Source organism: Pholcus phalangioides, unplaced genomic scaffold, assembly GCF_987345545.1.
Source record: "Pholcus phalangioides strain wild (caught in Gottingen) unplaced genomic scaffold, Ppha-v1.0 ptg000015l_1, whole genome shotgun sequence".
In the NCBI taxonomy this organism is placed as follows: domain Eukaryota; kingdom Metazoa; phylum Arthropoda; class Arachnida; order Araneae; family Pholcidae; genus Pholcus; species Pholcus phalangioides.
This window is the reverse complement of record NW_028301608.1, coordinates 60399418-60471506: the sequence shown is the minus strand read 5'-3', so window position 1 is coordinate 60471506 and position 72089 is coordinate 60399418. Positions and strand designations below refer to the sequence as shown.

Below are 72089 nucleotides of genomic sequence, written 5' to 3'. Positions count from 1 at the left end.
AAATGACCGCGTGAGTCGAATTCGCGTATGTCGGGGTTGCATACAAATACAAACCGATGCTATTAGTTAATTGGGACCAAAATATAGCAAAAACATGTCTTCTTCTCCTTCTTACTGTGGGTATAACAGTATAATTACGGTATTTTGCTATGGCTTCATAAAATTTTACTTGATTTGTGACTGCAATCCGATCCTTAAAAAAAGCGTCATTCCCGAAAATCTGTGCAGATGATTTAAGTCACGAGTTAAATATTTACACGAGCTTTGCATATTTCGCGATAACTTTTGTTCATCGAAAGAAGAGGCCAGCTTGTTTGGTGCTTTGAAGTGAAGAAAAAAAATTTCAAAAAAATAATGTTCGAAATTAATCTACATACGCAAACCAGGTGTACGTATTGTGTGTGTGTGTGGGTGGCCGTCAAAGAGAATCACATTAAACGAATTTTTTTAAGCCTAGCAATAACGTTGATATCGGGTATGAAATTATGGCTTAGAAGAAGATACTCAGAAATATCATCAAAGGCCTTTTTTCGTTGGGGATTTTTTTGAGTGTTATCAGGCAAAGTTTTCCATAGAAGGAGATACAGTAGATAGAAACGATAAACGAGCTTTTTTCCCTCTTCCTTGTACTTTTTATTAATATTTTTCCCATTTTCAGGGGGGAAAGCAATTATCAGCTCACAATTGGAAAAAAAAATTTTTTTTGAAAATAGGTGGCAATTTCTAGAATGTTTAGCGATTTCTACTGCTGCAGTAATAATTCGGATCAGGAAAATTTTAAAAACCGCTTTAAGTGATAATCAAGCGAAAATTGTTTTACTCGATCATATGGGATGAAGCCACACTGATTTTTGGGAGGCTACAAGTATAAAGATGAACACTTTAGCAGGATTTACAAATGGAATCCCAAAGCTTGTATGATATCCATATCTGCCACTTTTGCAGAGAAATTTTCCGTCAAAGGGAATCATATTAAACGATTATTTTTAAGCCTGGTAGTAACGTTGGATATCAGGTATGAAATTATGACACTCTCTATAAAAATTTCAGATATGTATATCATATTGATATCATGCTTTGGGAATCCATTTCTAAATCACGGAATTGGAAAATTGGAAAATTGACGTCTGGATGAACGAGGTTCTACTGTAATACTACACGTACTATCTCGAAGAGAAGGGCGAAACCTCGTTTCTCTCCCCTTCTGTTATCAGACTTTGAACAGAAGCTAACTCCGCCCCGACCACCGGCAGTTGATTGGAAGCACGGAGAAAGGGGGAAAGGAAAACATGTTACCAGGAGAAGAAAACCTTCAAAGGGTATTTGGGCTCGGGGTTTACCGGAATGACAGCGTTTCAAGAACCCAAGATGTTTCGGGATTGCCGCTGTAAGTGTTAATGATCTATAGTGTCTCAGAAATAATCCAATGATTATGCTTGAATTTCAGAACTGTGCATTTCTCGTAGAGATTAGCGTAACCCTCGGAATCGCGCAACTCGGGGTGGCGTAATAAAGGTACGAATTTAGTTCACGCTGGTTTCCGATTCTACGAATCGGTGGAGTAAATTAACTAATCAGAAATTACGGATTGGTTAAAATATTGGTTGAAATTCAGGTTGTTAACCAATCAGCAGAATCGAAACTCTGCATCGTACTCTAAAAACGTCGGGGTATTACTGCATACGCGGCAATCGCTAGTTGATCAACTGTTGAAAGTCTGAAATTTTTGGCTAGAAATAAATCTTGGAATGTTCGTCTGGTTATTTTATAAAATAGTTGGAGATCCCACCAATATTTATTGATTTCCACCACCGAGCAAGAAAAGACACACGTCACAAGGTTTATTTACATTTCAAGAAAATTAATCCTTCAAATTATTAGAGGAGCACTAAAACAATTTAAATTACATAAACATGCATTAACATTAACACCATGTCGGAATCCTCGATTTTCACTGTGGAGTTATTCAAGGAGTTTAAGCCTAAAGAATTTAATACTCAATTCGTTAGATGATGTGCTTCGAATTCCACGATAATTGCCTGTCAATAGTTTTATATTCATAGTGTAGAAAATGCTTTATTGTTATACACTGACATTAAAAAGCTTTCTTAACCTTTTAAGTGGCAATGACGAGATATTTCGTCTCCATAAAAATCTCTTATTTTAGTATTTATGACCCCAGACATTTTGTAAAAACAACTTCTCGATGGAAAACTTTTACCTATACTCCTTAGTTCGTACCTATTTAAAAATCGGGAGAAAAACCTTATTAATTACAAAAGATATGGCATTTTGAAGCGGGGTTTAGGGATTTCTAATTGCTGCTTAAAGGGTTAAAAAAATATTTTTTGGTGGATTGTTGCACGTAAAATTTTACAAGAAAATTTACTCATACGGAGTCTCAAACATCTGCTTGTTTTAATCCAAATTTTATACATATGTACTCGTAAAAAAAATGGAAATTTTAATGCAACTAGAATAGGAAACTTTATATGGTTCCAGAAATGCTCGAATAATATACATTTTGCACCCATTAACCAAGCTTGAACGTAGCGAATTGAACTACCAGATATATATCCAAAGATTAACTCCATCCACTGAAAAGGATTTATAGCTGGGGTCCTAACACATACTGTGAGAAACCAAGTCATTCTACAGTATTTATAATTTTAAGAGAGTACCCAAATTCAATAGGGCTTTGTGCCCGACTTTACAGACTTACACGTAAATTCGGAGAGTATGATATAGTTCTAAATGCAACAGTGGGGCTTTTATAAGAACTCAATCGATATTTTTTGTTCGTCCGAAACACAATTGCATATCTCTGTAATGGAAAAAGAAAGAAAAGAAAGGGAAAGTCAAAATTCATTGAATCAACCGAATTCAATCGCATAGCTAATCCAATGCAAACTACTTTCAGTCTGTTTTTATGTTCATCAACGATAGGCGGGGATAGACTTGGAAGTCTGGGGGGGGGGGACACGGTCATTATTGCTGGGGGGGGGCAAGATGATGATGATGATGTCGATTCATCTATACATATATGCATTAGATCTGTCGACTTCACCTTTGATGCTGGGGTGACAATGCCCCCCCCCCACATCTCCGCCCATGCTCCGACCTATGACAATAGAGAGAGGCAATGTACTACCGTTTTACTCCCGAAGAGGCTTTTGTGTCGGAATTAACGATCATGGAACTTAACGGTGAATTAATGAGTGCATTCTATCTGCTCAGGTGCCGCCATCTTTCTTCAAAATTGAAAGTAAGAAACCAACATTTGTTGATTATTTTTCGTAAATGTTGCGGGTCTGTTGCTAACTGTGGTGAGACTTTTTTCGAGTTTTTTATCGGCTCGCATTCATGTTTTTAAGTTAGAATACACACGTGAACTCACGGTCTTGAAAAATAACAAAGTAGATGCACGTACATAAAAAAAGTGACTGAAATTCATATTTTCTTCATATGAGTAAACATTCTGAGAAAAAAAAAATTGATGGTTGTAATTTATAACCGTCCGGAAATGTGAGGAGTACGTTTTTAAATAGTAAATAACTTATCATCATCTATTAGATAAATGCTTGTTTTTCTTAAATGAGTCTTAGCAGCGAATTCATACAATCACGTGCCAATCAGTCTTCGGAATTAAAATGAGAGAAAAGAAGTCTTAAAATCAAATTTATTGCATACGGACTGAAAAAGAGAAGCATGAAAAATGCATAAAAATGATCAATGATGATATAATATTACGAATGATAATTGCACAAATTAGATGAAAAAGATTTAACGAAGAAGAGAATTATAATTGGGGAAATCTTCGTGATAATGAAGTAACTAGTATTTGGTGCACAAGAAAACTGTTTTTGAGTGCTTCTCACGTTTGCTCAGACAAAAGATGCACACGTGGCACAAATAACCTGCAGTGAAAATTTATCAATTGGTAATCGATCTCACGACCTCAGGACATTTTCCCATGTAATCTGTATTCCAAAAGCGCGCGAACCATCGCATTTTTTTCCTTCTGTATAAATCAAGAGAGAGTGTGCTTCGTTCCGTATCCGACTATAAACCACACATTCTCAGGTAAAATGCTCACGGTTTGTTTTTGCGGAACTTAATTGGCCGACACCTTGAGCTAGTTATGATGTATATGTGTGTGTATGTATGGGGCATGGTCATTAGATTATAATTAGCCAAAATTAATCAACAACCCATTTGTCAATTCTTGGAAAAATGGAAGTTCTGTTCTGACGACCGCAAATCGTTTTGACCCGGTAAAAAAACCAAAAAGTCAAACATCGTTTTGCTTGTACGGGGAGATCGAAAATCTACGAATTTCTTACTTTTTATGGAAAAGAAAATAATGTTTGGTAAAAGGTGTTTTTTTTTTTTTTTTGCAATTTTCTCAGTATTGATAGAGTTAGGAAATTTGTCCCCATTTGAAACGAATGGAAATGAGACATGCACTGCTACAGAATTACGAAGAGAAAAATATCGAGAATCTTGTAAGTTTATTCTTAAATCGAAAAAAAATAACAAAAATTGAGCGTTTTAATGACTGACTGACAGGGAAACGAGTGGAAAACGAAATTCAATGTTATTATTCTGTGAGTACATGAATCACACATGGTGATCAGTTTCAGGCTGGAGGCACGTGACAAACAACACGAGCTATTACAGCAGACACTAGGGCCGGACGGCTTGGGCTACTGAGTTCGTACATTGAAAGTGACTCTCATTACGCTGTTCAGTCACGACTGCACTTCGTATATGCCGGAAAAAAAAGGAGTGCGGATTTTGTTGAATACGAACTCCAACACTTGTGTTATTAAAAATTAGTGGCAGCCATCTTTTATGCCATCAGAAATTATTAACTACCACAAATTTGATGCATTATAAAAAAATTCATTGCAAATAATATTTTATTTATCTTTCGCGGTCTTATGTCGAGGTGGAATCGACATCTGGAAGAACCTATACTTCGTTATTATAACCACCCCCTTACGATCATAGGAAGGTTGATGTGAATTTGGTTTCCTAGCAGAACTCATAAGCTATATATAAAAATAAAAAAACGCTGTAGTTATATCATCCAGAGGCCTTCCTCGTTGCGGGAGAGGCGATATACAGTACGGACTGTACCAACGAAGTACTGAAAAAACCTCTGGACCACGAAGGGTTAAAAACAAAATTTCTGTCATAGTTTTCGCTGAATATCGGAAAAATGGCAACACGTTCCTTTCATCAATACATACGGTACTGAAGAATTTTTTTAGCTTCCATATTCAAGAGGAGCAGGGCATAATCTAATCAAAAATAGAGGAAAAAAAAAAAAAAGAAAAACACAAGTGGCAAAGAAGGCACGAAGATAGTTAAACCAAACTAAAGTGAACAACCGCACTGCACCTGCGCAGAAGCGGCAAGACAACCCATTTCTACGAGATCAGTCGCTCATCGTCTGTAGTCGCCAAAAGCCATTGTCAAACGTCGTTTGCAATAAAAGATGATCGCTTTCTTTCTGTGCAGTAGAATCACTCTTGCAAATGAGGACGGCTGCGTGAGATTTGTATATCGATTGTAGTCGCTTCCAGGGGACGAAAAACCTTAAAGATTGCTGTGGTTATTTGGAGTTCTCCCCTTAATTCCAATGAATGTAATTAGATCTTCAACACCTTAACGTAGTTGCTGATTCTGCAGAAGGGAAAATCACGTCATCATGCGTCAACATCATGACTCCTCGTATTGGTAGGAACAACTAACGAGTAATGATTCTACTTTTGTGAAGAAAGTTGAGATTTAGAGTTAGTGAAGAATGGCCATGAGCAATTGAATTATTATGAGGAATGGAATACTGATATTTCAGCAGTGAAGATACGATGTGCTAAGGCGATTTTTGACTCGCGAACTCAAGCAATTAAGATGTTGATTTTATTGGAAAATATTTCTAGGTGTGTTACCTTGTGGAGAATCACCTGAATCCTTCTAATGAACTTTGAGTGTGTGAACATGTGAACTGCTACTTTATACACTACTTAATCTCAGAAGGAATCGACCAGCGAAAAAAAAAAAAAAAAAAAGAAATAGAAGGAAGAACCACGAAATTCTTATTACTACTACGTAACCAGACATGTGCCTCGTTTAACATTCCTTTTGTTAACATTTTTATGGGGCAGGGGGCAAATATGATTTTGTTGCTTCCACCACTGAAAAATTGAATGATTTTATGACTGTCATCATCATCATCAACGGTATATCAGTCCTAAGACTGGTACACCCCCATCTTGAGCAGCCGCTACTCATCTCTGTCTTGGGCTTTGTGTTCTTTAATTGGTTATAGCTGGTACATTCTGCGTTATTGAGTAGCGTTGACATCCAAGTGATCCTGGGCCTTTTACCTCCAACCCTGCCCTCCATCACATCTCGTAACAATCCGCCGTGACGGAGAACATGTCCTAACCAGCGTAGGCGTCTGTATTCAATTACTTTCAAGATTTGGTGACTCCAACCTGTGTTCGTACTTGTGAATTTGACCTTTTCAATGTCCAGCTTATGCGCTCCATGCGCTTCCCCAGTACCACATCTAGCGCGGAATTCTTGCTTAGCAAAGCCGATTTTAGGTCTTATGTCAGTGCTACAGTAGCCATCTTCCGTGATCAAACCCCCCAAGTATTTAAACGATGTTACTTGTTGTAGTTGTTGACCGTTGATTTCTGTTGTGAAGCGATGAACTTTCTTACCCATTAACATTCGTTTCGCTTATATTTATTTTCATCCCGTACTTCTGGACCTTTCGGTTAATCTTCGAAAGTAGTCTCGTCAATGTTGCCGGGTATCCTGCCGATAGAGCAAGGCATCCTCACAGGGCTATCATTTCGACTTTTTCCAGGGGGGGGGGGGCAAAGCACATGTACTCAATGTATGTATATATATATATATATTTATATTTGTATTTGTATATATATATATATACCATTTTTAGTGTATTTTCAAAAGCCAGGAAGGTGGGCAACGGCCCCCCTGCCCCCCCCCCTAAATGACGGGCCTGCATCCTCAAACTTTATCGCTTTCACTATCCGGCTCCCTATTCGGATAACAGCAATGTATTCATCGAAAGCTTCATTTAAAATTAGTTCTGAAAAGGCATTGAAATAACTCTGGTGATAGTAAGCATCCTTGTCGGACGCTGCAACAGATGCGAGCTGGTTCGCTGTTACCTTCTTCTAATCTTATAATTGCCTTTTGTCATGAAGAAAAAAAACAAAAACACCATCATCATAAAGACGGTATTTTTGTGTTTTTTCTACAATGTTCTGGCTTTTAAAGTTTGTTGCAGAGGCAGTTGCCTCCCTTTAGTTCTAGCACTGCCTATGGGGAATATCGAACAAATCAGAACATGCCTAAACTGATGGTAAGTGTGGCCCTAATGTATTTCTGCTGTCAGAGTTGTATTATGCTGTTACACGTGTTCCATGTCCTACTGGTGCTGCCATATTTTCCACGCTTCCATATTTTTATCATTGTTCACTCTTTCTTTCTCAGAGAGGATCCCGATGGTTTCGGTTTGAAAATGATCTACGAAACAGATCTGAGATCATACGAAGTACACAAAATCTTAATTCTCATCCATTTTGCTCTACCGTCTAGAATTACTATCATAAGCGTGAACCCTTACACGTAATAAAGAAAAGCTCTATTCATTACTTTGTTGTATATGAATGTAAATAATGATTAGTCTTGAACGAGAAAAACTCAATTCCACTCTAATATCGATGGATACAGGTACAAACATCGGGTACACAAGACGGTGATTATCATACTGTATTGAGAGAGATGATTCTCTAACGTCTGGGATTAGTGTGATGATCATACATTTTTCTACCGGTACTTTTAAACGTTTAATAATGATAAACGTTGTATAATAATTTTTGCTGATCATGAACGAGTTATTGATTGTAAATGAGAAACTTAAAAAAGTTCTCAAATCCAATGTTCTTCGACTGCTGGTTAGCGGTCCGGTACCGGTCCTTTGGAATTTCCTGCTGGTTCGTGAAACATTTCGCAAAATTCTTACAGCTACTACACGATTAAGGAGCCGCGATATTGGGTAATTGATTGATTGATGCCCGCTCACGCCTAGAGCTGTTGTGAAGACAACTTCCGCTCTTCATCTCCTAGGAGTCTGGGTTATGTCGGAGAGCATCTCCTATTTATTCAACAAATGAAATAATTATATACATTATATGGAAATAATCCATCAGAAAACATTGAGGACGATACAATCAGGATTAACATAAGAGAAAAATGAAATAATAATAAAATTAATATACCAAAAAATATGATTAAACACACAATATTGGCTGAGAAGGATGTTCTCGAAATTTCTATTAATGTGACAAAAAAATTCTCCAGCGTGTTAGTAATAAAAACTAGACAAAGAAATCGAATGGATGTTAAAACGCAGCGGTTTATAACACAGAAACACAATACTAAAGCCACGTAAAACATTTTTTTCATGAAAAAGCAGTGAAGATCCAAGTATTAAAATTTTTTAATTTGGCACACTAAAAGTAATTGTTGAAATTCAGTGGTAAACATAAAAACTTAGTATCCGATTTTCTTCCCTGTAAAACTTACTCAGGTGTGCAGCGTAGTTACAAACAATTTCCGATGCCATAACAATGTGCAAATTTTTCATGTTGTACAGCAAATTAAAACCAGCAATCTATTTACTTGAAGAATGGTAACAAATTGTTCCGTTTTTATTGGATAGATGGCAGCAGGAGCCCTAGCTCAACGCTCTTCCAAGCATGTGTAATAGTTGAACATGAAAATTAGTATGAATTTCCGACGGTTATTGGCGAATGCGTGTGTGTGTATGGGGGACCACAAAAACACTCATATCAATGGAGAAATATATGTTTCAAAGTGGGGAGAAAAAATTTCAACCTAAAAAAAGAATAATTCCGGAAACCTGAGGAAAAAGAGGACAAAAAAAGGCGAATTTTTCGAAACGTAGAGAAAAGAGATTTAAGAACGTATTATTTACACTGGAAACACTGCTTCCATCTACAAGAAAAAAAAATATGCACAGCAATATATCCCATTGTTCTTATTAGTTTCAAATATATTCATATTCGGCGCAGCAATAAATATAAAATATTTTTTTATTTAAAAGGCGGTTGGTGCGCGCAAGTTTTCCACAAAACACGTTTTTACAAACAAATTTTTCAATTTTTAAATGTTATGAAATTTTCTACGTTTAACTGTGTGCAAGTTTTTGTTCTCCCTGTACTAAAGATATTTTTGAAGTATTCTAATATGACTACTGGCAAACATCATATATGAGTGTTTTCCACTACACACAATGCTCTTTCCTCAAAGTTTTTTGTTAGATAAGGATTATTTTTTTGAACACCACTTATTCAGATGCTTTAAAAGTTTGTGTGTCTCTCAACACTATGATGTTACACACTTCAGCGCGAGGATTATTTTTTTGATTAAAATTCATTAAAAAAATTTTATGGCACAAAATATGGGCAATTTTTTTGGTGATTAATGAAAAAGTTGCATGCTGCTAAAGTTAAAATTCAAGAAAAATTAACCAACGATTAAAATCTTAAATGCTCGAGTTAAATTGTACAAAAATGTCCATGGTATTTGAGGAAAAAAAAAATTGAGTGCCTAAAGTGATAATATAGCGTACAAATTTACACTATATATGCTGCATTTATATATAAACACTATCATACCATATATTGTTAATTCGATGTTGCGCACTGGTTTTAAACCAATAACCAATTTTACTTACGCGAATTACAATACATAGTTCTGTTGTTATTCGATAGGTGACAGCACGTATCCAAGCTCAACAGGACACTGTTAGCAGTATTACACCCAGTTGTATTTTCTTATTTTTATATTCGAATGTTTTTACTAGATAATGTTAGAATATAAATATGAAGTATAATAAGTCAGAAGGTGATGAAAATTTTCCTCCCATTATGAAAACAATTGATGTAACAAATCAGAGATCATGAACAAAGAAGATGGTATAATTGTTCTATTGTAGTTTTTAAAGATGCTCTAAATGTGACTCTAAAAATCAACTCTTTTAATTCAACTCACTTCAATACAATAATAGTGATCAAAACAAGAAATAAAGTTACATATTTCTTTTGAAATGTAAAAGAAGAGAAAAATGAAACTGTATAAAGAAATTTTCTATAAAAAAATAAAATACCACAAGCAGAAACGTAGAAATTTGAAAAATTCATGCAATTAAAATTTTGAATGTCAATCAATGACTCAAAATTATCATCATTTATAATATAAATTATCAAATTAAATAGAAAACGAATGTAGTATTTATATAATAAAATAAATTATACAGTATATATTTGACGGCAAATTATACAATCGCTGACATTGTACTTCATAAATTATTCAATTTTGAATTCGGTTTGGTTTTGAAGCAAATTGGAGCTCATCCCCTTATATCAGTATTTCCTACCTTTTTGATGTCGCGGACACCCTGTAGCGTCATTAGGTCAATTCTCACGAGCCCCCTGTGATTAAATCCAAAATGTATTGTTTTTATAATTCTCATATCATAAGAATTAAACAAATTAAAACTTCACAGCACAAAGTGTGCCATTCTTGCAATGGTAGTGAATGAAAATGATACCGCGGATCCCGTACAAAGTGCGCACGGACCACAGGTTGAAAATCACTGTACTATAGATCTTTAGTACAGTTTTATATTTTTCTGAAGAGACTTCCAGTATATGTCATCATCTTTTCATCTACAGAGATACAGGGAGGGGGGAATAAAGGCAATTCCCCCTCCCCCTAGCGTCAACGACTGCGCTGACTGACCTAATGTATATGCATAATGCATATATACGAATTGACATCATAATCATCCTGCCCCCAGCTTTTAAAGTCTATCTCTGCTTATGCATCAGTTCCGAAAAAAAGAAAAAAAAAATTTTTTTAAGCATTTCACTGTTTTATACGCAATTGAAAATCACGAATCACTGAAAATGTAACGCAATCCCGGTAGTTTGATCATAGCTAGATGAGAGGTATAGGCGTCGGAAGAGTTAGACCCCGTGGGTGATCAGCTTCAGCTTTGTGCAGGAAATTATCTATTGTAATTAACTTCTGGGGTGTTCAAACTTTTTTTACAAAAATAGTGTGGCACCCACAGTACCCCGGCTATACGATCGTCAAAGGTGGAGTTGACCCAAGGTTTCTAGAATGTATAAGTCGACCAATCTAATGCATATGTACATATTTGAACAGACATGATCATCATCATCATCATGCTCCCTTCCCCCCAGCAATAATGACTATGCCCTCCCACTTTTAAGTCCATCTCCTCCTATCACCGGCTCCGATGCTACTGGTGAGACGAGAATTATACAATTTGTGCTCAGAATATAAAACGAGATGAAAGATAAGATGAGAGAAAAGGAAAAAAAGAGAGGAGCGGCGATTCTCTATGTGCTGCCATCTACTTGAAACCAGTAGAAACTAAATATTTTAATTATACCATAGTATTTCTGAACATATCCAGATAGACGTTTTAGACAATTTTTCTTTCTTATCCAGGGAAACTTATTTAGCTTAAATAGCACATTAACTCCTGTAGATGGTGAAAGCTGGGTAGAGAGGTTATTCAATGCCAAAACCGCATTGCAGCACCTCAAAAGGTGCACCTCAAAAGATGGTTCGAAATTCGGGAGGAAAACTGATTAAAAAAAACTTAAAAAAAATTAAAAATAGGCTCCTTATATTTATTTAATTAAATGTTGCTTCTCCGAGTATCAAGATTCACAATCTTAATGATGATAAAACAGATACGCGCTCGCGAAAATAATGAAAAAGTCTGAGAAATAGGTGTTTGTATTTCAAAGGTGCGCACCAAAATTTTACACCAATGTAAAAAAAATCAACGATAGTTTCAATCATAGTTTTTTTCACTTAAACTCACGGAACTTTATCCAAGGACCTTCTGGTTTACACATACGTACGATTAAGTAATTATGTTGCGGATTATTTTCATAAAACTGAATACCGAATATTTTGCTTTTGGTGTCAAGGGAGTGGCGTAAATATTTGGGATAGGAAAAATTCTTGGATGAGTTTGCATGCCATATCCAAATTGTGTTACTTTTTTTATCAACTTGCATTTGAGTGTTTAAATTGCTACAGTGCGACTAGCAGTGGATATTTATGTGAGCTACTACTCCTCGCCAAATACCAAATCTGGCCGTATCGCTATATTGCAATTTACTGCCATTCATGAATTGTGTGCGTGGGTTGGCAATAAAGGCACAATCTATCGGTGGACGCCTCAAGCCCGTTAGGAAAATATCTTATCTTCATTCTTCCCCGGGTTTGAGCCTGGACCGTGATGACAATCTGCACGGTGGTAGATGAGCATATTTATGTGAACTGCTCTATTAAACAATCATGAAAAATTTACATGCTATTTGTACCCGGGTCCCCATGAGCTCATACATCGACATATCCATAGGCAGAATGAAAATTAAACAAAAATTTGGATATACGTACTATTGGTGCGATCAGGCACGACGCGTATACACATCATGCCCAGGTGACTGACCAATAAGCTAACATTAAAATCGCACACTGTATAGTAAAAGTGAAAAGAAGAAAAGAAAGAACTAAAATTTCCAGCACTTTCTACACACACACATTCCTTTTCGCGAAGTCAGAGTTTTCATTAAATATAGATTACATAATCCACAGATTGCACGTGCTGACATCTTTGGGAAAATCTCTACTCTTTATAATTTATAACGATGATTATGTTTTTTTTGTTCTTTTACACATTTTTATATTTATTGAAGTTGAATCTGTGATGTGTGTATCTAGGGTTACCAGATGTCCTGTTTTTTTATGTAATTTCAAGCGTCCTCATACGTATTAGAAAATTCACTTTTTTTGTCCTCCTTTCAGGTTTTCGTAGTTATTATTTTTTCTGGGGGAAATTTTTTTTTTCTCACTTTGAAACATGTATTGATACCTCTTCATTGGCATGAGTGTTTGCGTGTGTGTGTGTTTTTTACACATGCGTACGCTTTGACCAATCGTCATAGAAATTCCCAGAATAAAAGAACCTAAGTTGTAAGCAGAGCAGCGGATATTAATGTTACCACTACCCAGCTTGCTCCAGGATAATATGAAAAAAAGGTCCGAAGAACAGCTCTGTCAGTAGAAAACCACAACATTCATTTTAAGAATACCATTGTTTGCTCACCAAAATCTGATGTCGTGAACTGGGGGGGGGGGGGAGAGGGAGTGTTTCCCTCTTCCATTCAGAATAGGGTTATCGGGTATGAAAACTGAGCAAGGAAGAGGCCTGCACAAGTAGACCTTATTGTCACAGACACTTTTCTAAATATCAACAACAGATGTCACCACTATACTCTGACTTATCTATATAAAACCCCAGCCATAATATAATAAGTTTTCTCAACTCTAAAACCGAACCGCTAAGAAAAAAGAAACAAAAGCAGAAAAAAATTATCGGAATTTCGTCGGCTATTGGTCAATGCGGGTGGAATGCTCCACCTCCACAAAACACTCATATTAATGAAGATCTATATGTTTCAGAGTAGAATTTTTTTTTTCTCAGAAAGAGAAATATAATTCCGACACCTGAAAAGGAAGACAAAACGCCGAATTTTCCGAAACGTAAAAGGACGTTCGACATAACATCAAAAAGGGGAATGTATAGTAACCCTAATTCATAAACACAAAAAACAACGTTCGGTAATGACTTCTTGTGGCGCCATCTGTTGTCGAATTAACTTTTCATACCGTCCCCGTTTGCGAAAACTTTTAATATTGGTGAAATTCAACTTTTAGTTGGTGAAAAGTTGGTGGAATCTGCTTTGGAAAATCATTTGTAAGAAATTCCATGTTTCTAAATACAATATTCAGGGAGAGACGTTAAACATGAAAAATTAGTATGTTTCGATGATTTATTGCTGTGTTGACAATTTTCTGTCACAAAGGTTTTTAACAGCTGACTGTGAAAGATATATTGTTTGGAAAGAGAGAAAATTCAACTGCTCCTGCGGGGAATTCAACTCAAGTCCTTTCAATTTCCAGGTGAACGCACTAGACTATAGAGGGAACGAATATCTCAATCTTTCTTTGGAGCTCGTGTGCACTGAACGGGATCGTACATGGACGGTCGGACCTAACCACGACCACCTAGATATAGGAGGTTATATAGGAAGTCGTGACCTAACTCAGTCCCTAACTGAACTTGCTAAACTTTCTATTAGCTTGAAAATGCGCATTTTTTGGGACTATATACAAATGAAATGATCTCAATCACTGGTTATTCTATTCATATTATTTTATTGTGTATATTTAAAAGATAAATGCTTTTCATCGCTCATTTTGTTAAATATTCTAACCTTACTTCGAAAGGAAGAATCATAAAAACGTAATTATTAGCCTTTCGCACGGATGACGTCACTCTCTGCTACTGTACGAATGCTTTTTCAACAGCTGTTGCGAAGATATATTTTGGAAAGAGAGAAAATTCAACTGCTTCTCCGGGTAATCGAACCCACGTCCTTTCACTTTCCAGGTGAACGCCCTAGACCCATGGGCGGAGATACGGGGGGGGGGCATTGCCCCCCCCAGAGTCAAACGTGGAGTCGACTGATCTAATGTATATATGTATAGATGAATTGACATCATCATCATCGTGCCCCCCCAGACTTCCAAGTCGATCTCCCCCTATGCCTAGACAACTAGACTACAGAGGCACCGAATCTCTCAATCTTTCCTTGGAGCTCGTGTACACTGGAAGGGATCGTACATGGACGGCCTTGCATAAGTCGCCATCTGGTGGCAGCGTCAGTAGTTGTGAGCTTGGCCTGAGTCTGGTCCGGCTGTCCATGTACGGTCCCTGTCAGTGTACACGAGCTCCAAGGAAAGATTGAGAGATTCGCTGCTTCTGTAGTCTAGTGGTCTAGGGCGTGGGTTCGAATCCCCGCAGGGGCAGTTGAATTTTCTTTCTTTCCAAAATATATCTTCGCAACAGCCAGTTGTTGAAAAAACATTCGTATTAGCCTTTCAATACCGAAAAAAAGAGAAAAACATAACGAGTTGTACGTAAATATCTTTTCGGGAGATAACAAACGTTGGGGGTTCCAACCAAGGGCGAACCTAAAGCACGCTGTTGGGAGAGGTGATTGTTCAAATTGTTATGACCATACGTCCCGAATTTTTCAAGTATTTTCCGGGACAGTCCCTGACAGTTTGTTTTTCTCCGTCCGATTTTTTGAAAAAATTGCCCCGGTTTTTTGCGCTAGTCGGAAGTTTTCTTGAACTTGTTATTTAATCAAAAACGTTGATACAAATAATTTTCTACGGATTTATTGAATGCAATATATTATATCCGCATTTCGCTTCGGGGGCGGTGGTGAGCGGAGTGATCACTTCCCCTCCCTTCGGGCTCTCGGTATGCAAGGGGACCCGGGTTCGATTCCCGGAGGAGCCAAATCACTTTTCTTTCTGAATATCTTTCTTTCTTTCTTTCTGGACAGAGAGCAACAGTCCTACAACGAAAAATCATTCAATCATAACACTTCACTCATAGTTTGAAAAACTGGTGGCAGATGGCAGCACTACACATAACAAGCATTACAGAGAAACGAAAAAAAAAACTTCGCGTCAGGTTTCACTACACGTACACGCACATTCCCGCACGTACCGATTCGTTGGGGGTTCCGCGGGGGGTTGTGGGCGGGGTGCATGTGTGGTGTAGCAGTAGTAGGTAGGGCTCGTAGGTAGGGTAAAAAAGGGTTCGGGGATCCATGATGTTCTTAAGTCAGCCACCTCGTTGGGCAATTTGCCTGTTGTGGCGTTGTATTTGTATTGTATTGTATTTGTATTGTATAAGTTTCGGAATAACATTCAGAAAATTCAATTTCTCGTAATTATGACATTTTAAGGAACTGAGTGTCATTTGAAAACGTTTTGTTAACTGGAATTATACTTCTAAAGTCAGCTGTTGCAGAGAAAGTTCTGTGAACGAACAATTTCAATCATCCTGTATAAGGAAGACGGTTACAATTTTCATTCTCATTACGTTCATTTCAATCTGAAATACAGTATCTAAAATTAATGATGCATTCCTAATTTTTGACAAATAAGAAAAAAAGTTGTTACAGGTTGCAATAATTATTCGTATAAAAAGGAAATTAATTGCTTTAATTTCACAAATTGACTGCAGTTAAAATAAATAATAATACTGAAGTGACTTCCCTAAATTAATCACTCATCGAATTAATTGTTTAAACTCTTAAGTAATTCAATTATTTCTTCAAGGCAAGGAATAATTGAATAATTGAATTATCTCTTCAAATTAATGATTGAGTTGATGAATTACTTCCTTTTCACTTTCTATTCGATATATAAGCAAATATATACTGTGATGATGTGATGTGTGAATGGAAATAAAGGAGAGCGATAAAGAACAGGAATGATTTTTTATATAATTCATTACCAAAATAATTAATAACAAGTCAACAATAGTATGTACAAACAGTAAAAAATTTTCTTCGAATGATTGAGGCTCTGTCTCTTTCCATGAGGAAAATTCAAAATTATAATGCACTGCATATATACTGTATATACACTGTATATTATACAGTAAATGGACATGAAAATGGTCTTCCCAGTTAGAGATTTCCTCGGCAGATCTCTTGATATTTTTTCTTCACATTCGATATTAGCACTTTTTTTCCTGAAAACATAAAGATTTTTTAACATGGGTCGACAACGAGTAAAAAATAATTAAGCTTTTATACTTACAGAAATATAGGCCTATATATGAAAATCTAGCGCAAGAATGCATTATGCCGTTTTATGAATATATAAATGTCTTCGAAAAGAGATGCGACTAACATTGTGTCTGTGTCTCCAGTTCATTCGTAAATATGTATATATGTATATACGAAAATGATGCCAATCTCCACTATTACTACGAAGGTTTCGACAACTGGCTGATGCGAAGATAAATCCAAGAAAGAAAATTTAACGCCGTTTATACGAAGACTATTTTTCATCAAAACAATGGAATTCGCATCTGCGGTTTACGCTCAAGAAAATATGGTGCTATAAGGGAAAGATGGTTGATGTGATCATATATAGAAAGGAATGTGTCTACTCTCTCGCCATTAGTATATTTCCTTCTGTATTTCCTAAATATTTAAAGACTCTATGTGTAAATGCCACACCAGGACATAGTTTAATCCAAAATCCAGAATCACGTAGACTCAAATAGTTCAGATATCGGAGTTTATACTGTAACTCATTTTACAATTTACAATACTTACTCATGTGTCTTTTAGGTACCTAACTAATAACCACTCTCCTGAGAATCAACGGATACGCTGGCAGGATCTTCGCTCTTCGTTCCAGGTTCGTTAGTCTTGACATTTGCTCTGAAACCGGCTTTATCGGCGACGTATTCGACTTCCCTGTACAGGCCTTGCTCATCAGTGTAGCCGTAGGAACCTTGCACTTTTCCTTGGCCATCACTGGCTTCTTTTTTGTATTGCTGGTTACCGTGTTTGTCTTTGATCAAATATCCGTATTCGTACGGTGAAGCTGGACCATGAGCCTGAAACCAGAATGGAGAGAGATTTATTTATCCATTTGTTTTCAATCATTCGTCATACAACTTTCAAAAGCACCAATTCCAGCAAATTGAATATACAAAGAAGAAAAAGATACAGATCACCGTAAAATGCGCTTTTAATTTAGTATTGCTGCATGTTGAGGGTGTTGACCCACTGTGTGATCAAATAAGACACAGATAAGACAGGATTCCTGAATTACAGTTCCATCGAGTAATCCATGCTTAGGTTTAAAAAAAAAACGACCGGGGAGGACAGTGAACTGAATCATTCTCTCAAGCATCGTTTCGAATCCTTTATTCTGATTCCTACAACGATAAGATATATTCAGATTCCATATATATTGCGATTGATTAACCCCAATTAACTCGTTACGGATGGGTTAGATTTAATCATTAATCCTAATGCTATCATCTTTGCGAGAATAATTCAAAATATCTGTCCCAGGACGTAAAAGACATTACAATATCGACTAAAAAAACGAGTTTAACAACAATTATTTTTGATTTTATTTTATATTCAAAATAAAAAACCAAAAACAGAAGTAATGATGACAATATAAACAAGGTTAATACAGCTTAGAGTTATAAGAGGATCATGTGATAGAGAAATTCGAACGAGTTTCAAGTAATTAAGAGTAAGTTCTTGTGAAAAGCATTTGATTGATGACTGAGATAAAAGTTTTCTCCTAATAACTAATAATAACTAATAATAATAATTATCCTTGAAAACCACTTTGTTTAATAAGAAATTGAAATTGATTTTCCACTTCTATATACATAAATGGTTTTTTTTTTCCTGTAAGTCACATATGTAAAAAATAATCTGCAGTTTAATTTTTATTTGACAATTCAGTTTAGAATCCTTTTCAGAGATCTTTTGTTGTATAAAACAGTGGGATTACCAACCGAAGGGCGTATGGGCCTCTCTTGTGATACAAGAAAATTCTGAGAAAACCACTGGGCTTCGTTGAGCATTTTGCCTGCATTGAATTTTGCATTTGTATTCAGTAAAGTATTTACGGGGTTGGGGAGGGGGTTTAGCGAGCTATAGCCCAAGGAGGCAAGTTCATGGGGAGTGACAAATTCGAGGAATGAGTAACAAAAAAAATTATCACAATGGGAGAAGGGCGGCAAAATCTGTATAACTTTCAATAAATCCGCATGTGCCTAGACAGCTAGGGACTAGGAGCAGTGAGTGACCAAAAGAGTGATATATAGAGAGTTTGCAAGAAACGTAAGTGGGCGAAAGAGTGACCTGGAGAGTTTGCAAGCACGTGAGTGAGCAAAAAGAGTGACCTAGATTATACAATAACCTATTTTACTCTTTATCATTTTATTTGACGAATGGCTTTACATTCGGTGTATAGTAAGGAATGTAGGTAATGATAAAAATTATTGATGTGTGTCAGTCATCCAATAACAGCAAGCCAGTTATATGAAGGGAAAGTCCATAGAAACTTTAAAAATTCATAAAAACTGAAATAAAAACGGTTTGCAGGGTTAGCATCGCTAGGTCACTGGAATTTTTTTTGACAGGGGAAAAAATAACTCAAACAGCCGTTAGGTGGCGCTGACGTACACAAGCCAAAGAAAAGATACGCAAATAACGAATGCAAAATCGAATGCCTCCAAATCGTTTATTACATCTCCAAATCGTGTTGTGTGTTCCACAAGACCACCATTACAGGGGACAACATATTGCAGGCGAGTCACAAATCCTGCAACGGCAGAGTGCAGCAGGTACTGCATACACGGTTTACAACGGTGAACTGATTGTGGATTAGGAACGCAAGTTCTTATGACCGTCTCATTTGCATATTTCCACCGAAGTCTCTTGTACCAGCGCCACCTATCGGCTGTTTCTTGAGTTATTTTTTTTCCTGTCTTAAAAAAATTCCCGTGACCTAGCGATGCTAACCCTGCAAACCGTTTTTCATTTGGTTTTTTCCGGTTTTTATTCATTTTTAAAGTTTCTACGGACTTTTAGCCTACCCTGTATAACACATAGCAAAGGAAAAAGAAATACAAACGAATAATATTGTGTACAACTAGTGTTCGTAAAGCCTTCATTATTTGATGCCAATTATTGAATTCGAAAAATGATCCAGATTAGAGACTTTCCGTTTAACGATATTGCTATAATTCCTAGCACGAGCATCTCTGACATAAAACTCAATGTGAAACATTTGGACAATAATCTTTATTAAACAAACATTTCACAAAGTCTTCACGCAAAGAATATAATAACCACCAATGATCATTCCTTCATGAGGAATCTTAATACGTGCATAACATATTTTTATTACCTTTTACCATGGCTCATAAGATTTATCACCTCGTACGGTTTGATTACTGAATAAATTATCCTCGTTACTTTTATAGAAACTGTTCTCATCATTGCGTGAGATAGATTCCCAAGTTTAAAATATTAGCTTCGAGTTGTTAATCTTAATTGATTTCTGTGTCTTACATGCATGACTAACATCCTCATTCTTTTATCCTTTATAGCTATATCAAGATATTAGTACAGTCAAACTCGGTTATAATTAATTACCTGTAACGACAGATCGTCTATAACGACATCAAGTGGCGTCTGCGACGGATTCCTGCAGTGAAATACTAAGGAACCTTGCTTATATAACGTCAATGAAAACGCAACGACCTCGGATATAGCGATTAATTTTTTGTTTCGTTTTTATGGTTTTTTTCCCGAGAAATTCCTAAGCCCAGAATAGGGAAGAAATGCTTATATGCTTATCTATAGTTCTATTGATACGTTACAATGAAAAAGAAAAACTATTTGTTACATGTTCTACGTTGGATGTGCTCATTTTTTAGTCTCCACTCATTCTACACAGGAATATTGGCAGTGCTCCTAGAAGCCATTGAGATGGCTTTCACACGACTTTTGTTTCTAGTATTCACAGCAAACTATGGTATCTTCCCGTAGATCGGGATGTTATCTTATTTGCTCATCGTTATCTCTTATCTGCATTCGTTATTTCTTCGAGATTTGTATTTTTCATTTGAAGGGATGCCTAAAAATGACTCCAAAGCACACAGACTTGACCAACGAATACGGCAGGGCTTTTTGCACCAAACACTAAGACAAATTGCTTGTCCGTATCTATTTGAATAGTGTTGTGTTTCGGAAAGTGTGTTTTGTTTCAAAGCTTCATGATTTAACTCAAGGGGGGGTTGGGGGAAGGGGTCATTGGTGATTTTTTTTATCAGATTGTTTTTGTTTTCCTTTTTGATCGTCATAATCATTCATGCCTAGCATATTGCACAGTATGGAGGCTTCATGCATAACATGCTATAGAATCTGATTATATTTTTTACACTTTAAAAATGTCTTAAAAACGTCAACATTAATTGCCATTAGACTTACCTGATGAGATTCATAATCATGGCTGTTGTCTCCCGAGTATGCATCAGCTGATTTGTATCTTCTCTCACCAGAGTCTATGTGTGCCGTTGGACTACCTGAGAGCAAATCATTGCCGAACCCGAGACTGAAACTTGGAACATGCTTTGGTATATCATGGATTGGTTCGATATAGTCATTATTACCTGCCAATCATATTAATAAACGGTAAGAAGATTGAAATGTATTGTTAAGCCCATAAATATATATAACATATGACGTTAAATAGATGTTTCATAAGCTATACGAATCATTGCAGTTTTGAAATATGTCTCTTAAAAAAGCACGATATTTGAATGATATACACAGCCAGTGCTTTTTTCTTTCAGCTGTCACATTTGTTTAATGCTAAAACTATGGATATTGATGTAATATAAAATTTTCATAATACTAGATCGCAAAAAAATGCACTGTTGCAGTTTTATAACTAAATCAATGATGCCTTTTAAGTATTTGTTCTACTTATATTCAAAAATACTCGAACATTTTTTGTAATGTATGCGTTCGCCATAAGCAGGTGTACAGGCAGATCAATAGTGAACGGGGAGTGGATTTCTCACCGCCACCCTCCCTCCAATGCTAATAATACAAACATTTTTAGGGGATGGGAGGGTGGTAGCCCCATTCCACATATAGCGTTACTTGAAATATGTGTAAAATCATTCACAAACCATAAAAATACCAAATACACATGAAACCTCTGAGTCCATAAAATCATCCAAACTTCATAAAAGTTGAAGGATTCATTGAATTCAGTTTATGGAACTATTGTATTCAGAAAACGGGTTTTTTATTGGTAGGGAAAAAAATTGCCACGGAACTTTTGTTAATAGAAGGCACTTTTCACACAATCAAAAATCACAGAATTCCGTAGTAAACTATGTTTATATGCATTCTCAGGTGAATTTTTGCAAGCATATTACAGCAAATATGTCCACCAGCACAAGAAAATACTGTTTGCCAGCGAGTAAGGGGAAAAATTATCCTGTTGAATGAAGGCCGTATTAACAACATAAAGAGCCTCTGGCAAAGTGATGTTCTGAACTTGCTGGAAGTGCCACCACAACAACTTACTAAAGTAAAAAAAACCAAAAACATAACTAAATCTCATCGTTATGATGTCTGTCTGTCTGTCCGTCATCATGTTTCTGATAGATCTGGGGCCCGTGCGTTGAGTTGGTCTTGTCTGCAATACTTGTAACTATCTTCAAAATTTTAGCTGAAGGTAAGGGCAGCTGCAATGTCTGTACTTAGCGCGTCTCACTATTATGCACGTTGTAAGGAAAGAAAAGTCATATCTCTGTGGTATAGTGGTTGATGCACTTGCCTGGATTGCAAGAGCGACACCATCAAATATACAGAAAGTCTCTTTCTTTGGATAACTTTATCGCCTTTGGCGGAATTTCAGGACGTCCTTCACCGCGAAATCTCCTCTATTCATCCGGATACGCTGCATGCTTGAGTTGACGGTGTTCTACATAACTTGAAAGTATAAAATCTTATACTAACTGACATACAGAATAAATGACTATGTTGATATACTTGTACACAAATTTTCTACTTTTCTCTGTGATTTGTTTGTATAAAGTGCCTCCATCGAAAAAAATGACAAAACACACATTGATATTATTTTCTACAAAAACCTCTCTTCGTGAGAACAATGTTTTCACAAACCTCATTCTAATAGTACAACAATACCTTAAATTTCTCATAATATTCACATTTTGAGATTTATGGGACACACGATGTACAAATAAAAAGTGTTGATTGCACATGACCCATTTCACTTAGGAAACAGTTTAAAAATTTCACAAAAAATTGCCTCTTCGAAACTTGTTCAAGGTGTGAATAAAATCAATCTGGTCTTTGCAAGACTTTCTTTACGATCATCAATGTGAGAAATATAGAGGAGTTGTCACGAAAAACCTCTTAAATGATAATGGTAAAAAATGTTGGGAAGAACATTGCGAAATTTTATGTTCGTGTATGGTCATTACATGCATGACCATGAGAATAAAACTGACTACATCAATTTCATTTGATCCTTAAGAAATGCATACATACATAAATTTCACCTCTAATAACTTAATTCGTTCGTAACCCATATATATGAGATTGCTTAAAAGAAAAAAGGTATGCATACGCATGCAACCTGTGTTGATAATTTCGAAATGGCGAAATTTTTGAACTCGGATTTCACATCGCTTTAATTACTGGGCATTTGATTTTTATTCTTCACATGATGTAATTAATTAAACAAGAGCGTGATCACACCCATCCACATAACATTACAACGGATTTATATTTCCCAATTTAGTGCAGTTAAAAAAATTAGTCAAAACAGTTTCTTAATTTATGTGTTTGAGTTTTTTATAACCAAAAATGAGTAAAATTTGTTATACCTTAATGTTTAAGATTAAGAGAAATTCAATCCGTTGCTAAAAAGTATTTTGCTACAAAGCTTAACAAAAAATCTATCAAAAAATTAGAAGTTTTCTTCTAGACTGAAATGTTCTACGTCTTTCCGAAATTTAAAAGTAGAATCAATCGAAACGAGTTTATTATAAAGTTTATTGAGAGAGTTAACTTTTCAATAAAATATTAAGGAAATCGACTTCATATTGTTCACTAATGTCTGTGCGATTGCATTGCATGTTAATATTTCTAAAGAACCCATAAGAAATAACGGTACTGGCTGTAAAGTGTTGTGCTGGTAAATCCCGACAGATTGCGTTTAGTATGCCAGGTTTGTGCACGGTGTATGTCCAGGAAGCGACACCATCTATTATTCAAAATTAGACACCAACGAATGGATTAATGTTTTTTTCTGTTGTGAGTCTGAATCATCGTTACGGTGAGACTGTTTTCAGGAGAAGACGGTCCGGATATTCCGCCTCCCTTGACATTGGCTAATCAATAATAATGTAGCACTGCTAAACCATATATGGAGCAGGTAAACATTTCTTTGAAGAATTTTCAACGATGCTTGGTTACATACAGGAACATGTGTGTGTATGTGTATACAGGGTGCCCCACAAATTCGTAAATGGTTAAAAAATTAATACAAATGGAAGGAATTGGTATATTTGAATGCGGTTTGTGAAAAAGTTATTCTCACGAAGGGTAATTTTTTTGGTGTAGAAAAAAAATTAAGTTAAAATTTTTGTCAATAGAGAGCGCTGCATGAAAGCCAATCGCAGATTTCCTTCCATTCTTTCAATCTCTTCCGTGCTCGAAATATTCGTAAAAATTCAGCCAGCGATTCGCGGCTGAGTTAAAAGAGCTTCATCAATAATGTTTTATCTACTGATGTCAACATCACAATGAAAAAATATGTAAGCGGCAGTAAGGAAAATGCAGACATGAGCTGTTAATCATACACCCAGCACTTTTATTAGACTAATTTACATATCTCCAGTGATTTGCTTTCCTCTGCAGCGCCTTCTATAGACAAAAATTTGAACTTTTTTCTGTACCAAAAATAATCCTCCTCCGCGAGAATAATGTTTAGCAAACATAATTTAAATATACCGATTCCTTCTATTTTTATGATTTTTTAAACCATTTACGAATTTATGGGACAGGCCTACTCTGTATACGCGTGACCCTAAAGTATTAATGTCGTCAGAGTTATACTTGTTTCATGTTGTAGTGATGCTGCCATCTCTGTTCCATATTTTGAAGAAAAAATGGACAACGCCGGAAAATTTTCACGTTATGTACTATTGAGTTAAAGGTCTGTCTGCTTTCTGTGGTGAAAGACATTTGATAATAATTTTAGATCAATTGATAAATGTATTAAATGAATAATTTTTCAATCCGTTACTTTTTAATTTGTCTCCAAAAACTGGCAGTGCTGCTGCTGCTGTTGCTGCTGGTGGTTTTCCTTGTGTTCTCTGTCTACCTAACGTCCTAGTTGTGAGAGTCTGGAGGAGTGAATTTATTTTGATAGGCTTATAGGAAGCTTGACCAACGTATCCTCCATCCTCGCCATACCTTGGGGCCGCAATAGCGAGTGACGCGATTGCTGCGATCACTGTTAGGATCTAAATTATAGAGGAAAAAAAATAATTGGTTGTAAAATTTTCCAATACTCGAAAAAACGTTCATACTTGCTAAAGATATCAAAACTTAACGATTGGTTTTTAGTTTCAAATTATGATCGACACATAAAATAAAGCAAAACTCGTTATAACAACGCATAAAATTCCGTGAAATTTGTATTGTTAAAACCGAGGTTGATGTTTTCCAAGATATTTTCTAAATAACAGGTACAATCGAATACAAACGTTCTTTCTTCATTATGGAAAGAATGGGCCATAGTTATCGAGAAAATGCGATAAATTGCGGTCATAATAAACACGGGACATCACCTATTATTGCCGAAAAAAATGGTGCTAACTGTTGGCGAAATCACCAGTTATCGCCAATAAATAACTCTTGCCTGGAAATAAAGTGCTTCACCAAGTTCTGCAAGGTATTAAAAATTATTTTACTGAAAAAAAAAATCTTTAGAACACAAATATTCGAGACGAATATCTACACTTATAATCATATTTTCATTTATAATGAGAGGACAAAATTCATGCACCAATGCGTCGGCTTATGAACTTTTCGGCTAAAGAAGATTTTTTATGATTCTTTTCTGCCTCTGCTAACAAATACGGATTCGGCTAACGAATATTTTTGCTTTCGAACATTTCAGTCAGCTGTATTTTCGCACCAACTATCATCAGAATTATTGTCACTTGAGAACACAATTTACTCAATTCCGTCCGGGAATCTTTTTCCAGAAGTACCACCACTTCTTTTACTGGAAGTTTTTGAACCATTTCAAGTAAAATGAAAGATTCAGTTAATAAATGCACTGGGGGAAAAAAGGAGCCAATGTTTTCGAAGCAAAACTCTAGCATCAAACTGAAGTCTGGACATTGTAAGAGCTTATCTTTTTCATCTGCGTGTCGCAGAAATGATTAGACGAAATCTTAAATAGATGAGACACCTACGAACTAGATTGGTTTGTGTCGACACCAGCTTCAATAGACTACAGATCACAGAGTAATAATACTATATTTATATCTTAAGTCTATGCTACAGATGGAGTTGGTTTTGTACATAATGTAATTTAAATTAAAAAAATCTGTGAGTGTGTGTGTGTATCTCATCTTCTTACAAATTCTCAGTTATCTAATTTTGAAACTGCTTGTTCATTTTAGTCTTCGATTAGTTTTTGGCTTTTTATAGCACTTCTTAAGGATTTCAAAAACTTATCTTTGAATTATGGACAGTATCTGGAACGAATTAAAGGATTTTCTATAGAAACCTATGGGAATTCACGTTTCGACAAACGAACGTAATTGAGGAACGAATTAGCTTCGTTAGCCGAGGAATCACTCTTTGTAATACTATAAGATTATCATAATCATATTTGATAAGTAACAGTGATCCATATACAGTATATTAGTTTGTAATAATGAAATAGTCCAAAAGACTTCCGCCACAAGAAGTTAAAATTAAAAAACAAGAATAGAAAAGCTAATATAGAATATGGCAAAATTGAAAGAGATTAATAATATATGCACAATTCGACTGCACGAATTATCTGACCCAAATGGTGTTTATAAAATGCAATTTCTTTTATGATTTATCAAAACTTATTCATACACGCATTCATGAGTTGATTGCACCCTATTTCTCTTATGTATCCCCCACCCATTGAACAAAAAAATTATATAGCACTCCTTCTTCTAAGGACTGAACATATGAAAGAATAGATTAATATTGCAGCTAATAACTTCACGGATATGAGTGGGCACAAAAACACGAGTTTGAGAACAAACAGGAAGAAGAAGCAAGGAACTTTCAATAACTTATTGGTAGTGTTTTTTTTTTGCAAAAAAGTATATAGCATTATATATTGGATATAATTTTATATCATATTGTACTTTTTGTTGAAAATAATACAAAAACCGGTGTTGCAATAGTTACAAATGAAATTTATTACATGAGATAAAAAAAGTAGCAAATTAAGGGACATCATTCGTACAAAAATATCGACATTCATACAAAACATTTATGAATTATATATACATGTGTACCATACAAGCACTATATAAACATTTCAGGCATATATAGTTTTTAGTTTTTACAATTGCATTTTTAAATGGGTTGCTGTATTTTAGAAATATATGACATCCATATTTGTTATGGGCATCTTTTTCTTAGCCACCTCGTTGGAAATTTTGCCTGTTGTGGCCTTGTATTTGTATTTGCAGATAAAAAAGAGAAAGAAAAATGTTAAGTTATAAGTCAAATGTATTTTATTTCATTAAAGATTAAATTATACATTATAGATATTTTTGATAATGATTCAATACATTCATTCAATAAAATTTGGTTTATTGGATTCTGACAGGGCCCGATATTCTAAAACCATACACTTAAATGATTATTTTCAGTTGGCCATTGGCTAAGAATTTATTTAGTCGTTTTATATATTTTTTCATATTTACGGTGGGAAATATTGGAAGAAAGATTAATCCGGGGGGGGGGGGTGGTCGTCCAAAACTAGAATCTTGTTAACCTCTTGTATACTTGTATATGAAAAACAGCTACTTGGATAGCTGCAATTGTTGCAATGATAGGAATATAAATGGGTGTTTATAAAAATATGAAATTATTTTGAAAAACGAAGAATTCATCCTCTTACACCTTTGCTTTGGAATTTTTTTTGAAATTAAAATGCATATTAACAAATATAGAAGCCGAAAAAGGCAAACTGTTGAACGATTTCGCTGGATTTAAAAAAGAACGTAAGTTGGTGGGGGGGGGGGGAATGCTCTCACACAAAAAAATAGAAAAAAAGTTGACGTCAATTTCACCTTTATACTCCAATATACACTATCCACGTATTGTACTCCATACAGTGTTATTCAAAAACATAATTTTGAAGAATGATTTGAACATTTAAAGGGATATATTTGTAAAAAGAAGGGTATTTGTCAGCGAGAAATAGCTCCACTAAAAAAAAATCACCCAAAATTTAGAGGAGTATTTTCACTCCTCAACGAAATTTGGACGAGTAAAATTGAATTCTGCGTATTGGCGAACACTGGCCCCACACTGTACTGCAAATTAGAAAAAAATTTGCACTCGTACGTTTTTAAAGATTTATATGAGTAAACAAAAAATAGAATAATTTCAATGGATAAATTTTCAATATTAACGTCTACTTTTTACATCTATATTACCCTTTGATTTCCCTGAGAAAAACTGCTTTACCATCTATCTACTGAAAGTACTTGGTTACAGTTGGTACTCTGGTACTGAAAGTACTAGTACCAACTTTACCAAGAAAGTTAGATGATTAAAACCAGATGATTCTTAACCAGAAAGTTAGATGATTTGCTTGATTAAGATATAAGATAATCTTTAATTGAAATTAAAATCACGTACAAAATAATCGAATAATTTAAATGATAATTATATTTATTTTATTATCAATATATTTATATTTTTATAAATATTTATTAACACATTTTCATTTCACTCATACTTCATAATCTGGTAGAAAAGTTACTAATTAATTATAAGTTACTAACTAATAATAACTTAATTAATCTTTAAAGCGTTAAAGTTGTATGAAATAACAACAACTTTGAAAATTCCGAATTAAAAAAATACCGTCAGATTTTCCGCAAATGGAAATTTTTGTGGTATAAAAACGATTTAAGCAACCATCTTTTTTACTGTCTAGTTATGGAAGCATCGTTTTCTACGAGAGTTGGAGACGACTGTAAATTCATGACACATCAATATTCATAGCGATCGTAATACATTTTTCTTAAGAGCAATTCCAGGATGGTAAATCAGGAAACAGAGGCAACCAATACTTAAGGTAGACACGACAACGGAAGTTTTTCTGTCGTATCATTCCGAGGAGGATAGCAGATTAAATGAAGCGTTTTTAAATAGCGCTTTAATGACAGCTGTCTGAAAGTAACAGTAACTGATCTACTTAAGGTCCCTGATATTCTTCCTTGTCTGTCAATGTTACGCTCCAGAGGACTGTAATACTTAAAAAACAAGAAAATTATGGAAAATTAACGTCTCTTACAATCATTTATTAGTAATTATTCCCGTTTTCTCAAAAAAATAAATAAAAATAAAATCTTTTATCTTACTTTTAGCAAGTGGGAATTCATTGCTCTTGTCCAAAAATTTGTCATTTATGATGAATAGATATTACATGTGTGTGTGCTTCGCATCACCTGTTTCAGAAAGTGTAATAATTTGCTTGTAACTTATGACTATCGATCACATCCTTGCGCGATTGTGTTGACATCACTATTTTAAGATGGCTATTTAAAGGAAAATTATATTTTTCACCGAAATTTTCTTATTTTAGAAGGTTTGGGATGTTCAGAATCTTTGTTAGGATTGCAGTATAGTTAAGACAGGGGTGCCCAATCAAAAACGGGAATGCCAATAGGTATTAATACGACCCAATAAATACTTTCGAACCGGAACAACTAAATATATGCGTTACTAATATTTTAATACTGCTTTAGACAGACTTTTAGTGTATTTTGCGACCAAAGACACAAGAAAGTGCTTATTTTTTTTGGTAATTAGAATATTTATTTCGGATGAAACATGAGTAGTTAATAATGCCAATCAAGTGGTGACGTTTTTTTGGTCACTATGACGGACCCGGGTTCAAACCCCACCGTCACCACAGTGACGGTGGGCTGAAGTTGGCTTTCTGTGGTTCCCAACTTCAAGATGCGAATGCGAGCCGATCTTCCCTTCAAAAAGTCTCGACGCAGAGAGCAACAGGCCTACAACGATACAAATATTCAATCATTGCACTTAACCCATAGTTAGAAAAATTGATGGCAGATGGCAGCTCTCTACTCATAAGAAGCATTACACAGTAACAAATTTCACGTTAGGCTCACAATACTTACACGCACATCCCAACATGTTCCAATTCGTTAGAAATTCCTCAGAAGAATTTGGACGAGGTGCATGCTTGGTTTAGTAGTAGTAGTCAATCGAGTGTTTCGACAAAGGGAATACCTGTATCGATTAGTAAGGGACAACTCCACGTTGTGGTGTCGCAAGGAGTTTTTCTTTAATAGGATTGTGAATAAATGGAATAGCTTACTTCCAGAGGTCGTGAATTCTACACATTCAGAAGGAAATGCGATATTTATAATAGGATGAATCGAATTGCTACCCATAATCAGATTACTTATATAAGAAAATCATAATTTTTTAAGTGGGAAGTGTGTATTTTGCTTTATCATAATCATTAGTTTTTATTAGTTTTTGTATAGTGTGTATTAGTTTTTATTTCGTGATAATTGGTCATATTTTGAGTTGCTGTATTTTAATTTTGTTTGACATTCATAATTTTATAGGCATCATTTTTCAGCCATTTCGTTGGGCATTTTGCCTGTTGTGGCCTTTGTATTTGTGTGACTCGAAATAGTTTTTCCCCCAATGTGACAGGACCGCTCGTATTGGATGCAAGGCTTATCCGTGGGACTTTTAGATAACTGTTGCAGATTTTAATAAAGGTTTCATAGTGAAAGCGCAGCCATAACCCGATTAATAAACATGGGGGAAAAAAAAAAAACCCCTCAAATATTTTTCCATTTCATTTAAATGAGTACGGGGAACCTGGTTTTAGTCACGGCTGCCGTACATTCTCAAGAATAGTTCTCCAGTGTGATCCAGAAAACCCTAGAGAATAGAAATCCCTGGCTTATGACAAAACTCAACGCTATGAAGTTTGAATATCAAGTCGTTTTACGATAGATTGAACTGAAGGGGGGGGGGGTTTGCTCAAGTTTACGAAGTTCAATAAATGCCTTTTATCGATTCTTATACATAAAACGCTCTTATATATAATTATTCTTACGATAGTACATTAATTTCATCACGATTGGGTGAAAACTCAAAATTACTTTACTGAGAAATTCCATGGACTGACCATGGGTTTTTTTACATTCCACGGAAAAAACTAAATAAAGCGAGAACTGATTTAAAGAGACTCTTATTCAGATTCTCACTGATTTACGGATTACATGATGTCTTGGTCAACTGATTATATGAGGATGAGAGAGACCATAGAACCATGGTGATCTTGGAAATACAAGTGGCAATTGAAAAATTAACGGCCAAGTATATATTGATAATATTTTCTATCAAAAAAGAATAGTTTTTGTATTGTTGAAACAAAGGTCGATAAGGTATTATTAGTTGAAGAAAATATGTAGTGGATTTTTCATACTAAAAAAACGTAAGGAAACCTCTTCAGAAATTATTTATTTATTTATTTCAATAAATCTATCGCTATGCATCTACATTCACTCTATAGTTTGTAATCGGAGCCATTAGCCGTTGGACAATTATTGATTATATTCGTATAAATCAATTCGCGTAAATAGTTCGTATATATAATTCAATATTATTCGTATGTGTCACATACGATTGACACAAAAAGTATTGCACCTGATGCTAATGAAAAGAAAGTCGTACAATAATATCATATGCATAACGTATAAATATTTTAAGGATGCGGGTTGATCATCATTAAATCTCGTTGATCTTCATCTTTTAAATCCTGAAGGACCATCTTTTAGGATGTAGAAAATCAGTTCAGGATGTTTGTAAGGATGTTGAGGATGTAGGATGTAGAATTCATTAGGATAAGGATTATCCGCAGAGGAAGGTATGTTTCCGCAGGCTTTTAAGTTTCGTGTATAGTAAAATAAGAACAAAACTGATTTACTTATTATGATTATCAAAGAAATAATTATACGAATCTAATACTTAAGTTTATCGACTTTTTTTACTTAAAATACTTTTTTTACCTCTTTGAAAAATTTTTGTTTGCACTGAAAATTATAGTAATAATAATTGAATAATTGATAATTTTTTTATAAATCATAAATGTTTATTTTGTGTTATAAATATATTTATCTAGAATCTAGATACTGGAACATGAATAACTCGTTTGGTAAGAAATTTGAAAATATATTTTAATTTGACAAAATTGACTTTGGATTGAAGATACGATGAATGAACTGGATAAAAATGAGAAAAAAATAAACATTTGAGAAAACTTAATTTAGTTTTTCGCTTATTTATATATAACACACAAATTTATAATTATACAAAATGTATTTTCTACAAGCACAAATACCAATACAGGCAAAATGCTTCACGAGGTGGCTGAAAGAAGATGGCCATAAAAAATATGGATGTTGAATGTATCTAAAATACAGCAATAAAAAATATGAGCGGTTATCGTGAAAAGGAAAAGTGGCTAATTACTACAAAATATGATACGCTATACATTTATTTGGAATGCTAAATATTCCTGATTGATATCATATGAAATAAACCCTACAAATTACATCATTCATCGTCATAAAAAACACTAGGCAATAAATGATAGAAATACAATCAACATTTCCGGTAAAAGACGAAATATTAAATGGCAATACTAAAAAAAGACGAAGTTCTTTAATGCATAAAATAATATAAACTATGTATAATGTAAAAGTATATATAGTATTATGAAATTTATTCAAGAAAAACGAGCCACTAATATATTTAATCACGATTATGTGTGTATGCTGTAACAAGTTTTGATGTGGTCATGTGGGTACACAATGCAAATACATTCAATCTAGTAAATTTTTTTTTTCACAAAAATGATCAACTATATTTTTTAAAAATTTAATAAATTAATAAAAAAAAGAATAATCTTCACGCTTACTTTAATCATCCTGTAACGGTTGGATTATCCTTTGGATTACGAGAGATTTCATATATATATATCCAGTAGGTTAATGACTGGCAAAAATGCGCCCAAACCATAAGGTGGAGTTTATATACGGGAGACCCGAAGAAAATATTAGGGCACCGCCGGTTTTCAAAGAACGCCCATAACAATTGAAAGCTCGTTCAATTTTTAAACTCTCACAACTACAAGAACAACCTTGACTCACGTTTAAAAGATATGCTATTACGAGTAATGGAAAAGAAAAGAGAAGGAAAAAAAAATATATAAAAGGTTGCCTGATGGAAAAGAATAGATAAAAACACTCGCCAACAAACGTCGCCACTGATGAGATCGAAAAGTAAATAAACTAAGCAATTAAATATATTTCTCAATAATTTTCTGGATGAAGATTCGTTTTCGACGTTGGATCATGAAAAAAAAAATTAAATTAAAGAAGAATAGGTGAAATATAATGAATATGAGAACGAAACCAAATCACGAACCGTTTCGGGTGAAAACTCGCCAAATCGATAGACTTCATTAGCTTCCGTGACAATGCTTGTTCTCCAAAACTATTATTAAACGTATGGGGAAAGAACAATATGATATGGTCAGAGCCTTGAGTTATTTAAGTGATCGTTTCTTATGATACTTTTTTGGGCTTGTATATATTGAGAAATATCATGCATAGATATATTTATTTATATATTTATATATATATATAGGAAATACACAATTATATTCACGTATGTGGTTTCCGTCTATTGTGTTTTCTACAATTTTTTTCCAACTTTTGTTTTATATGATTTTTAATTTACGAAATTCTTCTAAAGAGTGTGGAAATGATTCATATAGAATTTCTTTTTAATGTATTTTAAAATTCGCTGTTGAACCATATCTTTACTGAGAAGCGAACAAACGGTTTTTATGAAGAATAAATGCATAACATGCGTTTGAAAAATAATGATAAAAACGAAGAGTAGCGAATAAAATAGTCTCAAAATGTCCAGAGCATTCAGATTTATCTTACGATTAGGTGGAAGAGCTACAAAAAATCGTATCAAATTTTTATGGATTTCCTAGAAATAAGATTAATATTCATAATCCATAATTTATCTGTGAGTCAACTAACACTAATATTATTGACACAAATAAATTATGAAAGAAGTAATTAATTCATTGAGTGAATTGCCATTTTTTTTAGTAATCTGGCATATACAGTGAAATTTATTATTTATTTGGAGTGTTATTTTAATTTAAATTATGCTAGGATGGCAATAAAAGCATGCATGTATTAAAATTTTCAATTTGTTCAAATTGTCTTTTGCTGTAACAACACTTTTTCTTTGGTGGAGGGAGGAAGAGAAGAGAGAAGGGGGCAGGGAAGCAATATTCATTAGAAAAAAAAATCATTCTTTTTAATGTATAAAAATAAGGAAAAATCTCAATTTTTTCATTAAAAAAGATGAATGAAAAATTTCAGCATCATGGAAATCTTGTATGAGGTGTTTTGGGTAGCAATAAAAAAAAATGTATTGGAAATTTTGTTACGCAAAATAAGTGTTAATTGACCATTTTCTGTTCGCGGGATTTCACTTGGCTCTACATCCACTTTTCGTATCATAATAAAAATACAACCGGCCCACTTAATCGGATATCAACGATTCCAGCACGCAATATCCGATTATGTGGGGAACAATTCAATTGCCATTTTGCAAAGTTAGTATAGTTTGTATATCGTAAACTCATGAAGGATCAATACTAATAAAACTTTCTGAATAAATGAGACATAAAAAAAAAAGAAATGAAAATTACATTCACACACACTACCTAGATTTTTACTTTTCATTAGGAAAGTTAGCGTTAAGTTATTGGCTCAACAGAGAATAAAAATGAGATAATTAAATGCACGTACATATTGAAGACATCTTGAATACTAGGAGGCCAGTACCTACTATCAAATGCATTTATCTGAACCTAGTAACTTATTTTACATTAATTCCAAATGCTTCATTGAATAGAAACATTATGTACTGTATATAGTGGTTGATGTGTGACGCGTAATATTCGATTAAGCGGGAAAAATTGTTGAAATTATCATATTAAGCGGGGAAATTTTGTTCCCAGAGGATTTTATCAGTTTATCCGTTATCTAATTAAGCAGTGCCGACTGTATTTTTGTTACTTCTTAGAACAACAGAACTTTTTTTGCATGTTCTTTGTTTTGTGTACCTGCTGTGGATGACATGAAATAGAGACAGAACACATCTAAGAGAAGAGATTAAAACCTATGCGTGTCTGCAAGAAAAGTAAAAATGGTTGTGGTAGCAATATGGCCATACTGAGAGAACGAAAGGTAGAGAGGGAGAGAGAGAGAGAGAGAGTAAACATTGCTAAATGGTTCTCGAAGAAATGGGTCTCGGCTCTTGAAAATACCTTTTGACCTAGGATTCTATTGTTTCCAAAATTAATGACATTGCCATTAGTAAATGAATTTGAAGTTTTACTTTTTTAAACTTTTTTGTTTGTGATGCGAAGATTTCTTTTCGTCACGGTCAACAAACGTGCTTATTTCATTTAGTGGTTTTGAAATAAATGCATGAACTAAAAATATTATCGGAAGAAATCGAAAGTACATTCACAATGGGTTCCACTCTTACTTTCAATAGAGTTGAATGTTCGAAGTTTTTTTTGGTGGTAATATGGTTATACTAAACTGAAACAATAAAAATCTCTTGAAAGTTGATCTTGAGGTAATGCATCGCTTCACCCCTGTACCAGCCATAAGGCCATGCAGGTAAAATTGATCTTGAACTAAGTAGTAATTGCGATGTTTCCCGTTGTTTTTGTTTTTTAACGTCAATACGTCTTTTAAATCTCTTGACGATACTGGGAGCATCCTTCTAGGAACCATTGTTCCCGACTGTTTTTTGCCCATTTCGGACTTTGAAAGTAGCCTATCCTTCAAGTCGGGTCCTGTTTGGCATATATGCAAAATGTTGCTACGATCAGTCTAAAATTGAATATTTGTATTTAGAGCAGACAGACAGACAGATTTACTCATATGAACATTGGCATTCAACGCGATCTATCAGCTACCATTATACAGGGTGTCCTGTAAGTACTAGAACGTCTCAGCAACGGTCCGTCGTAGAGGTATGATTCCAATTTAAAAAATGCTCAACAGACGTTCAAAAATTACCCTGTACCAGTTTTGAGAGTGGAAATGCAGTGTTTAACAAAATAAAAAAATCTAAATTTTTATATGACACCTCTATGCTCTAACTTCCAGTAAGAAAGTTGTTGTCCTGTCTCTTCTGATGCCAAAAGAAAATCTATGTTTCTAAGTGCAATAATCTCAGAGATTATCGATTTCGGAAAACGGAGGAAACATGGGAAAGGACAGTACGGGTAAAACGGTTTTTCCGCAGTTAACGCTGTACTTTCCCAAATTTCCTTCGTTTTTCAAATTTCTGCGAGTATTTCATCTAGAAACATGCAATTAATTTTTTTGGCATCAGGAGAGACAGGACAACAACTTTCTAACTGGAAGGTAGAACACATGGGGATCGTTTAAACATTTCGATTTTTTTAAATTTTGTGACGCACACTGTATTTTCACTCCCAAAACTGGTACAAGGTAATTTCTGAACGCCTGTTGAGCATTTTTTAAATTTAAATCATACCTTTACGACGGACGGTTGATGAGGTAAAGACCATGCTTACCCTGTCCCAGTAAGTTACACCTGTATATTAAATGACTAAATAATCTCAACACCGTTTCTGAAATTAATGATTCAACATAAAAACCAAGGATATGGTCAATAAGAAAAACTTTTTGTTTGTTTTGATTTTTTCGCACTCATTTTTCTTCGATACAAATTTAATAATTTTTTTCCCCTCATCATTTTTCTTAAATGCACAGAACTAAAATCTGGAAAAGAGAAACAAGATATGTGTGTGTGTGTGTGTGTGTGTGCGCGCGCGTTACATATACCTGTCATAATTCCATTCCATCTTCATATTCGTCAAGTTGAGAAAAGAAGTAAAATAAAGCAATTATGTCATCAATATATGCATTTCTTTGCTAACTACTTCATAAATCAGACCAAACAAAAATTTCAAGGTTTTTAAAAATAAAACCAATTAAAATAGAGATCAGGATGCGCTCAATGTTTGTTTACTTGTTGAAACAGGGCTGACGAGAAATTCTGGAAACAATTTAAAAATTAATAACAAATCAACCAATTGACGTAAAAAAAGATGTGGTTTGAGCTAAAACACTTATCATGAGTCAAGGGTTATTTGTAAGTAATAATTGGCACTTTCGCCGGCAGATGGCAACATGTTGGTGAGAATCGCGAGATCAGTACTACTTAATCCGATTTCCACTATTTTTGTTGATCAAGTATAGTCACCCGGATCATAAAGGAATAAAAAACTTCATGCGCAGTACTTGATTGCCTCTCACCATATTTTTCGTCAAAAAATGTCTTGAAAACACAACCTCGGTTATAGCGACCGAAATTTCGTGGAATCGTCGACATCGTTCCACCGGGTTTGACAGCATTTTTTTGCAGTAATTAATTACAGTATCAAAAATATTAGACTATATAAAATTTTTAGTTTTTCCGTTTTTCACATAAAAAGTATACAACTTACACACATATGCAGGTACATATATATACCACATTATTCGATTTTTTCAAATATTATCAGGCATAAAAACTCAATCTAGTATTTCAATAATAATAATATGCCAGTTGAGAGTAATTACTGCTTTGTGAAATATACATTTTTAACTTATCTACAGGATTGGGAAAGGTGCAGCGAGTGGGTGTACGCAAACATATCTCGAAAATAATGTGCTTGAATCAACGGGCCCAAGACTTAAGGGGTGTCAGGACCCCTGAAAACGCATGTTTCAAAAATGACTTAAAAACTATTAAATTCGATTGCAAATCAAACGCAAAGATTTTCGTGTCAATTGGTTAATTTATTCTTTCAAAATAAAAGAAAGAAGTAATAAACTGTAATGTAAACATATGCATGAAAAAACATTTTGAACATGATTTTCTCAGATTGCAGTTTTTGAGCTCACCCGTAAAACAAAAAACAAAAACAAAAAAAAAAACCGAAAAAAATAATTGAAATTTTGAAATTTTTTTTATTCACCACATGTAAGTAAAATGAACCTCCGATTTAACAATTAACCTATGGGAAGTATTTAAAAAAAATGTTTAATTCAGATTTTTGAAATTTCTATTTTTTTTTTAAATTCTTGAAATTCTAATGAATGGCCAGCTATTCAATTTCGAAGTTCATTCTACAAAAGATGTGAAATAAAAATTTCAGTGAAATTTCGGAATTTTTGGTGAAGTGGTTTTTAATTTTTACTGATGAGCTCAGAAACTGTAATCTGAGAAAATCTCGTTCAAACAGTTTTCTCCCCTTGTATATGTTACTGCCAAAGCCCGAAGTTGGCAAACTCATGACGGACCGACCACCTCGCGAATTGGCCAATTTCGCTAAATATTGACCCGGTTTATCAGTTCGCGACGAGGCCGGTGATCCCTGCCCAAAGTTCGATAACGAAAGAAATAATTCGGAATCTTCGACAAGTTGGCGTATTTTTTCGTGATAATTATTACCGCATTAGCTATGACAACCCATAAAACCGCAGTCACAATGCGGTAAAAAAATCTTTTCAAAAATTTTGCAAAAAACAAACTATATGTTTATATAATTATTTTTATATTTTTTTTTCTCTCGTTACGTGGAGCTAATCCAATATAGCTATATATATAGACATTTATCACACGTTCGCATTAAAAAATTGTATACGGCTTCTACGGAGCTGTCTAGCATTAGTAACTCCAGTTTTGGCTAGGGATCTCTGGACGATGCTTCGCGAAATGGCCGGACAAAGTCCGAATCATTTCTGCAATTCCGACTTGGTCAAAACGCCATTTCGTGAAATGCCGTCGATAATCGGCTGCACTTCGAGCATGGGCGGATATACTGGGGGGGGGGGGCCCAGCGTCAAAGGTGGAGTCATCTGATCTATTGCATATATGAATTGACATCATCATCATCTTGGCCCCCCCCCCCCCAGACTTCCAAGTCCATCTCAGCCTATGACTTCGAGCTTTAGCAGTAACAGAAACATTTACACTATAATTGATTGCTGATTTATTTTATTTTGAAGGAATAAATTGACCGATTGAAATGAAATTTTTCGAGATCTCGATTTTAAATAAAATTCTGCAATGATTTGAATGAAATATTTTTTGAAAAATTGACCTCAGGGTTCATGTGAAACTCCTCAAGAATACATTCAATTTCTCATGAAATTAGTTAAAAGTCCATCCAAAGGAAAACTCTTATTCAGATTTTAATAACATGAATAATTTTAATGGTGTTCCTTAATATTTTTCAGTCTTTCTGTCATCAAAACGTGATCTCAAAACGTGATATTATACATTATTACAGCATTTACTGCTATGAAATGAATAATTCAAACTTAATTTTCTCTTTCCTATAGGCTACATCAGAAAGAATAATTTATCTCGAATTCAATCTCGCTTCTTTTCTTATATCTCATTTTCCAAAAGCTTTTGATACTAGTAGTTACAATAAAAAATAAATTGGGAAAACAGTTTTTTTGAAAAAAAAATTTCCACTCCATCTCGTTCATTGAAGAAAAGATAATTTATCATAAAACTAGTTCAATTACTTTCTTTAGTGATCATGAAGGCTAATTTTTATCATTTTTTCTTCAGTTAATACTTGAAAACTAGAGACAAGAAGAGAAATCAAGAGACAAATTAGGGTAACATAACCAGTCCTGTACTAGCAGGTACGTCACCCAGACAAGATCTCCAGTCGCACGTGATTAGGAATCGAATATCGGGTGGAGTTTGACCTCTGATTTGAAACGGGTGCTGCCGACACTCTTTTCACTTCAACAAGCTTAATAGTGATAATAATAATGATACAAATATTTGCCCGAAGCATCATTCTTCCGCTCTGAAAACATCAACTGTTTTTTTTTGCACTAAACAAAAGGGAAATCCAATTTTCGACTCGTTAAACGTTACAGACTTGCCATTTAAAACGGGTCAGCAATGCATTAAATGAGAAAGTAAGAGTGTTTTTTCTCTCACCAATTCGATAACTTCAATGTTTTCTCGAACATAATAACTATCATTCCTATATGATTAGTGTTGCGAAATTTATTGCTGTTGAAATCGTATATATATTTTGTATATATATATACGATTATAAATGTATGTATATATTTTTTTTTGTCGGATGAAAATTTCACCAAACGTTTCTAGAGAATTGCTGTCGGATAAGTCATTGAGTTATTTCGAAAGAAAATAAATTAATTTTTAGATTCACAAAAAAAAAAAGTTCATGAAAAAAGGAGGCACGATTCAAAATTTTGAAACGAGTTAGGTAGGAATGATATAAGAAGTTCTCGCGTCCCGTTTTCATATGTCACGTTAACCAAACGGAATATACAGTCATCGTAATTATAACTGGGATATGTCTTATAATATAGTTGTCAACAGGTTATTGCTATGAGAAATCAAATCTATAAGAAATTAATAAGCGGCGTACACTGTATATTGGTACACAATGTCTGTATAACACATGGAAACATTCTTCATAACATAACATAGTGTATTTATTCGAAAATGCATTTACTTCTTTCATTCAATGTATTTGTTTATTTTATTCAATGTATTTATTTTAATGCAGTATGTAAAGCTATGAAATAAAAGTTTACGTAATATAAAATTCGCATCTTTTCCTAAAATATGAAAACAAAAAAAATGAAGAAAAATCTCAGTACCTCAATCCAATATAAATTGAAGTTATAATGTACAGGGTGAGTCAAAATGATTAATAATAATAACGTGATCCACACGTATTCCCAAGGGAATAGTATGATCCGTCCAGGGAATTTGTTAGTGTTAGTAAACATCCATGCCCGAACCGGGGTTCGAACCCAGACCTGCACAGTGAGAAGCCAGTTCCCTAACCACTCGACTGCCAGGCGGCAATTATCCTTTTAAAAATGAAAATATATTTACCATCATTTTTTAATACGCAGTTCATTAATGCATACGACAAAGAATGGTTTGTAATCTTAATAGAAATGAGAGTTTTCTTCTACCAACTCTCTAACCATTGTACACTAGACTTGTCGAAAAGGGGGACAGTCAATGGGGAATTGACAAAAAAGTATTATCGATTGGTCACCCAGACATCTCTTGATCTTTTACTCTAATTAATTAACTCTCTGTTAATCTTTTGCGTTATTCATTTTCTTGTGAGGGTATGTAAAGACCACGTATTTATTTTTCCTATGATTACAACAATGCATGAAGTGAGGATTAACATTACGAATACACGGGCATTATCAACAACTTAGGCCATGTTGCAATGTGTGAGGACTCGTCAATGTCACCAAAGAGAATCGCATAAAACGCTTTTAAGTGGAAAACAGAATTTTGAACTTTCTTTTGTGGTGTGTAATATTTTTTTCATTTCAATGCAGTGAAACTTTGTTGTATTGATACTCTGTTCACCAAGAAAAAAATATCTTAATAGAGTGACTATCGTTATATCGATAGGCAACATTATCATCCCATGTCATCAAATATATGCTGTCGTTGTGATCTTTTCTAAATTGGCATTGTTAGTACCACTAGAAAATGAATGTGCTTTCATGTATTTATTCGCTACAAAAAAAATATAATTGATCAGTTGATTAATAAAATTTAGTTGGACGATTGGCCCGTAAAGCTGTTTTACTGTCGCACTTTTGTGTTACACATAAAGTAGTAATACAAAATACTTTTTTTCTTAGCACTTTTACTGATCCTGGTGATGCAAAATACCGGTGAAATAAGACGCATTCAGAAGAAGGAAAACAAGTGACGAAGTGAAAATAAAATTCAGAACGGTTTTGAGCAGATTATTAAAAAATATCGTTGTAGCGGTTTTAAAAAAATCTCAAAAAATATCGTTATAAAAGGATTTATCGTAGTGAGGAATTTAACATTAGACTATGGGCAATTTCAAATAAGATTTGGGAAAAAATATCGTTGTAGAGGGATTTCTCATTATATCGAGTATCGTTATAGCGAGTTTTCACTGTACTCATAATAAAGTTATTGTCATTTGTAACGCAAGCAATTTGTATTTTAGCAAAGGAAGTGAAAAAAAACATATGTTTTAGAAGAACCGGATTGTTTTGCTTATTAACCCTTTCAGACCGGGGCGTTCATTTTTTGAAATTTTCAAAATGTTTTTGTGTGCATTTTTGATACTCAAAAAATGTATTGGAAACATAAAATACCAGAAAATCTTTATTTTTTTTGAAATTTTTAAATTCTTTTACTTGTTTTTGTAAAGAAATAACTCACTTCGTTCAATTTTTTCAATCAAGATGATGCAGGGTAGATTCATCTTCGCGTAGAATTTTTTCCAGAACTTTATCGTTAAATTTTATGTAATAAATCACGTTTTTCTCGGAGACACTTTCTCCTGGGGAAAGAGACATCTTAAAACCCATTGAAAGTTCAACTTCAAGTGCTGCCCTCTGATAACAGCCCCCAAAGTTCATATTCATCATATTTATAACTCAAAACTTTCACAATACTTTAAGCAGGGCTTAACTTCTTTAGATCCGAAGAAAAAATTCTACAGTAAGAAAAGCAACCCCACATTTGCAGCACCAGGGTGTGAAAGGGTTAAATGCCTTTAAACTGAAATGAAGGTCCAATATCTATGTTTGTCATATAATTTGATCGCGGAAAAACGACCCAGACACCATATCTCATAGGAAGACTGATGTAAACAAATTCACACAAGCATCTTTATCTGGGTTATTGATAGTTCATTCTACCTTTTAAAACCAACTGAATAATCAAAAACTCCGTATATGTGTTTCTCACGTAGAATTTCGAACTAGAACTTTCGCTGCCATCGACTCTGGCTCATTATGGATGAATTATTATGTTATGAAAGAAAAGAAAAATGTCTGAATGAACAACGGGTTAACCTGCTCTAGAGACTTATTTGTAATTTCTTTCCAACTCGTGCTCGGGTTTTTCACCCTAGAGAAATATATTGGAAATTAATTAGCCAAGTTTCGAGATTTTGGGTCGATCGACATCTCAGGGTAAGGCTGTGACCGAAACTTGTTCCGCGGCTGTTTGTGTACGTGAGCTGAATACCAATGGGTAAATGAGATCGATTCCCGTATCCGCGAGCGTTTCTGGTTAGAGAAAATCACATAATCGAGAGTCTCGTGTTGATAACATACATTAAATCCGACCAACTTATATGATGCAATTCAAATTATGGCGAATTATTACGTATATAACCAATGCAACGTATATCAAAAATGGAAAGATATACAATGGAAAGAATAGTTTCCGATCAAAACCCATCAGAGGAAATATTATTAAAATGCTTATACATTTTCATGCCAATATATTATGAAAAGTTCTTATAACATTCATTTTTGAATAAAACAAAACACAAAACATACATACATACATACATATATATATATATATATACATACCTCAAAATGTACAGTGTTTTTTAATAGTGCTCAACGAAATTTCGAGTATTCAAGACGTGGCTCACAAATGACCCTGTTTCTTTGAGCTTGACATGGACATTTGTACATCATTGAAGAATTTTTAGAAATCTTTTCTATTCACGAAACCACAAAAGAGGAAGCTATTTGAGATGTCGTGACAAAATACAAATATACGAATACAAGGCCACAACCGGCAAAATGCCCAACGAGGTGGCCGACCCATAACAAGTATGGATGTCATATACACTGAAGAGCCAAAAAAAACTAGAGAACCTGCCTAATATCGTGTAAGGCCCCCGGGAGCCCACAGAAGTGCCTCAACACGACGTGGCATGGACTCGAATAATGTCTGAAGTAGTGCCGGAGGTAATTGACACCATGAATCCTGCAGGGCTGTCCATAAATCCGTAGGAGTAAGAGGGGGTGGAGATCTCTTCTGAACAGCACGTTGCAAGGCATCCCAGATATATTCAATAATGTTCATGTCTGGGAATTTAGGTGGCGAGCGGAAGTGTCTAAAGTCAGAAGAGTGTTCCTGGAGCCAATTTGTAGCAATTCTGGACGTGTGGGGTGTCGCATTGTCCTGCTGAAGTTGTCCAAGTCCGTCGGAATGCACAATGAACATGAATGGGTGCAGGTGATCAGACAGGATGCTTACGTGCCTGTCACCAGTCAGAGTCGTATCTAAACGTATCAGGGGTCCCATATCACGCCAACTGCACACGCCCCATACCATCACAGAGCCTCCACCAGCTTGAAGAGTCCCCTGTTGACATGTAGGGTCCGTGGATTCATGAGGTTGTCTCTATACCCGTACACGTCCATCAGCTCGAAGCAATTGGAACCGAGACTCGTCAGACCAGGCAACGTGTTTCCAGTCCTCAACAGTCCAATGTCGGTGTTGTCGGGCCCAGGCGAGGCGTAAAACTTTATGTCGTGCAGTCATCAAGCACGCTCCGAAAGCCCATATCGATGATGTTTCGTTGAATGGTTCGCACGCTGACACTTGTTGATGGCCCAGCATTGAAATCTGCAGCAATTTGCGGAAGGGTTGCACGTCTGTCACGTTTAATGATTCTCGTCAGTCCCGTTCTTGCATGATCTTTTTCCGGCCGCAGCAATGTCGTAGATTTAATTTTTTACCGGATTCTCGATATTCACGGTACACTCGTGAAATGGTCGTACGTGAAAATCAAAATTTCAACGCTACCTCGGAGATGCTATGTCCCATCTCTCGTGCGCCGACTATAACACCGCGTTCAAACTCACTTAAATCTCGATAACCTGCCATTGTAGCAGCAGTAACCGATCTAACAACGATCTAACCTTCGATTCCTACTGAACAACTTTTCAATGTTATAATTAATTTTTGAATTCATATAATTAATTTTTGAATTCATATAATTAATTTTTGAATTCATATAATTAATTTTTGAATTCATATGATTAATTTTTGAATTCATATAATTAATTTTTAATTAATATTTAATAATAAAATTTTGTTATTATAATTAATTTTTAATTAATATTTAATAATAAAATTTTGTTATTATAATTAATTGATTAAAAAATTAATCCATTTTTTACAAAAATGTAATTTCTATTTAACAAAATTTTAATTAGTAATTCACAGATTTTTTGATTTCTGATTAATGATTGCCGGCCCACTTGAGAGATCATTTCAAGCAAATGACCTATCCCAATAGAGTTTGACACCTTTGTGCTAAAGCACTGGTTCTCAATCTTTTTTTGACTCGCGGAGGGCCTTTCGGTTTGTAATTTCTATAGCGCGTCCCCCCCACCAGCTTTTTTTTGTTTATTTTTATCAAATTTACTGATTTACTTTATTTTCCTCGAGCCTTTATCTAAATGGACAATTAAATTTCGTGGTAGCAGGGAATCGTAAGCACGTTTTTTTGTATAATAAAATTGCTATATTGATTTTCATTTCTTATTCCTACTGTACAAACAATGGAAAAAAATCACAACAACAAAAAACCGCATACTGGTAAACCTGAAAATTATGTATGCTACCGGATATCAACTTCTTGATATGCTTGCTACATATTGGTGGAGTTTCGGAAGTTATATAGCCGAAGATTATAGTAAAGATCATAAATCTCAAGGAAAAAAAAAAGTAAAAAGAAAATTCGGTTGTACGATAACAAATATTTACATTAATTAATTCCGATCGCTTTTTTTTGAAGCAATTCTGAATGAATTCTAGTATGTTAGAGTAAATAGAGAAAAAAGTGTTACTATATGAATAGCGAAGCGAATAGGAATTCCACTAAAGAAGAGGGATATTCCGATAAACACTCGAATGAACACGAAGTGAAGCGCAAAAGCCTAAATGCACGAACATTTACTAAAATAACTCTTTCTTTTTCCATAGAGAAACATAACTTAAGAAGTCAGAAGGTTCGAAAAACACTACGAAAACATATACGTAGAGCATCTTTAATAAGAAATAAATACTTCATTCTTATTTCCACAAACAACGGATATATAAGCGGTGGTTTTTTATTTTCTTTTTCGCCTTGTAATGTTTTCCGTGTTATACAAGGAACATTTTCTGCATGAAAAGGTAAACACTATAGATGTTTTTTTTTATTTCGTTCGAAAAATCACTCATTCATCTAGAATTCAAGATGAGAAAGAAGAGAAAACATTTCCGACTAAAAACCGATTTCCGTTTGTTTGAAATCGATCTTTTGATGTCCAGGAAGTGACATTATGAGTTGTGCTGTGTTTATTTGTTTCTGTATTCGTGTTTTTATTTCCCTAGAATCTCGTGTTTTTATTCTTTTTTTCCCCCCAAGTCTTATGTTTTCACATTTTTTTTCTCCACTTATATTTTATGTTCCAGAATAACTTTTTTAGATAATTAAATACAATGATAAAAAAAAGAAAATTACAGTGAAACCTCGCTATAACGATAAATCCCTCTAAAACGAAATTTTTGCAATTCTCGATTGAATTGCCTATAACCTAATATTAAATTCCCCTCGATACAACGATATCATTTACTAGAATAAATCCCTCTATGACGATATTTTTCAAATGTTTTTGACACTGCTGCAACGATATTTTTTATATTTTGCTCACAAAATGACATCCAATAGATTTTTTTTTATATTTCTGACCATTTTTTTTTCAATAGTGTCTAAGAGCATCGATATCCGAGTCCGAAGAATATCGTTATGTCGATGTTTCACTGTAATTGCACTCGAGAAATACAGATAATAAACACAAATAATACGATAAAGGTTACAAAACTGCCTGAAGAAGCAAAATGCCCATAAAAAATATTGATGTCAAATACAGTTGAACTCGGTTATAAAGACTTCGGCTGTAACGACACCTCCTTATAACGTCAGTGATAGGTGATTCTGACTAATTACTACCATAGAGAATAATGTTAACGACTCTTGCTTATATCGTTGATTAAAAAACAACGACCTCGGATATAACGACACATTTTTTTCGTTATTGCGTATTATTCATAATTAGGGCGATAATATGACACGAAAACGGAAAATTTTGTGATTTTGCAATTTTTTGCCTTTTTTTTATATTAAAGAGGCCTCATCTTTTCTACGTTGCTTAATTTAGTTCATAACCCTTTCTAAAATTGGGGTTGAAGATAATTTGCGTAATTTATAGATTATGTTATGATATTTATCCCTATTAATCAATCCTAAATATCAATATCAATTTTATATGTTTGCCGTGATTTCAGCGCCGTCTTAACACATAGACCCACACTGACATGGCCCGAGAACCTTATGTGTGGAAAGGGCCTCGTGAAAATGAGATCTGTTCAAATTTTTGACAGCGAGTACGTAAATTGGGTAGCAGGTGCTTGTACTCAAGTAGGAGCCCCAGAAAAATCCCTTTGCCCTTGGCCCTGGGATGCCGTTTAACGGCATCCCCCCCCCCCCCCCCCCGTGAAATACATTTTAAATCACTACACTGAAATTCTCCAAAACTTTCTAAAGCAATGCTTACTTATAATTGTTTACTTAAGTAATTGGCGATTTTCCGGACAATCGTCAACATTTTAGCTAGAACTGGCGGTGTCCCGTATTTATGATTCCAATTTTCCGTACTTTCCCTGATAAAATACGGTCACCCTAACAAGGTACATGACTAATGAAACAACAATTCCATGGTGTTGACAACAATCATGAAAACGATGAGAAAACAACTATGGTGAACGACGGACACCTTAGTTGTAACGACACATTAGTTATAACGACCAGATTTCGTGAAATCTTCGATGTCGTTATGAGGGAGTTTGACTGCATGTATATCTAAAATGAGTTCACAAACATATTGAATTAAATTATATTCTTATAAAATGAAATGAATAAGATAGGGAAGGGGGAATTAAAAGAAAATTACTTTTTAACAGTTTTAATAACAAAAAATTGCAGTAAAATTTGAATTTTCATCGCTGTGCAATAAGCAGATGGTAAAAATATGCTTCAGATACGTTTTATAATTGTATGAAATTGATAAGATGTGATACTTCAAGGTACATGACTATTATTAGGTTATTTCCATAAAAAATCTAGAAAAAAAAGATGAATAAGACATGGATGAATACCATTTCACAGAGAGATGGATGAATACCATTTCATCATGGAAATTTTACTGAAAAAATAATTTTGATATTTTTTATAAGTGAAGTACTAATCAATAGCATTTCTTTGCAGGATGTATATCTTATATTGTCGATGTATTTTCTAATGCGTTCTTCCTATTGTTTGAAAAAAATAACACAAAATTATTTTAACCATTATTATTTATAGTTAAGTGATTTATAGAGATATAAATCACTCAATATGCATGCTTGCCCGGTATGCAAGAGGTCCTGGGTTCGAGTCCCGGCGGAGACGTGATGACTTTTCTTTCCGAGCTCCCCTCAGCATAATATCCGGAAAATAACTGTTTCCTTGATAAGTGATTTATGCTTATATGAAATAACGCAGCGTAATTTATTAAAATGTTCTTGGAATACTGGAAAAAAAAATTCGGACCATTCATGCTTGTTTTTTTAGCATGGTTTCGGACTAATTTTTACAAACTTATAAAAAAAAGTTTTCAAAACATTCTACGATGATTCAGGATTTATTTTTTAAAGTTCCATGGGTTCAAGACAGTGTGTGTAAGAATACAAATTTTTCTCGCAATTGATTCTCTCACAGTAACCTATTAATTTCCACTCAATGCTTTAAAAACAAGCGGGAGGGATTCCTGAAATAATAGTTTTCAAAAAATTTATAATTGACAAAATTTCTAACTGAAAACAAATCTATAAATATAAAACTAAAAACTAATTTATAAAATCTAAAATCTATGAATATAAAACTGTTGTAAAAAAATGTTTATTGGTCTGATTTTCGACGCATTAAGGTAATACAATGAAACCCCTCTTAGCGGACACACCTTAGATGCAGCCACACCTCTTTTACTGCAAAATAATATAATTTACTCTTATATAATAAATGTATGAATTTCAAACCCCTGATTAACGGTCACTCCTGTTTTACGGACGAATTTTTTTGTCCCACCGGTGTCCGCAAAAAATAGGCTTTACTGTATTATGAATTCTGATTGGCCATACAATATATAATTTACCTGAAGCCCGTGAAACACGTGGCCCCAAATAATATTGTTATTAATTAATAAAATCTAAATGCAGTATTTCAGCTAGGGAATTTGAGAAAAAAAATATTTTATATTAAACTAGTAGAGAGTTTCCAATTTCAAAAAGATCGGAACTAATTTCCTGTTCTGGGCTGAAGGAAAAAAAGCCAGAACCCTGCCACAAAATTATGCCGCTTCTGAGATTTCTTCCAGGATGGCTTCATGCCAGAGAGAGTCAGAAAAACTTTACTGAATTTAATCTCTTTACGACCACGGGCGTATTACCACCAGTAGAATAAATTCAAACAAATTCTCCGTGTTTCCTTTCCTCTCTTTTCATCATCGCGAAGCTTTACAGTAACTCTTTCTACATAAGTTGCTTTTTCTTTCCCCCTTTTCTTTCTATACTTTGGCCATTGATTTTTTCCCACTTACATAATGGGTATCTTTCTACTTTATAAATGTAAGAGCGAAAGACAACACGTATGGTGAGGGTGAAAAGAAGACTAAAAAACTTTCTGATCTACCTTATCTATTATACTGTTTCTTTTTACATATTTTTTTCATCTTTCCCCTCCTTCCTTCTTCTTTTTTTATAATGGGCTGTTAGGTTAGGACAAGGTTACCAGATTTATCGCAGATTCATTAAATAGAGATAATCCAAATTTCTTGCCAAAACCTAGTACATCAAGTGCTCAAAAAAGGGATTCGTTTTTGCATACATGGATTTTTGTTCGCAAACTTCCCTAATATGATGGAAAAAAAAGCAAAATTTTGTATTATAATTTATTTTATTCAGGCCAACGTTTTCCATTCGTTACCAATCCTCTACATGGTCCTTGAGCAATTTCCAACCCAATGTAACCCGCACTCTTTAAAAAAATGAGAATTCTTGAACTAGACCATAGATGCATGGCCACGAGCCAAATGTAGCCTTCGGAATTATCTGATGTGGCTCGTGACCTCAAACTCAATTTTGTAAAAATTAACTACGCAGCATATAACCAGATTCCCTAAGTGACCGCGGCACATTTCCATATCACTTAAATGACCAGACCGCTTAATTGACCCGCGGCCCATTAAAAGATCACTCATTAGGCCCGTGAGGCGTTTTCAAACCAATGAAGTGACCCGTACTCCTCAAAAAGACCTCGGACTAGACCGATGCTCAACCCATGGTCCACGAGCCAAATGTAGCCCTCAGTCATCTGATGTGGTCCGCGACGTCAAACCTAATTTTGCCAAAATTAATTGAACAGCACAGTTCCAGAACACTTAAATGATCTGCGGCACATTTCCATCTCTTCGATGATCTTTCCGTTTTCCAATTCAACTTTGGAGGAAAAAAAAAGACTTTCTTCTCAACCATTCTTGACTGGATGAATATATATAACGAATTTTACTTGTGATTTATTCTCTGAAGGGCTTTCAAATTGCATGAAATTGTGCGTCTTTTTTCTTTTTGGGACTTGAATGTCATTACTCTGCTAGTTGTTCGAACACTTAACCACGCATGATCGAAATCTCATAAATTTTTTTTTTCAGCTCAAGATGATGTTATTGCTTCTGTTAAGATAATTATACCGGAAACATCGATGCACCAGTAACTTTTGAGTGAAAATACAGGATTTTTCTCATTCTAAATGCTAATCTGTAAATTTCGAGATTTATTGTATTTCATTTCTCCGGATTGTCCCAATAAATCATTCTTTTTAGGGATTTCTGAAATTTATATATTTCTAGCAGCGACATATTTCTGTATGTCGGTGCTGGGGCGAGTGAAATTAAGTTTAATTTGGTTTCCTTACTTTCATCTATTCAAGTTTAATTCGTCTACTTATTATCAGATGTGTCTACTTCTTTGAATTTTTATTTGCTGGTTATATATTTTCGTTCTCAAGCTATATAGCCTTATATAGCCAGTTCGAATTGGCAATTTTCTGGAAAAAAAAAATTGAAAAGAAACTACGTTTTTTTACTCGTTTCAACTTATAATTTTTTATAAATCTAACGTTGATATTGACGCAAGAAGTGAAGTGAACTTTAAAATATGCTTTACAATATTTTTGTATATTTTTTTGGCATTGCACGTGCAATATTTATTTTTATGAATGCTTTAACAACAAAAAAATTGAGTTTTGGTGTTTCTTAACTTTTTTACACTTCCGGCTCCATTTTTATCCTGAGACTTCCCGTCTTAATGAGGGACTCCATATCTAGAAGCGTCCTGTTCAAGAAAGCGGAGTAGGATTATTATTAACACTACTGAAGAATTTTACAAGTTTCATTTATAATAATGACATAATATTTTACCCTTCTTCAAATTATGATTATTTTCCAGAGCTCATTGATTAGGCTGTTCTTTGCGAAATATTTCCGCAGAGATTTTCTATCAGAGACGTGCACACATAATTTATGAGATGAATAAATTTCCAGATTATTATTATTATTACTTCACCAACTTGAAATTTAGGAAGGTACAAATGATAATAACTAAACATTTTTTTAAAGTATCGCTGAAATTATTTTTTTGAATATCTCTCAGGGAACTTGATTCATCCAATTACCTACGTCAGGGGTGCACAACCTTTCCAGTCCACGCTCACAAATAAAACAATTGGCGATATATTGAATGGATTTTGCTTTCCCATGTTTTTATGAAGGAAATTTGGTCAGCCAAGGCATTTATCGTGTTATTTTTCGAGAAATTGTTCCAAAAATCCATATCTCCACATAATTAGCCAGTTTTTCAGCATATCTTGTATCAACAAGTGAAGAATACATCTGTCTCGAAATATATGTCGCCATCTGGTATAGTGATGTCATTTACAAGCCATTATTAGCTGATTGCTCTCACCTATTTAAAACTATTTAAAGTTATCTTCAATTTTAAAAATAATAAAAACTCTTTTTGTGAAAAAAAGTATTATGACGACTTTAGGTACACATTAAGCTGTTTCACTGTTACACATCCGTTAATATTCCCCGATTCCTTATAGCTTCATCGTAGAAAAAGACTGTTAGTTCTTTTTAAATAATTTCAAATTATATTTATTTAAACGGAACGAAGTGAAGTTTGACAATAGGTAATTGGATGATAGGCCATTGTTAGTTCATGAGGCTTATGTATTGGTTAATATGGAAAAAATACAAATCCATTGAACAGTTACATAATAAAACTAATGAATAAAACTTTTGAAACAATACATTAGCATTCATTCATCATCTATTGTGAATTTGGGTCGGAAATGAAGGTTTCATTTATAGGTGGTTTCTTCAGACTCGGTAGGGAAAATAACTCGTTATTTTTATGTTCTCCCCCAGTATCAAACCCGTAGACGAGCATCTTATCACTCACTGCACCACTCGGGTGCGCCCGTGCTTAATAGAAACGAGGTCTACATCCATCGATATGAAAATTAATAGAAACGCGGAATGATATAATTAGAACTTCGAGCGATAACTATATAACAACTATTTCGGATGAAACTTGCTCGGTTCAATTTTACTTTTGCCCACTGCCGCACATTATAATAGGAAAAAGGAGGATGTGACGAGGTTTCGCTTTTTGTATGAGGAGTAATAATATTCTGTTTAATAGTAATTCAGATGTAGGGTTTACCTGCCACGTTAAAAATTCCGGGGTGAGGGCAATCAACTATTTTTTCTGAAACACAATCAAGCGTGAGAGCAATGACTCTGTAATCAATGAAACTTGTCCAATTCTTCACGGGGTGCAAAGTTAGAGCCTGGCCAGACTTTTCCCGTGGGGCCACGAACAGAATTTCAGTTGTATGCATTTTACAAACCAATAAAATTCAGCGCCTTCCAGGAGCCGTGCTCCAATGCACATGATTTGTAGTAGGATTCCAGATCGAGATTTATCACAAGCTCCGTCTATTGCCAATTTTACATTGTTAAGGCAACAATAAATAATAAGATTATGGCCAGCACTGCAATTGGAGATACAGTCGAATCCCGTTACAGCGAACTCCCAGAGACCGGAGAAATCACTTCGTTAAAATGAAATTTCGTTATAAAGGAATTGCATTGTTCTCATGTAACTTATCTGAAGGATTAAAAAAGTGTTCGTTAAGATGAGAATTTCGCTGTAACGGTATTCGTTAAAACGGGATTCGACTGTAGCAGTGTGGAGGATGTTATATGTAATACACATTAGACCAGGGGTGGTCAACTTCTCTCTGCTGGAGGGCAAACATAATATAGGGTCAGACGCAGTGTCGCGGTCCTCACGAGGGACAAAACTCTTGTATAAAAAATGCACAAGGCATATAAGCCGCACCCAGTATGATTTGATTGCTTGCTATGGCATAATAGGACACGAATATTTTGACGGGATTTAACTGAAGACAGGAGAAACCGCGAGATACCCAGGCTCAGTCGTAAGAAGCAACGTAAGCACTTTGATCCCCGTGGAGGGAGACTCGGACATCGGAAAAACCATGATTTATTGATACGTCAAAGATTAGATATAATGGCATTGTAAGTAAAATTATGTAAATCGAAGAATCAAATGAATCAAGTGAAAATCAAAGGGAAACGGGCACCGATAATAAATAACTACAGAAAACTGTATAAAATCATACCGCAAAAGGCGCAATCAGAAATTTGATCGATCAAGTATGACAGAAGGGCAGAGCATTCCACTCCGCTTGGACATTACAATCCACCCAGTCTAATTCCCTGTACGGGATTTAAGTAATTAACTAAATTCTCACACTTAATTATACACGACATGGAGAAAACCACTAAACATCCTATAAAAATATGTCATATCTTTTACAATTTTTTTTGTAGGCTTTCTTCAGATTTTTAGCAGGTGTAAAGTTGAAGGTATAGAGAAAAGTGTTCTATTGTAAGAGAAATCAACGTTACAAAATATCTGGTCTTGTCAATGCTAAAATATAAGACGTTTATGGTGGTGAGATGCTTCATCAATGCCGCTTAAAGAACAGCTTAAATGAACCGCCGATTCGATCTTTATATCGCTTTTATTGAAATCAAGTTTTTCCACGGATCTGGCTCAAAATTATTTCTGAGTCCAGGCAACTTGTTAGGATGTCGGATGACTACGACAGGCTCGTAACTAAGATTTTTGTTACGGGGAAGGCTAAAAATAAGACCCATCCAGTGCAAAATTCTATGATTCCATAACGGTATTTTTACTGTTTCCTAAAATCTACAGCCCCCTGAAATTTTTCGCCTGGGGGCAATAGCCCCCTTGGTACTCCGCCTCCAGGGGCTCTGGGCTAGGAACACATATGATTATTGAATGAAGATTCGATGACTCCTACAATAGTGTTGAAATAGGGTTAAAAGACGTCCTCATCTTGAAGACATACCAAACTGGATGATGGTCCAACTGGGGCAGATGCCATACTAGTGATCCCGCTCATGAATAAGACAATCTGAAAACTATGAAGAAATGGTATTTTTTTCGGCCTGAAATATACTGAGAATTGAATTTTCTGGACGAAATGCGAAACTGTTATCAATGATGAAAATCACTTTTCTTTCCAAATATCAGTTTGGGCATAACATCCAGAAAATTCAATTTGACAGAGCTCTGACAGAAGAAAACTACATCTCCAGGTTGAGAATACCATCGTTCACTCATATTAATATCGGCACTGGTAGATAGTCACCCATAGCCGTCTCAACTGAATCATGGGCCCTGAGCATATTAATATTTCGGGACCCTTATACTTGGTTGGAAATAGCAACCTATCACTTTACACACTTTTCAAAATCACAGTACCCCCATTATCATGAACCCCATGCCATCGGAACCCCTGGACCGTATCTGGGTGGGCTCATGCGGTAAAACAGCCCTGGGGTTACTCCTTTGAATAAACAAAATGGATAAACCAGTGCGTGGAACATTCATTTTTTTGCCACCTCCTAACCATATCATGGCCTGCCGTTCTGTCTCAACGAAGAGATTTAAACAGGTGGTTAAAGAAAACCCGAGCCATGCTAAAAGCTGTTCATGTGTAGTGCGGCCATATCCGTCATCAATTTTTCTAACTATGAGTGCAGTGAGATAGATGGCTTTTTCTCAGCCCAAGATATCCAGGAAACATTTTATTCTCTGGATATTATGCTGAGGTGATTTGAATTAATTTTCATGTAAAAATTAATTGAAATATTTCTTTAATAACAAATTAAATTAGTATTATAATCAATAAACATTATTAAAACAATGAGGAAATATCGGCACAGAAAAGTCATCTTGTCTCCGCCGGAACTCCGAACCCAGGCCCTCTTGCATACCGGGAAAGCATGCTACCATCTACATCACTGTGTGGAGACACAACCCTGCCTTCCTCATTTCACCTTTTCTTTCCGAGTTCACCTCAGCATAATATCCAAAAAAAATTTTTCCTTGATATCTTGGGCTGAGAAATCTCTAAACCGTCCCACCTGGGGGCCAATTCCTGAAGTTGATCTCTACTTCAGTGCCTCACGCCACAGTGCGTAAAATAAGAAAGGCAGGGTCGTGTCTCCAGTGGTGCAGATGGTAGCATGCTTCCCTGGTATGCAAGAGGGGCCTGGGTTCGAGTCCCGGCGGAGAAAAAATGACTTGTCTTTCCGAGTTCATCTCAGCATAATATCCAGAAAATAAAATGTGTCCTTGATATGAGTGCATAGTGTAATGATTTAATAATTGTATCGTTGTAGGCCTGTTGCTCTCTCTGAGGTGAGATTTCTCAACTGGGAAATCGGCTCATACATGGAAATTGGGAACGACAGAATTCTTTTCCCCATCAGTTGACTATACATATTTTACCTCCCTCCTCCTGTTCTTTGTCAGCTTTCTTGACCACTTAATACCTTGATTTGCAACCCTTTCATATCTGCCTCCTTGGACTATATGTCCAGCTGGCCCTCCTGTTGATACACCTTTGGATGGCATAACAGTCAATGTGTTCGTTGATAAATACACTCCAAAAAAAAGGATCCATTTAAAAACACTGTATGTTAAAATTGGTTTTTGTCAGAAATAAGGTCGAAAAAGTTCTCATTTTTAATGTCGTTTTAAGCATCCGCATACGTTTTTGAAATTTCTCACTTTTGTCCTTATTTGGAGGGAGATTAGGAGTTATTTCCACTTTTCTTTCCGATAAAAACTGCACTGAGAGACAGAAATCTCTTCATCGGCGTATGTTTATTGATTATAAAACAAATTCACTCTCTTTGAGGAAATCCAGGGATGTATATCCCCCCCCCCCAAAAAAAAAAAGTATAGATATTCGAATGCGTATCTGTTTTGGTTGGAAAAGACCGAAAAAAGAAAAATAGCAATAGCAGTTCTGTTTCACAATGTGGTAAAACTATATAGGTTTTTTAAGAATGGTGACACACACACATCTGTGGTTAACGGAGATAAATGAGTCGCTACTTCCAAAATGAAGCACAAACATGTGTTCCTCATTTTGTAGTTTCTGAATCTGGAAACGGTAGTTCAAGTATATTTTGAAGCTAACAAATGGGTGCTCTCTTCTGATGCTGAGTATACGATATGTGAAATGTATATTCTGAAATAAACTATGAGTGTTCATAGTTTGGAAAATAGATGGCATCACTACAAAATTCACCCACAACACTAGATACGAACTCTAACTGTAACCTTCAGGTACACATGCATACTTTCAGCGTAGCATTCGGTAGTAAAATGCTCTTGGCGATACAACGGAGTTGTGCTCGGTTTGAAAGAAAGAAAGTGTACGATATGACCAGTGTCGTGACTCGGAAAAATATGAATTTCTAAGCTCATCATTGAAAGTAGAAGGAGAGCATTTGCATGGCAATTCTGTCGTACTTTTGTACGTAAGTAAGTAGCCTATGGTTCAATCCCGGTCCTGCTTGGTATATATATATATATATGCAAAATTTGGCGACAATCAGTCTAAAATTGTAGATTTGTATAAAGAAAAAACATACATACTTTCAACATTTATATATAAGATTTCTATTCACACTCAGGGCCGCAACTAGGTGCTTGGCCAGGCAGGGCTAGATTGCATTTAGGTGCCCTTTTACAATGTTGATAGAGTGAAATTTGCACCCCCCCCCCCCGTCTGGTCCGGCACGATGGGTATCGAACTCGCCTTCCCCCTCCCTAGTTACGACCCTGGCTACACATTCCACCGTGATTTCCGAAAAAACAACAAAAGAAAACACCACACATTCTAAAGAAAATTGTAAAAGGAAAAACCAGAGCCAAGCTTACGTAACAAAGAACAAGGACCATTTATTACTTGTGCGTAGCAAATATACATAACATAGCCCGACAAAGATCGCTTTTAGTGTCCACACATACACACATACTCGTGAAAGAAATCAATCTTGAGCAAATCGTTAACACATTCTCACTTTAGTGCTTTGGTGACGTTCACAAAAGAACAAAGCATCCCAACATTACGCTGGTGCGGAGAAGAGATATTGCAACATTCGAAATAGAACCTGAAAAATCATTATAAAACAAAAACATTGTAAAGAACGTAATAAAATATATATTTAGAGAGAAAAATAATAACCAACTTCTTAATTCTTTACTCTATTTTGATACTTAATGATTTCAAGGGTAGATGGCAGCACTGCAAAACAGTTGCGAGAGATCTAATGTACGGATAAAAAAATGGATCAAAATGCTCTGTAATTTAATGAGTGCTAAGTACGGGACTGCTTTCACTTCAGGAGGAGGGGTTGAACATGCTGGGCAATGCAAACATATAGGAATACGCAAAACATGTCAAAGATTTTTTTTTAGATTCAGTGAAAAAATGCTTATCAAATTAAGCAGCCCACTTAAATCACGAGTCCTCATGGAGGAATGAGACCTAGGGTGATCTTTCACCCGTTTCTTGAATGGGAAGGGGGAGCAGGGTCGCCTTAATAGCAAAATGGGCCACCGTGCAAAGTTGTGTTTTGGAGTCCCCTACCTAGCTCGAAGAACCTATACACCAGTTTCTGTATTTACTTTTCATGTAATCATAGCACCGAATTTCATTATCACGAGGTCCTTCATGCATTTGGGCATTTTTTCCATTGATTTTTTTGTGCACGGAATAATTAATGTTTTATAGTAGCGTTGAACTATTAATGCCATAAGCGACTCTTGGGCCATGCGGTCGCATGGAGCGCTGCTCTGGGAGGGATGCGAGATCCGAGTTAAAAGGGCAAAAAAGTTTCTTCGGTCACAAAAACGTGGTCGAGGTCGCCACAAATAGGTCCCTCACCTGTACAGAAACACTAAGCTTAGGAGTTTACTGGGACTAGTTTCGAGGTACTACAGCAGATGCGGGTGGGGGAGGGCATAGGCCCATAACTCTAGAACGTAAATATTCTTGCAAAAAAAATTAAAACTTGTCCTTACCTATAAAACCTAAATATCACCGTCTAATAATGGGGACGACGACCGTGTCCACCATAGATACCCCTGGGAGCAGCAATGTGGGCAGCTGGAGCGTAAGCGGCAGCGACTGGTCCATGTCCGTATCCACCATGTGGGGCATCAGCGTGGATCTGAACGTCAGCGGGGTCTTGGTTGTCGGTTCCTGGCTCGTTGGTCTTGACCTGGGCACGGAAACCGTCGTGGTCGGCGACGTAATCGACCTGTCTGTAGTTTCCGTAGGAGTCGGTGTATCCGTAGCTTCCCTTTACGTTTCCGTGTCCGTCTCCGGATTCCTGTCGGTTCTGCTTGAAGTCAGTGTGGTGGTCACCTCCGGCGATTTCGAATCCGTAATCGTATGGTGTTGGTTGAGCCTGGTCAAAGAATTCATTAAAATAATCATCAAAGAGAATAAATTATTTAGCGTATCAAAAAATAAATTATTTATCTTTCAAGCCTGTGATTTACCAACTCATCTCGTATCGAAAAGTATCGTAAAAAGAAATCGTAATACGTATATTCAGATGCATTTATTAAAAAGTTAAAAATTGAGAAAAACATTTATAAACTCGATAGGAATAACTTTTTATGCTAGTATTGGTGATATCATTATTGATAGCTTTATATTTCCAAGAACGTAAATTTTATAATCAGTATGGGGTTTATTCAGTGGAAAAAATAAGGATAAATAAGAATAACACAACACATTATGCTGTATCGTCAGGTCCCAGGTTCGAGTCCGGTGAAGAACATAGATAACAAGAAATTTTCACTTACAAGTTTGAGACGACCACACATAGATGGCGCTTTCATTTTCATCCCAACTCGTTAACGGAAGTAAATTGCGTATAGCGATATGGCCGAAGTTAGTGTGAGGTGTTTCCTAATGTTTATATGCAAAGGTATACGCAGGGAGGGGCTCTTGACGAAAAAAAGAATATTTTAAATAATTTTGTAAAATAATTAAAATACCGGAAGGAGACACCGTTATATGCTATCTTAACGAATTTATATTAATTTGAAATTGAAGGTTAGCAACTTGAAAATCTGTAGAAAAAATTCCCTGTGCCCGTTCTCCCAAACCCGGTGTGCCCCCCCCCCCAAAGGGTCTGGGACACAAACCCAGGCCCTCTTGCTTACCGGACAAGCATGCTACCATCTTGCCCTATTTGACAGTCTTTGCTTTTTTGATAATCCTCCGTGGCAAAATCAATATCGATAATTCTCACATTAAGTATTGGGAAGCCTACACATTTTTCGAAACTTGACCATTCCTAAAATTTCAAAGCCATTTTTATATCTATTGAATGTTTTAAATTTAGTTAAACGTTCCCGCTTTTTTCCCCCTCAAACATTTACCGACCTGAATTTCCACCCACTCTCTATTATCTAGAGTCCGACTATTACTCGTTTCGTTCATAATGTACAACAAATCTTGTATCACAATTGGTTCCCCACATTCTTCTGGATAGGTCTCAGTCAAACGATATTGAATATATGAATGAACAAGATATTTTACTTACATAGTCGTGTCCGCCATATCCGGCATCATGTCCGTATGCGGGGGCTGGTGCATATCCTCGGTGTCCTCCACGTCCGTACTGGGCAGTTGACAAAGCAACGAAAGCAGCGAGGAATACAAACTGGGGAAAAAAGTATAAAATTAAGCTCATGCATATACATATTTAGTATCGTAATGTAATTATGATCAACAATGAGATGGAGGAGAGATACCTCTCCTCCAAGATATTATATTCCATTTTCATCAATAGAGATTTTTGGTGAGTTAGAATATTATCGAGTAAATTTTCTTTGACATTTTAATTCCACGCTGTTGAAATAAAAGGTTCTAATTTTATTATCATACACAGAAATTTAAGTTTCAAATTATACTCTGTGAGTTTAGAGAGCTGATATTTTATCATTTACTAGCTATAATACCCGGCGCTGCCCGGGTTTTCTTCAATGAGGCTTTTTTGGATCACGTGATATCTCCCTCTCTTTTTCTTGAGGGACATACAAACCTGTCCAAGTTAACCAATATGGCGACCTGCGCGATTCATTAAATAAACAAATCTAGATTTACACAGAAACGTAGAAATGAATATATATTTTTCTTTTTTTAAGGGGCGCTAGGTATTTCGATCCCCCCCCCCCCCTGAACTTCAAGTTATCCATCTGTCTGTTCCAGCTTCCAAAAATCCTTAGTTAAAGCTGTGGAATTTTTTCGATGCACTTTTCACGGGCTCATAACTAATTTTAAAATATCCTAACCCACATGAATTTATGCAAATAAATATCAAAAGAGACAATATGGAGACATTAATTTTCATACTTGAAAAGATATAAATGAAATCAATGATATTGCTCGAATATCCAACTCAAAAGTATAGGTTTGGCTAATTACTTCATATTTAGTCTACTGGGCTTCTAAGCGAACTGAATATTTCAAAAATCAAGAATTCAATACAATTTTTAAAATTATTGATGGGGCGGAAAATCCCACTAATTTCCGCATTTCTACAGTAAAATCGACAATTTTAGCACTGATCTAAATTGTAGATTTGTATAGAGAACATACACACACACAGACAAATAGAAAATCAATTTTATATATATAGATTTATTTTCTTTCTTGTATCATTACTATAACTACATTATATCTGCATTGTTATCCAATAAAAAATTATTTGGTTTTTTAATGACAAGTGTGAAACTAACTTTATAAAATAAAAAATTGAAATAAAATTTGAATTTATTAAAATTGTATTTAAATAATCTCACTGCTGAATACATTATTATTATTTTAAACATATTCTTTCCTTCAGAAGCCTCTATAACGCAACAGTATGATACAAGTAATTTAATATTGATATTGATCAAATCCTACAGTGTATAAATACCGATATTGAATGAATGATGTTTCATTAAAATTAAAACAACCCAACAAATCAGATTTTAAAATTCAATGAGAGAAATATGCATTTTAAAAATTATTTTAATGTTATCTTGAAAAACGTGTTTGAAATATTTTTATATCAAGATGTGCACGCACCTTTAGTTAATAGCCAATGTAGATGGAAAATATTCAATGATACGAGTTATTGATTCTACGCATATTGATTATTGAAAGGGATAGTATTGGCTATAATAATACATACATATATATATATATATATAATAATTGGCTATAATATAAATTAAAGTTCACTTGTGGGTGAGGTCCAGTAGAAAGTTCAAGATCTGAAAAAATATGGGGTGGTTCGATTTTTTAAATCGTGACAACTTATGAGCCTAGATATAATACTATCTGTACTAATTCGATCCGATGAAATCATTTGATGAAAACAAATGCTCCAATACCCTATTTTTTACTTTGCCACACACCAGATTCTGCCACATCACCATGGGTCTATCCTATTGGTTCTAATATCACAATACCATGAAATATTTTATAGACATACTGAGCTTCATTGATAATATTTATTTTAATTTTTATATTTTAATTTCAAAGAAAGAATAATAATTATATTCGAGAATAATCATATTAAATTTTGAAATAGCAGAAAGTATTTTGAAATAACAGTGGAATCTAAAAATTTGGTTAGCTGGATAACTATACGATAACCATTATTTTTATTAATTATCTCTGTAATGGACAGCATGGGGCACAGGGCTGAAATTGAACTCATTGAGGACTGTAAATAAATTGATGGGGGAGCTGTTGAACCAAAAATCTGTTTCGCATTTGCATCCATGATTCGATATGGGGGGAATTTAACATGGGGACATATTTCTCGAAACTTCCATGTGTATCGATATAAAACCGACAACATGGGTGGTAAGAGTAATATATTTACATGAAAATATTTATAACATAAAAATCTTTACCTTCATCATGTTGACGGTATAGTTTGTCTGTGGCTTTTACTTCGTGTTCTGAAATGAAAGGAAGGAAAGCGAATGTGATAACATGCAGCAAAACATCGGCTTTTATATGTATGACATGGAAATTTAATTTTTGTTGTTGTTGTTGTAATGTTTGCAGGTTTTTGTAGTGCGTTTGACCTGAATCGGAATATATGTCTCATTTCTCACGCGGTGATCGAAATCGGGGTCGCAGCACCGGGACAGGGCGGAGTTCGATACGAAATCGAGAGTGATCTGGACATTAGATTCACGTGGGTCCAGTCAAAGCAGATTCCCCCTCAAGGGCTCTCTTTCTTACTTTTACGATCAGTTTCTTCCTGATGGGACACACCCTTACGGCGAGAAAAACTCTTTATGAATATTACGATCAAGCCCACGGGCTGGAAGACATCGCATACAAACAGAAGACAACGATTCTCGAGCATCTCATTTATTATTTCTCGTACGGAAAACAAAAGTAAAGGTCAGGTGCCTTTGTATCCGTGATATCTCTTAGCAATGAGGAAGACTTGTTATTAGAGAGTGAGATACGTATAATGTGCATCGATTGCTGCATTGACCTTTAATTTCTTGAAGGACGCCGTGGTTACTATGAAGAAGAAGTTGAGAAAACCAATTTCGTCTTGGCCTACTACGAAAAAAGTAGCGTTTTTATTCTATATTTGTAAGATTTTAAACTTTCAATACATGATTGAACACAAATTATTTGAAATATGATTTTGGGATATAAGAAAAATCAGAAAAAAGCAATAGATATATTGATTAATTGGGTAAGAATCAGGGCTGGGAATCGATTAAAATTTTTAACTGGTTGATCAAAAATTTTTTATCGATTGATCGACTGATTAATCGAATTTCAATCGAATATTTTCACAAATGTGCTGTTACTTTATAACAAACGTATTAGGTAATTTATTTTTATTAATTGATGCTAAAAAAATATATACTAATCATTTCATTGTCCTACTTACTCACTAGATATAAACAAGTATTTGAATAGAATAAAAAAAATAAGGCTGCACTGCTTAAAATGATGCTGAACATTTTTATCAGATCCTGGAATTTCTTCACTATAATCTTGTATTTTTATTTTTTAAGAAAATCAGTCATTTTATGTTAGTCACTGACTTTGATACTACCTTACTGTTACTTTTTTCTCCTAGAAATTGCTCTCAAATGGTACTGATGTGGGGGGTGGAGAGCTGATGTTTTCCGAATACAAAAACTGCTGTTCACAATGGGGACAACGAATTTTGGTCTTGTCTTCATAAAAACGTCCACCAAACCCAATTTAAAACCGAAATCATCAAAAAAATTTTTTTGAATCGACACGTATTTCTCATGTCAAAAAATTTGATCGAAATATTGATTAAAATGCTTTTAAATACGGTCACTTATCGGAAATGTTATATCAAGGAATATATTAATTTAAGACATCTAATCGGTCTCTTTAAATGACTAAAAATAAGTTACGAACATTTAATAAAAATTTTAATCGAATTTTAATCTGATTGATTGAGTCGATTAACTCAACTAAAATTTTTAACTGCTATCAACAATTGATTGATTAATCGATCCGATTCATCGATCAATCGGACCGGCAAAAGTAAGAATGTATTTTCTAGAAAGACCTTTCAAGTAAGTTATTAATTCCTTAAAATAATTTTTTTTTCAAAAAATCACGAAATCCTTCCAATTGGATGAGAATTATCATACGTGTTGAAAATTTTGCCTCCAAAACATTCCTAGAGAAGTTTTTATTTTTCTGGTTATTTTTTTTACGTTTACTTAATTATATTCCAATACATTTATATGGTATCCGAGATTTTATTTGGTAAACTTTGTGCAGAAAAAGAAAAAAAAAACCCAAGACATTCTGCTCAGTTTTTGTATAACGTTGGTATTACTTTTACAACAGCTGTTTCTTCCATTGTCAGTTGATGTTCACAAAGTGTGTGGTGCTCGTGCTAATTGTTGCTGTGAGAGAAGATGAGCGTTTTTCTTCCATTTCATTGATAAAATTAAGATCATCATGAATTTTCAAAAATTCATAGAATTTCGCTTGATTTTGGGTTTAGTATTGTCACAGGAATTTTTTCTCTCTGAAAAAGGATTACATCACTAACTGTGCAAGGTAATTTTGTATTGGTCAAGTACTGGAAAAAAAAAAAATACTACGCATATTTTGTTGGGCAAGTGATAGAAAATAAAGGAAAGTTTATGATGAGAACGGGATTTCTATTAGAATTTAAAAGAATATAAGTTGAATATTAATTTTTTTTCTCAAAATACGGAGATTGCTTCTGTAGGAAATGAAAAATAATTGTTAGAGGGTAACTTCTCCCATGCAAGACATTGAAACAGGGTAAATTTAAAACTATGAAAATTATCAGAATTTTTGCTTATCCATTTTTTTTTATTTTCTACTCCAGTGCAAATCTACGTTTAAAATATATTTGTGTGTTTTCACGCTTAAAATGTCATTTTAATTTTTTTTAAAGCTAATTACTTGCGTTTTTTAGGATTATTTGACTTTTGTGTTTATTGTGTTAAGAATTGTTTTTTAAATGTAGTACATGACTCTTGAAGTACGAAATCTTTCTGGCGATTTGTGCCTCGTTCCAAAAATGCTTTATTAACTGTGACTTAAAGCCACGACAACTTAAACATGTGGTGAGTATGGACACTGAATTTTTCTGCTAATGTACAGGTATTCCTCGACATTTGAAATTATAGTGGAGAATTGTACTCTGTCCTGTATAACAATGTGGGTAAAACATGTAAAAAATTGCGTTTCTCTAAGTTGAAGTGCATAGCTGTCAGCAAAATACGTGAAATATTGGCAGTTCTCACCCCATTTGACAATTCAATGTTTCATAATATGTTTAGGTCATATGAATTTGATTGTACAACTGTACAGAAATCATAACTCATAATGATCATCATTGTTTTGATAAAAATATTCTTTGATGACCAGTACGGAAGCACAATTTCAAACATTGTTTTATTAACAGGGTATTTTGGTACGTTAATACTGTGATATATATAGAAAATTTATAGTTATTCAAGCATCATTAAAAACGACCCTGTGCTGTCGTATGGATAACGTCATAGCTTCGTGTCACTAGAGCCAGGGTTCTAAAATTACGACCAGGACTGGCTGAATTGATTTCTCAAATTTGAAATGTCAATGCGAGCCGGTCTCTCAATCAAAAAAACTTTCGCTACAGCGAGCCATCTATCACATTAATTTAAATACAGAAGAATAAATACTCAATTTGACAGTACCCATTTAGAGGGTTGATCACTATAGTAGATCATCACAGTAGAATTCTAATGCCCACAAATGTGCGACACAATTCCGACACAACTCGACACTCTTCGACGGTAAAACGGAATGATAAAAAATGAGAAGCCCGAGATTCTGATGAATTCCCTGAGGAAATTAAATTTCCTCAGAGAATATATAACTGTATTTTCTTTCAAGTACGTATGAAGAGAACTTAGAAAGAGAGTTTACAGAGAATGTACAAAGAGAGTTTACAGAGAATGTACGAAGAGAACTTACAGAGAAAACAAATAATGCAAATAGCTCGGCGATATAAAAATAATCGAAATTTCATTTCGGACACATTCAAAGCAATGCAGTATGTCCATATGAAAAGCGCAGAAAATACACAACGTAAAACTAACATGGAAATTTTTATAACATTGTGACTAAAACGGCGGAAAAAAGGCTTTCATGGACTGCAGCCATAAAAATAGAAGAAAGTTTCCTCAAAAAAGAGCAAGCCAAATGCGGCCTACTAAGGGCTTCCATCTAGCTCGCGATAGGTGCTTCGGTAGAAAACTGTCAACACATGTAACACGATAAATGCCTAGGCTCATCATAAAAATATTTCCTTCATAAAAATACGTGAAATCGGGACTCACAAGAGATATCACCAATTATCTTAACAAAAATTGTCAAATTCAAGTAAAGTTGAAAATTATTAACAAAAAGTTTTCAAAGGCAAGTAAAGTTGTCAATTACAGCTAAAAAACTGTCAAAGGCAAGTAAAATTGTCAATTACCACCAAAAAAAAGAAAAAACAATATATTCTATATTCAAAGGTAATAGTAAAAAAAAAAAGTAAAGTTGCTAATTACAGCCCAAAGGTTTCCAAGGTATGTAAAGTTGAAATTTAATGAAAAAAAAAAAGTCAAGTTAAATTGAAGTTGTCATCGCTAAAATTGCTGAAAAATCGTCAATGGGTGAAAATAACGGGCTACTGTAAGTCACAGTGGTTAAAAATGCAATTCGTTCATCAAAAGAACATATTCGACAAATATTCGAGATTGATTGTGAAGCCTGGATGAAAACAAGAGAAAAAACGGTGCATTTTATAACAAAGTTGAAAAACGGCCAAAACCAGGGCGGATGTCCCGTAAAATACAGGTAACATGGTGACGCTATACATACTTCTAGTCCACGAACGGCAGAAATACCGCATATCTAGCCCGCAGACTGTAAAGGATATACACCCTGCTTCTAGGCTATTATGCTGTAAAAATTATAATTCAATCAGTTATCCCGAAATCACACAAAAACTTAAAACGAATTGCTATTTATTATTAACTTGGTTAACTTTTATTGTTAACAATCATGATGTAAAAGCCTGCACGCCATATTCATGGAAAAAAATTCATCTTTCTTTGCTAAATATATATATATATATATATTCAGCCACATCTATTCACATTTTTCTCTATAAACATCAACATCTTTTGTACCTTGAGTAAACACTCAACTAAGAAATAAATATATACTATAATTCATTGAGTTAAAAAAAACAAAGAGTTCAGGAATTGTATCGTTTTTGCTCGTCGCTCGCTTTCTATCAAGTTGTTTGTTTTTCTTTTTCTGCAGTAAGTGGGAAAACTTGAGCCGAATGCGATCCCCTTTCTTTTGAAATGACACCAAATTGTTTTTCTTTTAATCCTAAATATTCGAATTTGAATAAAACTAAGAAAAATCACGTTATATCTACCTACGCATAGTCTGCAACCAGCCGTGGTCCAGTTCATTCAAAATTGATGGTTTATGAGATTCGCACCAAAAACGGAAATAATGTAAATTACATGACGGGATCGCGCAATATATATTCCCACCTATCTTTTTATTTTTTCTCCTCTATTTTACATGACAATTCAAACATGTTTGAGTTGGTTGCTTGTTTTTATGTTGTAATTTAATCGTTATTCTCATGGAATTTTTCTTGCATTGTAGTTTTATGAATAATTATTTCAAATACAAGGAACTGGGTAATTTAGGTGTTTAAATTTCATTTAATTGCAATATAGTTTCAGATATTTTTCTTTGTAATTTATTTTTAGGAATAATATATCATCGGAACATTCATTACTATTATTGAAATCCAAAAGCATTCCAAAAAATATCGTTATGCATTATCTTTCGTGAAAAAATTAACATGACACAGAAAAATTTGTGTTTTTTTTTATACGAAATTAATCGTATCAGCCTGACGAACAGTTCCAGTGCGATAATATTGATTTCGTATCAATCAATTATTGCATGGCCACGAATTCATTAAAAATCGCTCTCATATTTCTTTAACTATACATCAAGAAAGAAAATTTAAGGTTCGTTCCGAATGAAAGTTGAGTGCATTAAAATAAAGGGCCAAGTTGGGCTCAAAATTGTTTAAATTTTGCTGCTTTCTTAGATTAGTTTCTGCCTTTTCATAAGAAAATTGAATGTAGTGTCGTAGAAAATTGTAGAAAATTGAATGTGTCTTTTTTAAATGGGAGATCTGCTCGCATTCAAGCTTCGAAGTTGGAATGTGAACGAAGACTGGGAATAGATACTTTTAACAAGAAAAAAAAGGAATTAACTTTTTCTTTTTCTCAATACTTCACAGGAAATGCACCGAGAACTTTCGGGATGACCCAATACATAATGAAACTATTGAATACGTGATAGGCAAGAACATTGATGAGAGGAAGCTACATCATAATAAGGCAAATGCACGATGTTCTTGATGTTCTCATAATGCATTGCAAAAGACCCCGACTAAAACAACATAAAAATTTAAATTTTGACTTAATTTAATTCTCTCGTGTAATAGATTTATGACAAACAGTAATCAACTATACAATTGTTGCATTACATCTTGACGTGACAGGTACGTCTCGAAGGAAAAGAAAAGGCCCAGGTTTGAGAAACCCCCACAATTTTTTTTCTGTTGACAATCTATAATTCAGTCGGGAAGTTCATATATACGAGATACATTTCATTACAGATCACGACAACGGAATTAATTAAAACGCACAGAGTTATTCTTCCTATGCTAGATATAATTAAGATTTCTACTATCGATACAATCCAGTTTCTTTGATCTTTTTTTTTCTTCTATGTTATTTTCATTTATATTGCTTCATTATTATTGATCGGTAGATTGTTATCTGCTTGACATCATTAATGGACATTCAATGAGTTCGAGAAAGCTGAGGGTGTTGACAAATTTGGTGATCCTCTCTTTCTCATTCACTATGTCAGTAGCGACATTACCGGTTGCTTGTAGCATTCTGTTTGCTTTAGTGCCAACGTGACCCTAATATTTTTCATATGCGACCGGTGGAAAAAAAAAATGAAATCTATGATCGACCGGTAAATAACTGTATCTATTTACCATATTTGCAAAACTGAGAAGGAAACTATGCATAAATTAACATGACTTTGGTCTCTTTCGAATCATTGCCGCCTCGTTAGCATATTCAAATTAACTAGACTGATGCAATAATGATGGAAAAAAAACCCCGAAAAAGGAATATATTGTACGTAAGAATTTCAAAACAAAGAAGTTCAAGTACGGGAATCAAAGAAAATATTCAAATCAAGGCCTGAACGTTTTATGCAGATTAGATGATAGAAATTTTATCTGGTTTCTCATTAACATCATTTCATAGCAAAATAAAGCTTTACTTTTATGCGTAGAGGATAGCTAAACTGATGGTAAAATTTTATTTCGTAAACTAAAGATAGAGCCAAAAAAGTATTATACTGCTTGCTTCATAATGCATTGAATGGAAACTACGAGTATAGGCCTACTGTCTGTTGTAACTTTGAAGTTGAAAGAATGATGAAGTACTTGGCGCATACAGAGTGTCCTGTCATTCCTAATCCAGCCACCATTCCATCAATGTTGGTCGTAGAGGTGTGTTTCCAATTTAAAAAAAAATGCTCAAAATATATTCAGGAATTGTTCTGTAGAAGTTTTTAGAGTGAAAATACGATGCGTCATAAAATGAAAATTGAATAAAAAAATTGGAAAAGCACAACATAAACTAACAAATACCGCTTCTTTACCTAATTTATGTCGCTTTCTAATCTTTTCACCGATTTTGGAATTAAAATATCTCAGCGAATATTGCACGTCAAAACATGGAAATGTTTTTACTGTCCTCAGGTGAGACAGAGCAACAACTTTCTAAGTAGGAGGACGGGGAGAACCATACAGGAGTTTAGATTTTTTTAAATTCATAGCACACCGTATTTTCATTCTGAAAACTGCTACAGAGAGATTTCTGAACATAATTTGAGCATTTTTTAAATTGGAACCATTAATCATCGACGAATGGTTGATGAGATAAAGGCCGCATCAGGACTTATAGGACAACCCTGTATATGAAAAATGATCTGCCAAAAGAGAAAAGGATTTAACAATGATAACTATATATAAATTTCTACTTAAACAGTAATTTATAAAAATCATAATGTTTATATAATGAAAAATGGCGATGAATACAATTTGATCCTCCATTTATTATGCTAAAAGAAATTCGACCCGTAACATCAAAAGAAAAATTTGAGAAGATATATGTACTTGAAACTTTTTATTTTTGTCCCCTTTTACCTGAAACAAAATACAGAAATTGCTGCAGAAGGTGACAAAAAATCAAGAACTTCAATCATCGATATCTCGGTAATTATATCTCTTCAATTCCTTTCTGTATAATAAAGAGAAATACATTTAAACTTTTATCTTAGAAATCTCTCTCCGTCCGCAATTCTTCATCCAACTCGTACGGAGCAGCATCGAACCGGGAAGCTTATGGGAGTCTTAAAGAGTCGATACGCCCTGAGAAAATGCATCTACTTCAGTCAATCAGTCTCTCTGTCCGGTAATTCAGCCTGGATATGATATGTAAGTTGCACACAGAAAAATGAACAGAAGGAAGAAAATTTTTCGTAGAAACAATCGCGCTATTCTATACGCCTCACGCTATTTTCATATTCGGGAAGTTATATTTTATTTTCCAGCACAAAACGGGTGACAGAAAATTTAAAGTAAGTTACCTACTATATTGTACCCTTCTATATAAATTGTTTGTTTAGCGCACTAATGATTTCGAATCACCATAGATATATACAGGGTGTCCTGTAAGTGCTAATGCGGTCTTTATCTCATCAACCGTTTGTCATAGAGATATGGTTTCAGTTTAGAAAATGTTCAAAATGCGTTCAAAAATTACTCTGTACCAGTTTTGAGAGTAAAAATATAGTGTCACAAAATACAAAAATATCCTAATTTTTACACGGTCCCCTCTGCTCTCGAACTTTCAATTAGAAAGTTATTGCCCCGTATTTTCTGGGTCCAACATAAGAGATACAATGTTTTTAAATGCAACATTCGCAGAGATATTCGAATTAAAAAAATCGGAGAAAAGTTTGGAAAGGACAGCAAAAATGAGGGAAAGGAGCGTTGTGTCCGTTAGCTTTTGTTGTTATTTAAAACTTTCCTCCGATTTTTAAATTCTAATATCTCAGTGAATATTGCAATTGAAAACATGAGATTTTTTTTCTTGGCCTCAGAAAAGGTAAGGCAACAACTTTCTAAAGGACAAGGAGGGGGGGGACCATTTAAAAATTACGATTTTTTATTTTGTGACACTGTATTCTCACTCTTAAAACTGGTACAGGGTAGTTTTTGAAAGCATTTTGAGCATTTTTAAACTGGAATCACACCTCTACGCCAGGTGGTTGATGAGATAAAGGCCACATTAGTACTTACAAGACACCCTGTATAATGAATCAGCTGAGGTTACGCTCAGCGAGAATACTATTCAAAGATTCAAGGTTCTCCGAAAAAAAATTTCATGATATATTACTTACATTCGAGACTATTATGGAATTGCTTTACCCACTTTTTTAAATTTTATTTTTACTTGCGTATAAAAAAGAAATTAAAAAATTATTATTGATGAAATTTCATTTTCCTCGAAGTCAGAACGTCAGAAAAAATGTTTTTGAACAAGCCACGGCTTTGAATTTTTTGAAATAACCGCAAAGAGAAAAAAAATATCATTCACAGCTATGCTGTATAAGCAAAAAGCCATATTGAAAAATATTTTTTGAATTCTCAATGACGTAACCATTTCAAGTTATATCATCTGATTGACTTGTTCGTTTGATTTGATTGTACAATCCATGTTTAAAACAACGTTTATAATGGTATCCAAGCCTATAATAACAAT

At 34.6% G+C, this 72089-nt stretch overlaps 2 protein-coding genes across 3 annotated transcripts; both read right to left on the bottom strand.

Annotated features, from left to right (window-relative positions):
- Window positions 1-16529: 16529 nt before the first annotated feature.
- On the bottom strand, window positions 16530-33170 carry LOC149076378 (uncharacterized). 2 transcript variants are annotated; one of them, XM_089243918.1, is made up of 5 exons: window positions 32920-33170; window positions 24952-25171; window positions 21090-21271; window positions 17394-17680; window positions 16530-16801 (listed from the first exon to the last, which is right to left on the bottom strand). In XM_089243918.1, exons 1-4 carry the CDS (start codon window positions 32926-32928, stop codon window positions 17417-17419), a joined length of 675 nt encoding a protein of 224 aa, XP_089100044.1. In that variant the 5' UTR covers window positions 32929-33170; the 3' UTR covers window positions 16530-16801; window positions 17394-17416. The 2 variants fall into 2 exon arrangements, with proteins under 2 accessions (XP_089100044.1, XP_089100045.1); XM_089243919.1 differs by lacking the exon at window positions 16530-16801 and having other exon boundaries at window positions 17390-17680; window positions 32920-33056.
- Window positions 33171-57455: 24285 nt separating this feature from the next.
- LOC149076377 (cuticle protein 14-like) lies at window positions 57456-62589 on the bottom strand. Its single transcript, XM_089245536.1, has 4 exons — window positions 62514-62589; window positions 60146-60265; window positions 58608-58996; window positions 57456-57694 (listed from the first exon to the last, which is right to left on the bottom strand). Exons 1-3 carry the CDS (start codon window positions 62520-62522, stop codon window positions 58631-58633), a joined length of 495 nt encoding a protein of 164 aa, XP_089101662.1. The 5' UTR covers window positions 62523-62589; the 3' UTR covers window positions 57456-57694; window positions 58608-58630.
- Window positions 62590-72089: the final 9500 nt, after the last annotated feature.

Excerpts from the sequence above, each read along its gene's own strand:
- LOC149076378 (XM_089243918.1), bottom strand. Across the intron at positions 21,272-24,951 it reads TTTTGGAGACAAATTAAAAA|GTAATAATGACTATATCGAA; the intron begins GTAACGGATTGA and ends TATGATTGGCAG. Across the intron at positions 17,681-21,089 it reads ATGATTATGAATCTCATCAG|GCTCATGGTCCAGCTTCACC; the intron begins GTAAGTCTAATG and ends TTCTGGTTTCAG.
- LOC149076377 (XM_089245536.1), bottom strand. Across the intron at positions 58,997-60,145 it reads GATATGGCGGACACGACTAT|GCTCAACCAACACCATACGA; the intron begins GTAAGTAAAATA and ends TTCTTTGACCAG.